The sequence below is a fragment of the Talpa occidentalis genome, unplaced genomic scaffold (assembly GCF_014898055.3).
Source record: "Talpa occidentalis isolate TD23 unplaced genomic scaffold, MPIMG_talOcc4v2.1 talOcc4.10, whole genome shotgun sequence".
Classification (NCBI taxonomy): Eukaryota; Metazoa; Chordata; class Mammalia; order Eulipotyphla; family Talpidae; genus Talpa; species Talpa occidentalis.
Genome location: NW_023600993.1, coordinates 96,558,503 through 96,624,667, shown reverse-complemented (window position 1 = coordinate 96,624,667; position 66,165 = coordinate 96,558,503). Strand labels below are relative to the sequence as shown.

At 47.2% G+C, this 66,165-nt stretch overlaps 3 protein-coding genes and 1 long non-coding RNA gene across 6 annotated transcripts; 3 read left to right on the top strand and 1 right to left on the bottom strand.

Annotated features, from left to right (window-relative positions):
- The first annotated feature begins 5,486 nt into the window (after positions 1 to 5,486).
- On the top strand, positions 5,487 to 19,930 carry WFDC8 (WAP four-disulfide core domain 8). 3 transcript variants are annotated; one of them, XM_054697904.1, is made up of 10 exons: positions 5,487 to 5,587; positions 5,795 to 5,877; positions 6,770 to 6,821; positions 9,448 to 9,539; positions 10,634 to 10,743; positions 13,045 to 13,185; positions 14,411 to 14,578; positions 16,902 to 17,042; positions 18,554 to 18,695; positions 19,588 to 19,930. In XM_054697904.1, the coding sequence occupies exons 1-10, from the start codon at positions 5,543 to 5,545 to the stop codon at positions 19,646 to 19,648; spliced, it is 1,035 nt and encodes a 344-aa protein (XP_054553879.1). In that variant the 5' UTR covers positions 5,487 to 5,542; the 3' UTR covers positions 19,649 to 19,930. The 3 variants fall into 3 exon arrangements, with proteins under 3 accessions (XP_054553879.1, XP_054553883.1, XP_037355347.1); XM_054697908.1 differs by lacking the exon at positions 16,902 to 17,042; XM_037499450.2 differs by lacking the exon at positions 5,795 to 5,877 and having other exon boundaries at positions 5,556 to 5,587.
- A 1,420-nt stretch (positions 19,931 to 21,350) lies between these two features.
- On the top strand, positions 21,351 to 23,848 carry LOC119237685 (WAP four-disulfide core domain protein 6A-like). Its single transcript, XM_037501635.1, has 4 exons — positions 21,351 to 21,441; positions 22,533 to 22,664; positions 23,309 to 23,460; positions 23,828 to 23,848. Exons 1-4 carry the CDS (start codon positions 21,351 to 21,353, stop codon positions 23,846 to 23,848), a joined length of 396 nt encoding a protein of 131 aa, XP_037357532.1.
- A 14,524-nt stretch (positions 23,849 to 38,372) lies between these two features.
- On the bottom strand, positions 38,373 to 45,886 carry WFDC2 (WAP four-disulfide core domain 2). Its single transcript, XM_037499439.2, has 4 exons — positions 45,791 to 45,886; positions 45,107 to 45,250; positions 40,625 to 40,777; positions 38,373 to 38,535 (listed from the first exon to the last, which is right to left on the bottom strand). The coding sequence occupies exons 1-3, from the start codon at positions 45,867 to 45,869 to the stop codon at positions 40,626 to 40,628; spliced, it is 375 nt and encodes a 124-aa protein (XP_037355336.1). The 5' UTR covers positions 45,870 to 45,886; the 3' UTR covers positions 38,373 to 38,535; position 40,625.
- On the top strand, positions 44,669 to 49,376 carry LOC129146248 (uncharacterized). The gene is made up of 3 exons (XR_008552802.1): positions 44,669 to 44,710; positions 47,619 to 47,871; positions 48,920 to 49,376. It is a non-coding gene; the product is annotated as an uncharacterized LOC129146248 (long non-coding RNA).
- Positions 49,377 to 66,165: the final 16,789 nt, after the last annotated feature.

The window sequence follows — 66,165 nt, the reverse complement described above, 5'->3', positions numbered from 1 at the left end:
AGAAAGGGTTAAGTCATATGATCCAACCAAGGAGAAACCAGGATGGCAAAATGGAGACACAGTCAGTGCCTCAAAATGTGGCAGTGGTTTGCGGCATCAGGTTCCTGGGAAGAGATGCTGGCTCCTCCCTTGAGGGAAAGGGTGGAATTGGGGAACCTCAAACTCAATATTATTTTTCCTTTGACAGGATTAAATATAGAATTGGGGAGAGGGAAGAAAGAGAACTTGAAGAAAGCTGAGGACAAGGTTGGAGGATGAATTTGGTATTAAGTTCTGAGACCCCAGCATATTTTAATTTGCCAACTTTTCCTTTTTGTTCTTTGTTATACCCAAAAAGTCCGCAGGGTACAAAGGTTGCTTGTTAAGTTAGCAAAGGAGAACAAACCAGGACAGACAGGTGACTGAATCTACCCACACTCCCTCAGAAGAGGGATACAAAGCCCATTGTCCAAGTGCCTCTGCATTCAAATACCCCTGAAATGCATCTATGCCAAGGTCAGAGATGTGCTTAAATAGGGGATCAAGTGGGGACTAGGGTTCAGGAGAGGCTCTCTGCAGAAAGATGGTGGGTGGAGGACAGGTTCTTAGTGTTCTCCTGGGCTAGCAGGGAGTGACTGCCTTAGGCTAAAAACTAATGAACTGTTTCTTGCTGAGCAATTAGAAAAAATGAAATAAAACCCTGGGGCCACCTGGCAGGTTCCACAGGACACTCATTCAGCCCCAGGGTTACTAAGGAACACATCAAACCTTTGCACTTGGTTGTCTTGCTGAAAAGTCTGGTGTGTACCAAGTAGAAGCTGCAGAAGTGGGAGGTGAGTGGGGTGGGAGTCCCTCAGGGGATCTCATTTTGGTTTTACTGGCAGGCTTGGTCCTAAGTAAACTGGCCAGAAGAATGACTGACCAGCAGATAATTTTAGCATACTTCTCAGTATCTGATAGAACAAGAAGACAAAAAGAAAGAAAAAAAAGAATACCCAGTAAGAATATAGCTTTGAACAATATAAAGAATGACTAATCAACTTGAAATGAATTCAGAATAACTCTGGAATATATATTCTTTTCAAAAACACATGAAACATTAAAAAAAATCTCAAATATATCCATAAATTGAACTGGCCACAATGCAAAATAAGCTAGAAGTAAATATTTATTTATAAATAATATACAATAAATGAGTAAAATAGCTAGAAAAAAATCTCTACATGTTTAAAAATTAAGAACCATGGGTCAAAATGAAATCAAAATAAAAATTAATTTTGAACCTCAAAATGAAAATCTGAGCTATTAAAATATATGGATACAGAATGACATCATCAAAATGGTGATATAGAGGCCCTCGCCTCTGCCTCTCCCCAAACATCAATAATTAGGCAGCTATCCATGAACACAACAGCTCTGGAAGAGCTCTGGAGTCTACTTAGGAAACTTCTACAACCTGTTGGGGGTGGGGAAACTTGAAAGTAACTATAAGAATAGAAGGAAGAACAGTTCCATTGGGCTTCCATCTTCTCAATCCCCAAGCTGCACTTCTCAATGCGAAGAGGGATGTCCCAGCTAGAGAGAGTTTTCCTCACCAGGAAAGGAAGAACAGGGTAAGCAACCAACTTCCTCAACCTTTTGGGGAACTTCACAAAACTTCAGGTTTTGTGTTACCTCAGACTGGTGCTGAGAGCTATAAAGAGAGCTAGAAACAAGGAAGAAAAGCAGGGATGCTGAGTAGCAGCCACAGAGAGGGAGTAATTGTGACCATCAGTGATCTGCTTACGGACAGGCCCACCAGCTTTCACTACTGAGGGAACCAATGGCTAGCATAGCTGCCACAGACACCCTGCAGATTTCATCACATGCTTCCACATTCACTGACACCAGGGCTCTCTGACTAGCTCCCTGATTAATAATTCCTGCCCCTGCTGGCGCCCGGGAGCCAGGCCAGGCCATTGAGCTACACGACTGCAAGATGCCAACCTAAACCACCACAGGTGACCCTCACCAAAGCGTGCATTCTCCAGTCTGCACTCTAGCTCTGCACTGCATGCTCCCAGACTGACACCCATCACCTCTACTGCATTGTGCCCACCTATGGGGAGGAGGGAAGGTTTGCAAGCATGGGAGAGCATGCCAATAGCCAGGGCCCCGCAGAGGATTGTGGGCCTGGGTCAGTCCCTGTTTCCAGCCACTGGAAAACTGAACTCAACAGCACATGCTGAAGATCCCAACAGGACCAAGTGGAATTTATTCTTGACATGCAAGGATGATTCAATATCAAGGATGGCCTCACACATCAATAATTGTGATCCACCAAATTAACAGAAGGTAAAAATCATATGCTCATCTCAACAGTTATAGAAAAGTGACAAAATACAGCATCCTTTCAAGTTAAAAACTCTTGACAAGGGTGTCCTTTCTCACCAATTCTACTCACCATACTACTGAAAGTCCTAGTCTGAATAATCAGAAAATAGAAAGAATAAAAGGTATTCAAATTGAAAAGGAAAATGTAAAAGTGTCTATTTGCAAGTAACACAGTCATGGTTAGAACTAAGAAACATGCGGGCCTCCCCGGTGGCGCAGCGGTTGAGCGCTGGGTTGCGAAGCTGCCCGCAGCCTCTGTGGCGCCAGTTCAATCCCCGGCTGCTCCCCGGCCACCAGAGGAGGATCCCACATGGCGCGCAGACCTCTCCTGCCGCCCGCTGCTCCCCTCCGCAGTGTACTTGGGTCCTTCTGCCTGCTCTGCTCCCCGCTCTGGCTCTGGTGAATTCTCTCACCCTCCCGCGCTTCTGACTGTACCCAGTGCTTGTATAAACAAAACAAACAAACAAATAAAATAAATAAATAAATAAATAAAAAAACATGCCTCTATAAAAAAAATTATAAAAAAAAATAAATAAATGTGATTCTTTAAAAAAAAAAGAACTAAGAAACATGCTTAGTAAAGTTTTAGGATAGAAAATCAACACATAAAAATCAGTTGCATTTCTAGACACTAGCAATGAACTCGCTGAAAAAGAAAATCGCATCATAATTGCAATTTAAACAATAAGTTAGGCTTGATTTAGCAAAGAAGGTGAAAGATCTGTACCTTGACAATGAAAGGATTTTGATACATTGTACACCAGCCAGTGCAATGAAATGAAGTTATAAAATTTGGAAAAGTAGGGGCCTCCCTCGTGGCACAGCGGTTGAGAGCTGGGCTGCGAAGCTGCCCACAACCTGTGCAGCGCTGGTTAGATTCCCGGCAGCCCGTGAGGGTCCCACATGGCGCGCAGACCTCTCCTGCCATGCCCGCTGCTCCCCTCAGCAGTGTACTTCGTCAGTCTGCCTGTTCTGCTCCCCGCTCTGGCTCTGGTGAATCCTCTTACCCTCCCGCGCTTCTGACTGTACCCAGTGCTTGTATAAATAAATAAATCTTAAAAAAAAATTTGGAATAATAGAAATAAAACTGTCATTATTTTCAAACAATATGGTTATGTATATGAGAACTCCAAAAAAAATCCTCTGGGAAGTTAATAGAATCAAGGAAATTTAGCAAAAGTGCTGGTTTCAAAGGCAATAGATAGAAACGTAAATAACACCACTTAAAAACATTGAAAAATACTTAGGACTACATTGAGCAGTTGACACTGCATGGAGGTACTGAGATATTGTAACAGGAGGGTCCCCAGGAAAGGGGGCAGTACCAGGTTTCCTGCCCCACCCAAAAGGAGGGTGGAGCTGAGCAGGGAGAGAAGAAGCTGCAGAGGAGACTGGGGAAGGAAGGAAGCAGGATCGAGCCAGAAGGAGACCTGGAGGAGGCACATGGAGCCGAGAGACACGTGAAGAAACTGCGCTGGCCTTGTGGTCGTGGACTGGGTGACACAGATGTGGGTGAGACCCGTGGGGAGGTGACAATGGCGGTTTTTGCCTTGATTTTGATTTTGCTCTTTTCCTTCCAGACTTGTCTGGTTGTTTCTGATCCTTTTCTGTGGGTCCCCACTGGAGGATGCTTTAGACTTGTGGCAGGCTTTGGGGCCTTGCTCTGGGCCAATCTCATTTGGGTGGACTTTTACCCACAAGGGGACAGGTAACTTTGGGTGCTTGATTTAGAAACTAGATTCTTTTGTCTTTCCTGTACTGTTTCCTAATTGTATTAAAGATCATTTCATTAAAGTCTCATATGTTTTGTGTTGATGTGGCGGATGGCAGAACCTATTTAGAGCAGGCAGGTTTGCGGGGTCTGGGCTGCCCCTCTTCCTGCCTGCAACAATATGACTTAGAGTTTTTTCTGTTTGGATTTCATAGCACATCTTGAATCTGTGGCTTGATGTCTTCAGCTTGGGAAAATTCTCAGCCATTTTTCCTCCATGCTTTACTCTGTTCCTTCACTTGCCTCTTTTTTTACATGGATAAATATTTAGGATTATTGAATGAGCTGTGATTTGCTCCCCACCCCCAAAGTAATGGTAATGATAATTTATTATTTCACAGAGTCTGTGAGCAAAGAATTCAGCAGCTGCTTAGCTAGGTGATTCTGACTTGGGATTTCTCATATGGTTGTGGCTGAGATATTGATGGGGGCTGTGGTCGTCTGAGGACCTGACTGGAGCTGCAGGGGCAGTTTTATTTTAGGACCAGTCTAGGATGGTTCACTGAAAGGCAGGAGGACTTGACTTCCCACCAAGCCTAGGCCTTTGCCCCATGGATCTCACCTTAGGACTTTTTAAGTCTTCCAGTGTGATATCTGCTTGCCTTAGAGCAAGTGATTCAAGGGAGAAAAAGTAAAAAAAAAGAGCGAGACCACGATGTCTCCTGACTCAGAAGTCACAGGCCGTCATTTACAAATCATCTTATTGGTTATACAAGTCAGTGCTACTCTTGGTGGAGAGATTTAGCCAAGGATGTGAATCCTAGGAAGTGGGACATGAGGCAGCCATCTTGGAGGCTACCTCCCTTGACGCTCAGGCTGTTTACACTTTCTAGTCCTGTCCATTTTTCCTCTCACTATTTTGGATTTTGTATTAGACATTTTGGAGAGCCTGAGGCTCTGGTTCTTATTTAAATTCAATAGAGGCTGTTGAGATTTTGTTTTCTAAAGTAATTGAAATGGTTGGGTGCAGGTTGAAAAAAAGTTCAACCTGTCTGTTGTGGGCTGTAGTTCCAGTGTCAGCTGTTTTCCAAGCCTGTGCAGTTCACTTAGTCTTTTCCCTGCAAATGCACCACCTACAGGCTAGCGTGGGAGGTAGCTGTTGGTGCAGCTCAGCACATTTCTCAAAGTATGTCAAATAAGAAGACTCATAAATAGACTTGATGGTTCGTCTCCCTAGCCTCCCCCGCTCTGATTTCCCTAATATCTGCAGTTTTCCCAAGGCTTCAAAAAGCTGAGGGTCTGGTGACCCTGTTCTGCTTGGCACTTCCCCAGGGCCAAGTGGTAGGAGAACAAAGAGAGCAAAAAAGAGCCAATGGGGTCCACCCACCCTCTTGGAAGCAGTGTGCACAGGACAAAGGGAGGGTCCCTGGCCCTTCCAGTTTTGAGGCCTCCTTATCCCAAACCAGCTGCCGCATAAGAATGCCTTCGGGGTACAGGCAGAGGAGAGCAAAGGAGAGAAAGAAGGTAAACAGAGCCACATCAGGGACCTCTCCCTCCCTTCCCACCCTCACAGATTCCCCTTCCCGTGCATCCAGCCCCGGCTCGAGGGTTTCTCCTGCAGTTCTGTCTGCACCCTAGAGCTTATTTGTAGGCGGGCCAGGAGATACCAGAGGAGGAGAATCCCAGTGATGTCCTCACCGGGGAGGACCTTCTTTCTCGTTCTGCCTACAGCTTCCTGCTGTCCAGATTTTTCCCTCTGTCCTCAGTGGAAGGGCCCAGCAGCCAAGACCGGGGGGTCGTTCTCCATCTCTGTGGTAGGTTCCGTCCCTCCTGCTGGGCCTCCAGTGCCAAGTGTGTGTTACTCTAAGTCCCAGCCAGGCTGAGTTTGTGGTTTGGAGTTGCTGCGGTTACCTGGAAGGCTCCACAGACCTCACATTCCTCCTTCAGGACACAAATACCTGTGTTTGGGGTGGAGCTGTGTCTCCCAGAGGGTTTCCCAAGATGATGGCTGCACTCTCAGCTTTGCTGTGCCTCTGAGAATGACTGTCTCTCACCAGTCACTTGTTACTGAGACTTCTAGCTTCACTGTGTGTGTGTGTGTGTGTGTGTGTGTGTGTGTGTGCGCGTGTAGGGAGTGGGGGTGCTGGGATCCATTCTCTGTTGTTCTGATTAAACCTCAGTCTTTGGCAGACACCCTGTCCCTGGGCCTCAGGGATATCTAGTAGTTAGTAGCCCACCCTTCCCCTCCCTCCCCCAGCACAGAGCTTTGAACCTGGCCCTCCTCCAGGGGCAATGAGATTTCCCCTGTGCCCAAAGGGCAAAGTGTTGCTTGTTTCTCTCTCTCTCCACATTAAAACTTTCATGCAGTAGGAAAAACAGGATGGTTTCCAGGTGGAATTATTTTACCCTTTCCATGGTGGCTGCTATCTTCTCCCTTCCCCAGTTCTGCATCACAAAGAAGATTTTTCCAGCTCTCTAAAAGTCTTCTTTGGGAAAAAAAAGTCTTCTTTGAGAATGCCCAGTGCGATTCCTGAGGGGAAAAGTCTCCCAGAGGCTGGGGCTACCCACAAGCAGCCGGGGGCTTTGTTCCATTTGCCAGTGCACACCCGGTCTCCAGCAGTGTCAGCCTTCTGAGCTGAACCCTCTTCCTGGGTCTGGTGCTTGGCTCCCAGGTAACCAGTGCTCCTGTCTTCTCTCTCCCTGCAGGTGTCTGCTTGTGCCCAGATGCTGGCTGGTTGCCGGTGATCTCAGTATTCCGGTGAGTTCAAGGAGTCATCCAGTTTTCTCCAGTGTAGCACTGGAAGGTTTAATCAGCTCTCTATGTCTATGAGCAGAATCCAACAGTTCCTTTCCCATTAAAAATTTTAATTGTAGTAAAATACGCATCACATGAAGTTGAACATCCCAACTGTTCCTAACATGGGTCAGTGCCATTCCCTGGAGACCACGTCGCCCGGCAGCTCCGGAAGATTTTTCATCTTGCAAAACTGGAACTCTGTACCCATGCATGAACAAGCCCCCCATCTCCCTCTTCCTTGGCTGGAAACCACCCTTTTACTTTCTGTCTCTATGCAGCTCACGACTCAAGGTATCTCGTAGGCACAGAATTATACAGAACTTGGGTTTAGGAACCGATTTGTCTCCTGTAGCTTAGTGCCTCCAGATTACACACATTCTAGTATATGTTAGTTTTCTTCCTTTTCCAGATTATGTAACGGTCCACGGTACATATATTCCACATATTCTCTTTCCATTCAGTAGAGTGGATAGAAAGACTCCTCCAGGAATTCATAGCTACTAGCCAGCTTTTTTACATGGCAGTGCCACAGGTGTAGTCTGAGAAATCTGAAGCTGAACTTAATTCAAAATATCCTGGGTGGTTAGGGAAATAGGAAGAACAGACTGATTTGGAAAACTAGATGCCTTTGGACACAGAATTCCAAGAAATTCTGCAGATAAAATGATGTTAAAGATAAGCTACATAAGAACTAGATAAGGACTCACGAAAAGTAAATTCACACGCAGTCTAAGAAAACAAGATGAAAAAAAATCAAGAGGAACAACAGAGATTCATGGAGACTTCAGATACTGGAATTATTGTTTGCAGAGGACAAAGTGCCTGGGAAATAAAAGGAAAGGGATAGGGGATGGCGATGATAGCATGACTAAGAGAATATAAAAATTCTTTCAGAGGATATTGAAAAATGCCAATAGGATAACTAGAATAAAATATATCACTGAGGTTAAAAACAAAGAAATCATTTGATTAATCTAGAATTTCTCAAGATAGCGACAAAAGCCTAAAGACAGTAAAAAATAGTTTTTCAAAATGTTGCCAGAAAGTAACTATTAATCTAGCTCTGAATACCCAGTAAGGCCTTTATATTTAAACAATTCCATCTTTATTGAGTTTTGATTGATAAGGAGTTTATATTTTAGGTGTGCATTGTAATGTTTTGATATAGGTATATTTTGTGAAATGATTACCACAATCAAGCTTATTAACATACCCCTCCCCTCACACTTACTTTTCTTTAAGGTTTATTTATTTTCATACAAGAGCTGGGGCACAGGCCAGAGGTGTGGGAGGGTGAGAGGATTCACTAGAGACAGAGCGGGGAATAGAACAGGCAGATGACAGAAATACACTGCTGAGGGGAGCAGTGGATGTGACAGGAGAGGTCTGCTGTGCCATGTGGGATTCTCACCGGCAGGCCGGGATCGAACCCGTGCTGTCAAGGCTGTGGACAGCTTCACAGCATAGTGCCTAACTCGCTGCACACAGGGGAGGCCCTTCACATCTCTTTGTGCATGTGTGTGTGTTGGGGGGCGGTGAGGATACTTAAGATCTTTTCTCTTAGAAATTTTCAAGTATAAAATACAATTCATCACTACAATGCATATGGATCCTGAGAACTTATTTATTTTATAATTGAAGGCTGTTGCCCTCTGGCTAGTGTCTCCCAACTGTCCTTAACTCCCCAGTCCCCATTCTATTGTCTGTCACCAGGTATCACCAACGAAATTGAGCTCTTCTACCTGGTCCATACAACACTTGCACTCTGGTAATCACCGGTCTGTTGTCAGAGTCTAAGGCTTTGTTTTTGTTGTGTTTGTTCATTTGCTTTGTTTCTTTATATGCCACAAATGAATGAAACCATATGGCATTTGTCTTTTTCCCTCTGATTTATTTCACTTAGCATAAGCCCCTCAAGTCCACCCATATTGCAAATGGCAAGATTTCCTTTTATTTTCTTAGCTGAGTAGTATTCCATTGTGTGTATGGACCACATCTTCTTTAGCCAATCCTCCACTGATGGACACTTAGGTTATTCCCATATCTTGTATAAAATCACTATTGTGAATAGTGCTGTAATGAACGTGAGGATGCACACATCTTTTTGATTTATTGTTTCCATAATCTTAGGATAAATACTCAGAAGTGGAATTGCTGGATCATATGGTAGCTCTATTGTTAGGTTTTTGAGGAACCTCCATGCTGTTTTCCATAGTGGTTGCACCAATTGACATTCTCACCAACAGTGTTTGAGTAGGAGTAATTTAGAAGATCATGTCTTTGGAGGGTGAGCTTGGAGCAAGGTGTATTACAGAGACTATGGAGCTAATTATCTTGCTCTAGGTGTCTTGCCCAGTGACTGAGGGTAGAGGCACATTCTTGGTTGAATGGCTATGCAACAGATTATACCATGCCACTAGGATGGGGAAGAATTGAGCAAGGAGCTCTCAGCCATGGAAATAGGGCTTGAGGCTCAGTGTGCTCCCATTAGGCAGCTTAAGGGGGGAGTAGGATGTAGTGGAGTTATTTTGGAATTTGCCAGTAGTTCTCAATGATTGTAACCTGGAAATATGCACTGTTTCCCCAGTTCCTGGACATCCATAGATTTTTTGATTGCAAAATGCTTCTCAGTTTACAGCCACGAGCAACCTCGGCCACTTGGAGAAGCTGGGAAAAGAGGTAGGTTCAACTATGGGGTTTTGGGGAGACTCCTGACCACCCAGACTGAGGAACCAAGGAGTCCTCTGTCTTAGGGAAAGTTGGGAAACAGGAAAAAAAAAAAGTCCCCACCATCATGCTAAATGATTGAGATTCTTAGAGTCCTAGAAATGTAAACTAATTACTTAAATCTCTTAAGGTATTTGCAGTCTTACCGATATATATCTATTAGAATGACTAAGATAAAAACATTTACAATAGTAAGTGCTAGCAAGTATGTGGAGCAAGTGGAACTCTCCTAGACACTACTGGAAATGCAGAATAGTACACCCACTTTGGGAAACAGTTTGGCAGTTTCTTATAAACATATACTTATAAAACGCAGCAATTCTACTTCCTGTTATTTACCTAAGGAAGTGATAACTTATGTTCACACATGAACTTTCATATAGATATTTATAAGGAGGTTGTTTATAATTGCCCCAAACTGGAAACAACCCAAAGGTCCATTCCCCAGTGAATGGATAAACAATCTGAGCGAGTGGGGAAGATCATCTATTAATGTGGTTGTCTGGAGGTTTCATAAATTCCTAGTCTGGGACAACATCAGAAGGAATAAGAAGGATCCCTTTGTTAACACAAGGTCATCTGGGATTCTTTTTATTTCTGGGACAATAAGACCCCATGGCATATGCCAGACCCTCCTGAAAATCTCTAACCATCCATTTCTTTCAATCGATGGAGCGAGGAGAATGTACTTACTAGTATACATGGAGTTGCCTTAGCAGTTGCTGTGGGCAAACCAGCCTTGCAACTGTTCCAGACAAATCCCTATGATCACTGACCTGTGACTGCTCACCCAGGAGCAGAACACTGGGCAAGTGTTTGTGTAAGACAACGTCCAACACCATGGCAGAGTGTAGGGCCCCTGGGAGGGTATGGGGTTGGAAGGTCCTGCCCTTCACCATGTGGCTTCAGATAACCCCTTCCCCCTGATGTCTCTGTTTTGTCATCTGGCTACAGGGATTGGTGGATCAGCTAAGATTCATCTACCTGTTTTTTTGTGTCTCTCTGGCTTGTGCCTAAACTCTTTCCCCTCTTTTCATCCCATATAGGCACCTTCCTCTCCACAGCTCCAGCTTTCCCTGGAAGAATGTAGCTCTCCTGCTGATGCTTTCCCTCTCTTTGGAACAGACATCTGCAGTGCTACTCCACAAAGTCAAAAGTGGGTTCAGCTTTTCCTTATAGGACATTCTTGGGAACTGAGGGTTAGACACGAGGTAAAGACTTGAGTTGGGTGAGGCCACTTCTATTGTAGGTAGCTTCAGTAGAACTAGCCCTACTCATCTATTCAGGGTCCTTCAAATTCTTCCCTCACCTGCTCCCTGAAAATTATTTCCCTAATTTTTGCTGTTTATGCATCTTTTCCAAGTTTACTTTAAAAAATGAATCAGTGAGGGCCTCCCCTGGTGGCGCAGCGGTTGAGCGCTGGGCTGCGAAGCTGTCCACAGCCTCTGCAGCGCCGGTTCGATCCCTGGCTGCTCCCCGGCCACCAGAGGAGGGTCCCACATGGCGCGCAGACCTCTCCTGCTGCCCGCTGCTCCCCTCAGCAGTGTATTTCGGTCCATCTGCCTGTTCTGTTCCCCACTCTGGCTCTGGTGAATTCTCTCACTCTTCAACGCTTCTGACTGTACCCAGTGCTTGTATAAATAAATAAATAAATAAATCTTAAAAAAAAAAAAAAAAAAAGAATCAGTGAGAGCAGAGGAACAGTGAGGAGATTATTGTAATGGTTATGAGAGAGTTGGGAGCATGTCAGGTGCTGATCCAAGGAAGTGTGTAGTAAAGAGGGATAAGAGGTGGGGTTTGAGGAGAGATTTAGGAGCTAGGACTGAGCCAAATCTATGTCTCATAGGATACTTGGGTGCTAATGAGGGAGGAGTCAATATCAAGATTCTGATAACAGACTAGGGACGGCGGATGGAAAATATCAAGATGGGAACAGAAAGAAGGTATTGGATAGGGCCAGGGAGAGGTTAGTTCAGTTTTAAACATGTTGAGACAGAAGTGCTGAAGAGATGCTCAAATGGTGTTTTCCCCTATGGTTGGATGTCGTTAGCTTGGAAGAGAGGGAAGGTCTGGGTCACGGGGATGGAGTGAACAGCTGGGGAGTGTGTGCTGAATAACAGGGAAAGGCTGAGACCAGAACTCTGGGGAGCGTCCCAGTAACTGCAGAGGAGCCCTTGGGGTGTCCGTATCAGGGGGGAGACTGAAAAGTGCTGACAGGAAGGGAGGAGAATTCTAAGTCAGAGTTCAAACTGACAGTGAGGAGAGGCGTTACAATGACTGATGCCCAAAGGTTGAAAGGGCCCTGGAGGCAGGAGGAAAGTAGAACTGAATTGAGTCAACACAAGTGAGAAGGGAAGTTTGTCTTCAAATCCTAAAGAGTCTGTTTCTTTATCACTTTAGAGTTACCCCTGCTTGATTTTCTTAACTTTCTCTGTGCCCAAACCTAGACCAGTGGATCCCAAATAGCAGCCTGACATGCTACAGGATTATGTGAAGCATATAAAAGATTTGGATTTCTACACATCACTTTCTAGAGATTTTGATTCAATCCATGGTCTATAATTTTAAGATGATGCACAGAAGAATTTGCTGTTCGCTGCAGGTTAGGAACCATATACTAAGGGTAGTATGAAGGGTAAGAAATATAGTTGGAAAGTACCAATAGTCAGTGGTGTCTGTTGCCTCCATATTCATTTTTCTGTTGCTTTATAATAACCCCTTTAGAATTTCTTTCCGTTTGAAAGAAATTGTTAATAGCTTTTTCTTTTCAGCAAAATGCCTTGCTCTTTCTTCTTGCTGGGTAAAGGATTCTGGGTTGGAAGTCTCTTCTTTAAGTACTTTAAATATCTCCTTCCAGTTCCTTTGTGCTTGATATGCTTCTACTGAAAAGTCCACTGACAGTCTGATTGGTGTTTCCTTATAAGTTACTCTTTTTCCCTGGATGATTTTTAATATTCTGCCCTGGTCACTGGTTCTCAGTTTTATTATTAAATGCTTGGCATGTGTCAGTGTGATATTTTTTGTTTGGGAATCTTTGGGTATCTTGGATCACAACGTCTTGTTTGTTTTCCAGATGGATGTGATTTCCAGTGATCATTTCTTTAAATACTTTATATGACTTTCTTTTTCTTGTCTCCTTCTGGGACCCCCATACTACTGATGTTATTTCTCTTTAAGTTGTCCCTGAAGGTTCTTACACTATGTTCATTTCTTTAATTAATTCCCTTCCCCCTGCTACATTGTTTTATTTGGGCACAAATTCCTGATTCAGCTATACCTAAATAGGGTGAGAGTGGTGAGAGGCAGACCCAGCTCCTAGATAAAAGTTGAGCAAGAACTGAGGACAGAAGGTGGCGTATAGAGTCAAAAGGATTTTACTACATACCTTTGCCATGGGAGGAATTTTAGATTTTTAGCTAAAACTCTAAAGGGATGTGCATTTGAATATTTCTTGCAGAGAAAGTAGGAACATGCCCTCAAGAAAGGCTCATCTGTAGGACTAAAGTTCCAGATGTGTGTAGAATAGATTTGGATTGCCATGATTACCTGAAGTGCTGCTCTTTCAATTGTGGGAGGAGGTGCCTGGATCCGTTCCAAGGTAAGGGCATCCAGGCTGAGGGCCTGGGTGAGGGCAGAGGTGACTTTTGAAGCATTTTACTTGTGCCCAGAACTGACTGAACAGTTCCCTTGGATGGCAGACAATGAGGACAGGGATTGTGTTTTTCTCTTCTAATTACACACCCAACTTTCATTACAACCAATGAGTCTAGTCATGGTAGAGGGCATTGTGTAACAGTGTTAGTCTTCTCTGATCCAACATTCACTCTTTCACAAATAACTAATACCATGTATCAAGAGACATTGTTGGCACTGTGGCAAATATAAATCTTAGTTAACCTAGAAACTGGAGTGGTTTTGGGACCTTTGACCTTCAAGAAGACTTCTGGTAGCTCAAAGTCTTGAGCATCAAATATGTATAGGAAAATATCTGTTTCCTATAGATTCATTCATTCATTTCACAAAGACCATCGAGAATACACCTGGAATTGAATAAGTTGGGTCTATTACTTATTTCAGTGAGGGATAACATTTACCATAGATAGCCTGAGACACCTCAGTAAGAAACTTAGAAAGAATTTATTAGAGGATCAAGGCTTTGATTGGGTGATTTGGGGGCGGCACTAAGGAAGTGGGGATTACTGTAGATTGGGTGCTGTCAGAAAGTAGGAATAATTCTATGGTTGAGTATTTCAGTGAAACTTATTTAGAGAGAACAGATTAGACTGAGGATAAGGCTGTAATTAGTAGAGGAGGCTAAGTTATTCTTAGGTGTTTGGTATTTTTCTGTATTTCACAGTGAATTTTTGGGGGTGATCTTGTTTAATGTAGATTTAATGTAAATCTTGTTTATGTCCAATGGGGGAACAACATGGCTTAACTGTGAGCTCAGATCAGTTTCCAGAAATGAGGAGCTTTTTTTCCCCTTGATATTTCATTCTTTCTGTGTGTCAGGTCCTTTGGCAGACACTTTGGGTACAGGTACTGAAGAAGTGTTTCTCTCCCAAAGTTAGAGCTGTGCAGAAGAGAGATCAGCTCCAAAGCATCTCATATACTCTCCACTATATTCTTTGCAAGGTAGAAATGATGCCCAGCAGTGTTATACAACAGAGTATTCACAGTAGAGCTAGGACTAGAACTTTTATTGGGTATGGCTCTTTTTATTTTGGGTTGCCTTTACCACAAACTATACAAACACTGAGGGCCTGACCCCTCCCCTTTTTCATTACCTTTTAAGTTCTTCCTTCTTTGCTTCCTGCCCTCAGAACCCTGTATGCTACCCAAAGACTCAGGAAAGTGTAAGAGTAATCAATTGCGCTGGCATTTTGATATGGAAAAACGGTTATGCCAATCCTTTACATATCAAGGCTGCCATGGGAATGCCAACAACTTCTTCACTTTGGAAGACTGTGAGAAGGCTTGCCTGTTAACTGGTAAGACCCATATTCTTGGCAACCTAGTGTAGTCTAACTTGTAACAGTATTCCAGCACAGTTACAGGCTCAGACTTCCAGATTAAGCTATCTTGGTTCGGACCTCCACAGTGGTGCAGGGGTTAAAGTCTCAGTGCTATGAAGCTATCACCAGCCACTGAGGCATGAGTTCAATCCCCAGCCAGGGAGCTACCCACATGGCACAGCAAACCTCTCCTGTCTCGCCTGCTGGGCCCCTCAGCAGTGTATTTCGGTAGGTCTGCCTGTTCTGCTCCCCACTCTGTCTCTGGTGAATGCTTGTACCCGCACCCCCCCCCACACTTCTCGCCTACAGCCCAGTACTTGTACGTATAAATAAATCTTTTTTTTTTTTTTAAAGCTACCTTGGTTCACTTCTTAGCTCTGTCTAGCACTGGCTAGATGGTCTTAGGTCCATTACCTGCCTTTTATGAGGTTTAGTTTTCTAAACCTCAAAAATGGGGGTAATAGTGGTATTTACCTAATGGGGATGTTGTGTCAAAAAATGGGGCAGTGCACATAACTTGTTTATAAACTTCAGTTAATGGGAACTGGGGGCCCTTGGAAGTAGGTATTTCCTCCTCACATTGACCTGAGAACTCACCCAAGAGTGAAGCGGACAGTCAGCCTTGGGGTCCCATGGAGGCAGAGTATGGAATGGGTGAAGAGTAGGGTATCTGTGACGGTGAAGGCAGTGAATTCATTCCTTAGGATAATGACCATCAGCAATAATGCTGGGGGTTAGTATTTTATCGCATTTAGGAGCCAAATGACCTGGATTAAAATTCTACTTTTCCCACTTGCTGAAAATTTATATACTTCTTTGAGTTCCCAGTAATACTGGAATGATAGCAACTACACTGTTGAGATGTTGTTAGGCTTATACGTGACCAAGGACACGGTGAGTTGACATGATGGCTATCCAGTGGTGTGGCATCACTAAAGTTAATTGAGATGGTGACCACTGTCCTTCAAGATGCAGCACTGTGTGATTACAAGGCAACATTTAGAATTTTGACTTCAGGTTTTGAGAGGCAGGCTTAAAAATATACCACCACCACTGTTTTATAGACAGTGAAACAAGGTTAGAGAAGCAAAATGAGTCATGCAAGAATACTCAATGGATCAAGAGTAGAACTGGGACTTTAATTCCATGGCCCCAGTGAGCCTGAATGGCCAAGGCAATCCTGTAACCTGACCTGATGACACTAGGACCACAAGTTTCCCTTTCTGGAAGGCTGTAAGGAATCATAATGCCATGAACAAGACCTTGGCCTGCGGGAGCCAGCAGGGAAAAGAAGCTGGGGAGGTGGACTTGGGCTGGTTTGTGGGAAATTTAGTTCTGGAGCTTAGAGAGAACATGGCAATAGCCTTGAGAGCAAACACACCCCCGTCTGTCTGAGGAAGGAGGAGGAAGAAGAAGTAAAAAGCCATTTTCTGCCCTCTTAGAATTTGCGATCAGTTGAGGACACAGAAGACATACACAAAATCCCAAAGAATTGATTTAAATATCATCTGTGTCCTAGGGGTCCACAGAGTTGTATCTCCAGCTGGAATAAGACTTCTAAACTTTAACTGCCTTCTCTGCACTTCCACCTAGACCTTGTCTAAAACATCTCACAACGAACTTGTCTAAAACTGAAGCCTTTAACCTTTCAAATTAAGAACCCCTTGACCCAACCAGCTCTATCCATACTTCTCTCCAAGTTGTTTGGAGAAAACTTCTAAATCACCCTTAGTACCTCTCTTTCTCAGTCAGCATCCATTAAGTTGGAAAACTAATTAGTTTCACCATGAAAAAAGATCTTGCATCTGACTACTTCTTACCACTTCCACAAGCTACCACCCTGAACTCAGGTGCAAGTTCTCACCTGGCTCACTCTAGCAGTTTACTAAGACCCTCCCTCCCCGCTTCTGCCTTTCCTTCCTTCCAGTCCATTATCAACATGGTAACCGCAATTATCTTTTCAAAGTGTGTCAGATCATGCCAGTCACTCAAAGTAAAACCAAATGCCCTACAATGACTTACACTGATTTGTGCAGATTTCACGTAACTGCTCTTGTGTTATCGAGAAGGAAACTGAAGTCATTCATGAAGTGGCAGGACTGAGCTCTACCTTGGTGTTTCAAACACCAAGCCTGACCCTTTCTTTGCTACATCCTGCCTTATGGCAAGGCATTTCATTCCTCCCAGACTACTAGAGGTGGACAGGGTAGTGTGAACTAAGTCATAAGAAAGAGATACTGTATGAAGGGTGGTAGGTTGGTGCGGGCTTGGAAGGAACTCACATCTGCTCTTGTTTTAGTCAAGGAAGGACAATGCCCACACTTTCCTCTGAGGGATCACCTGGCCTGTACATCTTCTTGTAAGAGTGACATCGAGTGCCCCAATGCCGAAAAGTGTTGTGAATCCATGTGTGGCTTTATTTGTTCCGAGTCCTGGACGGGTGAGCACTGGGCTCTGTCTCTCAAGGTCTACTGAGCCTCTGTTAAGGATGCTATGCTGGGGACTTCCCTGGTGACTCAAGGGTTAAGTCTCAGTGCTATCAAGCTATCACCAGCCTCTGCAACATGAGTTCAATCCCCGGCCAGGTTGCTGACCCACATGGCACAGCAGACCTCTCCTGTCTGTCCCACTGCTCTCCTCAGCAGTGTATTTCAGTAGATCCACTGTTCTGCTTCCCACTCTGTCTCTGGTGAGTCCTCTCACCCCCTGCACCTCTGGCCTACACCTCAGTTCTTACATGCATAAGTAAATAAAACTTAAAAAAAAAAGGATGCGATGCTGCCACATGGAATAGGGACTGTCCCTGAGCTTGGTATTAGAGATCCTTTCCTTTTTTATTTTTATTTGGTTTTTTAAAAGATTTATTTATGCCTATAAGAACAAGGGTACAGGCCAGAGGTGCGGGGGGTGAGAGGATTCACCAGAGACAGTGGGGAACAGAACAGGCAGACTGACTGAAGTACACTGCTGAAGGGAGTAGCGGGTGACATGGGAGAGGTCTGCTGCACCATGTGGGTAGCTCCCTGGCCAGGGATCAAACTCATGCTGCAGTGGCTGCAGACAGCTTCATAGGCTGTGTCTTAACCCCTCGTGCCACCAGGGAGGCCCGATCCTTTCCTTTTTTAATACCCTGTCAGTCAGTGTTGTCATGTTGCCCTCCTGTCTTGGCAGACCTTTGTGCTGATCTTCAAATCCAATCATGCGAGGTATTACTCCCCATTTTCACCATGGAAACATATTCTGAGTCCCCTTCTTCAGTGCCTACATGAAGACAATATCCACTAATTCCTACACAAAAATTCATAACTGATTTTTATCTTCCTAACAATTCTTCATGTTTACAAAGGACTTTAGAGCATGTATAACATATTCACATCCTGCAAAATGTACTGGTGAAAAAATTGGTAGTAAAATGCTTTCAGGGTGGAAATCAACTCTCCAATGTCTAAAGCTTGTGCTTATCCCCTGGTATACTGCTGAGGTAGCATAGTCTTATCCAGGGTATTGACAGTGTTTTTGGGGGTACTTCATGTGAAGGTGGAAAGAGTCAAAAGTTTTTCTACTGGTTTTCTGTGTGGCTATAGGTAACTCACAGCCCCCAAAGAGCTTGTGATTTCTATCACTTACAAAACAAGGTAGTTCTGGGTGCTGTCTAGTATTCTTGCTACTCTGGTATTCTGGAATTAGGGAACCCCAATTAATTCTATAGGGGCAAGAAGATTTATATATCAGATTTTATAAGTCAGAGATGACAAAACTGCTAGATGCTTCTCAAATTATAAATTATAGGATATTAATACCCTGGCTCCTCCACTCTGTTGTTATTCTGAGGGGAGCAGTGGCGGGGCAAGGGTGAGAGGCTGTGCCAGAAGAAAACCCTACCAAGGATTACATTCTCCAAATTTTCTCCAACTATGATCAAGATCAAATGTACTATTTTATCCCATGTAGTGAAAGACGGTGAATGCCCACCAATGCCCACGGACTGTTTAAAGATTAATAGACCCACATGTCTGAAGGATAGTGATTGTCCACTGACAGAGAAGTGCTGCTCACGCTGTGGGCTGATATGCCTGAACCCAAATGAGGAACAGTAAGTAGAAAATATTACCATCCTATTAATGATGAGTAGCCTAATAAAAAGCTGAGTCTTGTCTTATATCCAAATTCCTTTCCAAGCTGCTTTGTTAAGTGTAACAATATTTAATGGGGTTACTCTGATTTCATACTAGTCACATTATCTGAAAATGATAAGTTTCTTTTTTTCAACTTTGTGACTTAGCGTTTTTTTCTTGTCTTCTTATAGTATTAGAACTTTCAGTGTTGAAGGTAAAGTCAGTGATATTTATTCTCATCTAGTTCTTTATTATAAAGTCAATGTGTCTCTGCTACGTAAAATGACATTTGTTGTTGGGTTTGGGATAAAAAGATCTTATCCCACTTGGGTTGCTTCCTTTTTAATCATGGACATCTGCTCTTGGCAATTATTGCTAAATTTTTATTACCAAATGTATTTGGGGGGAGTATTCTGTTCACATTTTACTTGCATTTATCTTTCTATTATACATAGCCATTAACTCAAGCATATACTATCCCTCCACCCAGATTCTTGCAATGTTAACTTTCTCATTATAAATTTGATATTGGGGCCTCCCCGGTGGCGCAGCGGTTGAGCGCTGGGCTGCGAAGCTGCCGGCAGCCTCTGCAGCACCGGTTCAATCCCTGGCTGCCGGCGAGCGTCCCACATGGCGTGCAGACCTCTCCTGCTACACCCGCTGCTCCCCTCAACAGTGTACTTCCTCAGTCTGCCTGTTCTGCTCCCCGCTCTGGCTCTGGTGAATTCTCTCACCCTCCTGCACTTCTGACTATACCTAGTGCTTGTGTAAATAAAAAAAATAAATTTTTAAAAAATAAATAAATAAAGTTGACATAGTAAACCATTAAATAGAATCTAGGTGGTATAACATTTCCCTACTGCCATCTAGGAATCCTGGACATAGTTATGGGATCTACTACCCAGAAAATGACTACCTGGAAAGTATATGAAGCTGGAAGTGAAAAGCACATTGGTTATTGGTGATTCTCAAGTGGTTCGAGGCTTTTTCTAACTGATCCGAGGAGGCTCTCCTGAAATAGAGTGAATTTTATCTTCAAATATCTTTTAAGCACCTAGTCATATAATGGTTTCTCTCTTCTGGTATGTTGGTATAATAACTCTTATTATTAAACATTCAAAGGTTGAATCTTGCATTCCTGGAATGACCTTCATTTTATGGAGGGTGTACTTGTACTATTACGTTATTGACTCTTTTAGAAAATAGTTTATTTAGAATTTTCACATCTGTAGTCAAAAGAAAACTAAGTCTGTGATTTTTGTTTTGCTATTTGAGTCACACTAATCTCAAAAAATCTAGCTTGGGAAGCTTACCTATTTTTTCCAATGATCTAATATTTTAAAATAATATATCAGGTTGGGTCTCCCTGGTGGCACAAGGGGTTTAAGACACAACCTATGAAGCTGTCCGCAGCCACTGTAGCTCGAGTTCAATCCCCGGTCAGGGAACTACCCACATGGCGCAGCAGACCTCTCCTGACTCGCCGCTGTTCCCCTCAGCAGTGTATTTCAGTTGATCTGCCTGTTCTGTTCCCCACTCTGTCTCTGGTGAATCCTCTCACCCCTCACACCTCTGGCTTCTACCCCAGTTCTTGTATGCATAAATAAATAAATCTTCGGGAGCTACCCACATGGTTCAGCAGACCTCTCCTGACTCACCCACTGCTCCCCTCAGCAGCGTACTTTGGTCAATCTGCCTGATCTGCTCCCCACTCTGTCTCTGGTGTATCCTCTCACCCCCCAACACCTCTGGCCTGTACCCCAATTCTTGTATACATAAATAAAAATATCTTAAAAAAAATAAATATCAGCTCTGTGTTCTTTGAAGCCTACACAAAATTCAACAATGTCTGGACAAGAAGAAGTATTCCTACTTAACTGTAGAAAGAGATGTGTAGACCTTGACCAATATAATATTCAGATTCTCGGAATGACCAGATCCTCCACCATGTCATCATTCTCTGCTCACCTGGGCTGGCACTGTCCCGGGTTCATGAAGGGCTGGTCTCTGGGCAAGATGGCTGGACTGTGGGGAAAGGGGCCTTGGTATCTGAAACACTCCCCTTGGCTTTCCCTGTCTCGACTTGCCTTAACTTGTGATCTATATTCTCCTCGCTTGGCACAGTCAGGAGGGCAGAACGGTGGTCTGTGATTTGTGATCTTCAAGGCACTTTTATCCACATGGGATATATTTTCTGAGTGTTATTTTCTGCCAGGCAGGGCACTAGGCACTGACTTCAGATGCAGCTGGGAAACTCCTGATCGGGGGGGCTGAGCGGAGGGCACAGCCCTGGGTGACAAGCAGAGTAGGAGAAAGCCCCTTCCAAGCTTGGGCCCCTCTCCCTGGTTGACCAGAGAGCCAGAGGTCCTCAGAGAGCCGGGGACAGGAGATGCCTATCAAGAGTCCCAGCCCCCAGGGTTGGCGCTAGAGGTGCCAGCTAGTCCCCATCACCTCACCCTCCCAACCCCCCACTGACCTCCAGGACTCGGTGTTCCCCTGAGGGGGTGGGGCTGGCTTCTCTCCACACTGTGGGCACTGAGGCCGCCAGGGTGAGACGCTGTGCCAGAGCAGCCAGGGCCAGAAGTGCTGAGCAGCTCTTCCCACTGCGGTGCCGCCAGCTGGACCTTCTTAAAATGGAGCTCTCGGGGCTTCTGCCAGTGCTGGTACTGTTCATCCTTCTTGTGGGTGTCCGGGAAACTGGGCTGGTTGAGGGATCCCTTCGGGGTAAGTATTGGGGCCTCAGTTCTCAGTCCAGTGGAGATATGGAACTGTCCTGGGGGGATGAAACAAAGAAGTCTACGGATGAATAATGCTTTCCCCACCTCAGCTTGGGGCCCCAGGGGGGGGTGGGGGGGGGGACATATGAAGTCTTTCTTTTGACCGCCTGTCACATGGTAAGCTGCCCCCAGGGAATGCAGGAACCTAATCTGTGTGAATGATTCCCACTGTCATCATGAGGAACTTTTCTTCCTGGAGACCAGGAAGGGAGGAGAGGAGCTGGGAAGCATCAGGGCCTTCCCTGAGGGAAGGGGCCACTGTCCCAACATCACCTCTATCAGCTTCCAGCTTCTCCCCAGAAGTCTCCCCGTGCCCACACCCACTCCCACAGGGGTTCCTTGCCTATGGGGGTAAAGAATGGTTTCTGAAGCCCCCATACACTGCAGGTACAAGTCCTGCCTCTACTCCTTAGTCTTCCTGTGACCTTGGGCGGGTTCACATAACCTCATTGGGCTTCAGATTCCTGTTCATAAAATGTGAACATTGATAGAACTTGCTCCTAGAGTTGAAATGAGGCTAAAGGTTCACTGTAAGAGCTTCATTAATATCAGTCACTATTATTATGCCCACCCTTACCACCACGCCCAGCTTTGTCACATTAAGCCTCTAAACAACCCTTTAGGCCAGTGAGGGAGGACCTCATGAAGGTTCAGAGACGGTGCCTGCTGGCCTCAGGCTCGCACAGAATTAAAAGGTCCAGTCATTTACCTCCAGAGATGGAGATTTCGATCTGAGAGGCCAAGAGGGGCAACAACCGCCCTCCCCATCCCCGAGAATGTCTAAACCCCACAGCCTGAGCACTTAGCACAGCCCTCGACTCCTTCCCCTGAAACCTTGTGGGGAAGGAGGTTTAGGATGAGATGTTATGGGGTGGGGGCATGGAGATAACAGTATGAAAATGCTGACCTTCATGAAGGCCACCCTCTTCCGGGGAGAGGGAAGGGAAAATGAACTGCCCTAACTCTGCAGGGGTCCCAGGGCCTGGAAGGGGGTCATCTGCCCCTTCAAAGTCCCAAATTTATCTTCCGCTCTCTCAGATTCCTGTCCCAAAATCAAAGAAAATTGCAAATATCGAGAAAGGAGCCATTGTCAAAAGCACAGAGACTGCCCGACGAAGATGAAGTGTTGTGATCTTAGCTGTGGAAAGAAATGTATAAATTCCAAGCAAGGTAACTTGCGGTCCCAGGGGAACCCATGTCCTCATCCCCCGTCCCCACTCTGCCCACCTACATGACCTTGTCAGACCCCGCCTTTGGTTTGCTGAAGACTTGATACAAACCCCATCAGTACCGAACTGAGGTATTGGGGAACAAGGGCTTTATTTCATTTCTGTCCCTATTTAAGTCTGTGATGTGATTATGCAGTTTTTCCCTTATGGGCCTTAGTTTCCTCATCTGTAAGAAAAAAGAGACATAGGGGGGACCTCCCTGGTGGCACTTGGGGTTAAGCAGAGCACTGTGAAGCTACCCACAGCTTCTGCAGCATGAGTTCAATCCCCAGCCGGCCAGGGAGCTATCCCCATGGCGCAGCAGACCTCTCCTGTCTCACCTGCTGCTCCCCTCAGCAGTGTATTTCAGTCAATCTGCCTGTTCTGCTCCCCACTCTGTCTCTGGTGAATCATCTCACCCCCGCACCTCTGGCCTGTACCCTAGTTCTTGTATGCATAGATAAATAAAGCTTAAAAACAAAAACCGCACAAATACATAAAAAAAAAAAACCAGGCTTTCACACTCCTCCATGATTTTGCACACGCCTGGAATGTCCTTCAGGGAGTCAGGCACCCAAACGGCTCTGTTCCGTGATCTCCCTGCAGACCTGTGCAGTTTGCCAGAGGATAGAGGTCCCTGCGTGGCCTTCCTTCCACGCTGGTGGTATGATAAAGTCGTCAACTTCTGCATCGCATTCATCTACGGTGGCTGCCTAGGAAACAATAACAACTTCCAATCTGAAGATATCTGCATGAAAGTCTGCAAAAAAAAATGTAAGTATTAGGGGCCGCTGTCTTCCAGGCTCACCTGGGCCCTGCCTGGTGTTGGCCAGCAAGTTCCCGGAACTTGGCAACGTCTAGGGCAGGTAGAAACAGTCCAATCCGGAGGGGAGAATGCACCTCCCTGAGAAACAAGTGGAGGGTGAGTTCTGAGTGAGGGTGGGAGGGATGCAGGAGTCAAGGGAAGTGGGTAAGAACAAGGTTATGAGGGGCTGCAGAGGGAGGAGGCAGGTGGTGGAGTGTCTGCAACCACGTCAGAGCCGTGACGTCACTCACCAGCCAATCATTCCAGGTCTTGACTTCTCCCAAGACCTCATTACCAATTCTCTTCCTTTGCCTTTTTAGGACAACTCTGTGTTTGGTTGACCAAACCAAGACACTTCTGAGAGTGAAAGAGGATGTCATTGGTGATGACAGTGGGGTATTGGCATAAATTAGGAAGCTACTGGGAAAACCAGACCAGTAGCTCTCTGAGCCCCAAAGTCACCTCCTGCCTAAAAAATGATGCCACCTCCCTTCCCCATTAACTCTACGATTTGGTTGCTAAAGTGAGTGGGGTCCAAGGATCTCACTCTTCTCTTTCCTGTTTGGCAGAGTTGCTGGAATAAGAAGCGGGGCAACCTCCAGCACGGGGACCTATTCCAGGCTCTCCCCGCACCCTCAGTGCTGGCTCCACTGGCCCAGTCTCAGCCAACAGGGCCTCGGCTGCTCCAACCTCCAGGTTTTCTGCTCCTTTCCCCCAGCTCTGCTTCTTCAAACATGCTACCTTTGGACCCCCTTCTCAGTATGCAACCCTATCTTTTCAACTTCCAGGGCCCCCACGTGTTTTTAGGAAGCCTGTTTCCCCTAATAAAGTGCTCCATGAGGTCTGATGTCTCTGAGGCTCAATATTTCTTTTTATTTGTTGGTTTATTTCTTTATTAATTGAGGTAGTGATCATTTTCAGCACTATATTCTAAGGTAGAGCTTCACAGGTCTTCAAGCGTATTCCACCCCACCACCAAAGTAGCCATAATCCCCCGCCACAGCCCATGGGGCCCCCTCCACCCTTTGCTCCTCACCCCCCCCCCACCTTTCGTCCCTCTGGAAGAGGCTGGATATTTTGCAATTGCTCCTTCTGTGCAGTTTTCAGTGAACAAGAAGTCATTGGGCCTTCCAGTGACACCCCGCGTGGAAGAGCGCCCAGTTGAAAGACAACAGTGATGGACTAATGACAGCAAAGGAAACTTCCAGATTTGAAAAAATACGGCATCTCGGGAGCCCTGCCCATTCTCGTGAACACCTGATGTTGTTCACATCTCAGGTGCCTCTCGCTCCCTGAGAGCGGCTGACACACACAAGTAGACGTCTGGGACAGAATCGCTGTCCTGGGGCCCATGGCCAGCGAGGCCCACGAAAGTGGCCAGAGAGTGCCCTGCAGTTGATCGGGTCTGCTCACCTGCTCAGAAAGGAATTCAGAGCCCCCGGGGATGAGCACAGGGATCCCTTGTCCCATAAGGTCCTCGTGGAAGATGCTGGGCTGTTTTGTTGTCTCCATCCCTCAAATGCAAACTTTATAGGGTGACAATTTCCAGGAAAGGGGTCATCTTCTGGCTCTCACAGAGGGAATTTCTCAAGTCTTATGGAGAATTTCAGGCTCCTCTGTCCTATAGGCATTTTCTCCCTTACTCTAAATCCTTATTTATATTCAGTGATTGAACATAAATAACTTAGAGAATGCTAACAATTACCCTCTGCTTTAACTTCCACTTGGATTTTTTAAAAGATTTATTTATGCATACAAAACAGGGGTGTAAGTCAGAGATATGGGGTTGGAGTATTCACGAGAGATAGAGTGGGGAACAGAACAGGCAGACTGACTTAAATACACTGCTGAGGGGAGCAGCGGGCAAGGCAGGAGAGGTCTGCTGTGCCATGTGGGTAGCTCCCTGGCAGGCCAGGGGATTGAACTCAGGCTGCAGAGGCTGCATACAGCTTCATACTTTGCATCTTACCCCTTGCGCCACCGGGAGACCCACCACTTGGAATTTTGAAGACAGAAATTGACTCTACTTTTAAGGTGATCAACCTTATTTTTCTTATTTTGAACATAAGTTAGGTAAAGACAGAAATAAACTGTCTTGGTTTGTACATATTTATGATAAACATATTGTTATATGGACAAGCACATCTTCTCTTAAGTCCCTGTCCCCCTAATCTGTAAAACGGGGATGGTAATAATCTCTCTCTCAAGGACTTTTGAAAAAATGAGAATGTAAGAGACAAGGCAGAAAATTCTCTGACATATAATCGACATTCAAGCAGTGTTCGTCCCCTTCCCGCTTTTATAAAAGATAAAGGTTAGGGCTTCCCCGGTAGCACAGCGGTTGCTCTGGGTTGCGAAGCTGCCCGCAGCCTCTGCGGTGTTGGTTCGATCCCCGGCTGCTCCCCGGCCACCGGAGGAGGGTCCCGCATGGCGCGCAGACCTCTCCTGCCACCCGCTGCTCCCCTCAGCAGTGTACTTCGGTCCCTCTGCCTGCTCTGCTCCCCGCTCTGGCTCTGGTGAATTCTCTCACCCTCCTGTGCTTCTGACTGTACCCAGTGCTTGTATAAATAAATAAATATATCTTAAAAAAGAAAAAAAGATAAAGGTTATATTGAGGTTGAAATCTGAACAAGGAAACTATTTTTTCAAAATTTCACTCTCATTTATTTTCCCCACCCCTACACCTCCTGAAAAGATGGTAAACTGTCTGAGAGGCCATTTAATTCTACACACATATGGTTGACACATAAATTTAATAGGTTACTTCGATGAATATAAGTGCTCACTAGCCAGCAAGTGCTTCCTGATAGCTTCTCAAATATGCATCTAATAACTTTTACACTGGTCCTCCAGCTTCTGGAATTGTAGTAACTTGCCACCCAAATCATCTAAGGAAGGGTCAAGTCACTGATCATGGTATACCCAGGACAACACAGGCACAGAATGTCTGGTTTTGAAAGGTCAGTGCCTCTCCCTTCCACCCACAAGGCCTATTCAGCCAAATTGCAGGTACACCAGACACACAAACACTGCCCTCACTATGGGGTCTGCATCATGCATCTGGAGCCAAAAATATTTGTATAATTTCAAAAAATGTTTATGTCAATAACTCTTCTGCAGAATTTCCTAGTCTTGGTTCTGTTGCCATTTGGGACCAGATAAACCTCTACCGTGAGAATTTTCCTGTGCATTGTAGGGTGTGCATTGCAGGGTGTGCATTGCATTGTAGGGTGCATTGTAGGGTGTGCATAGTAGGGTGTGCATTGTAGGGTGTGCATTGTAGGGTGTGTAGTAATAACATCCTTTGCCTCTGCCAGTAGATGCCTCCCGCTCCAGCGCTATGACAATCAAAAATGTATCTAGACATTGCCAAGCATGACGCACAATTGCCCCTTCCCCAAATGAAAACTTATTTTCTCAATAGTGTGTTAAGGGGCTTCCCTAGTGGTGCAAGGGGTTAAGCACAGCACTGCGAAGCTCTCCGCAGCCACTGCAGCACGAGTTCGATCCCCGGCCAGGCAGCTACTCACATGGAGCAGCAGACCTCTCCTGACTCGCCTGCCGCTCCCCTCAGCAGTGTATTTCAGTATATGTGCATGTTCTTCTCCCCTCTCTGTCTCTGGTGAATCCTCTCACTCCCCGCACCTCTGGCCTGTACCTCCGTTCTTGTATGCATAAATAAATAAATCTTTAAAAAAATAAGAAAGAGAAGAAGAGAAAACAAGCTAGACAGGTAACGAAGAAAGCTATTCATTGGTGGAGGGGTGGTGAAAAATGAATTCTTGGAAAGCACTAAACAACTGACAACACACACACACTCACATACACCTATATGCACACATGCACAGAGGGTATCATCATCATCCTCATTCCATAAGGAAGCAGGTCAAAAAAATTTCCTTTGGTTTAATGAAGTGGCGGAGCAGAGTGACAGGACAGAAAATAAAAAGTAAATGGGACTGCAGCCCCTGCAGTCACCTGTAAGGCAGGGGTGAGGTTGCTGTGATAAGGAACATTCCAACATGCCCCAATCTGTCTCCCATCTTCTTTTTTAAATATTTATTTAAAAAGTTCTTGCGTACAAGAACTGGGGTACAGACCAGAGGTGTGGTGGGGTGTGAGAGGATTCACCAGAGACAGAGTGGGGAACAGAACAGGCAGACTAACTGAAATACACTGCTGAGGGGAGCAGTGGGAGAGACAGGAGAGGTCTGCTGCACCATGTGGGCAGCTCCTTGGCCGGTTGGGGATCGAACTCATGCTGCAGAGGCTGTGGACAGCTTCACAGTGCTGTGCTTAACCCGTTGTGCCACCAGGGAGGCTCTGTCTCCCATCTTGTGGGATAGTCCAGGATAATTAACTGAACAAGTCATTCTGCTGCTTTCCCATTGTCCTGTGCTCTTAGAGACAGCTTTATAGTAGAAGACAGAGACGGAATCTTTCCTCTGCCCCAATTGATGCCTGAAAGTTTACCATAAGAGTGAGCATCCATCCATCCACCCATCCATTCACCCTACAATAACAAATATGGGTTGAGAACCTATAAGTCTTTGCAGTCTGACTATTCCAGTTCTGATTCTTGGTCCTACCACTTTCCAACATGGCATAAGAAAGGCTCTTTGGGGCCTCCCCAGTGGCGCTGCAGTTGAGCGCTGGGATGCGAAGCTGCCCGCAGCCTCTGCAGCGCCAGTTCGATCCCCAGCTGCCTGCGAGGGTCCCACATGGCGTGCAGACCTCTCCTGCCGCCCGCTGCTCCCCTCAGCAGTGTACCTCATCAGTCTGCCTGTTCTGCTCCCGGCTCTGGCTCTGGTGAATCCTCTCACCGCCCCGCGCTTCTGACTGTACCCAGTGCTTGTATAAATAAATAAATAAATAAATAAATAAATCTTTAAAAAAAAAAAAAGGAAGGCACTTTGCCTCTCTAACCTTAGTTTCTTCCTGTAATGTTGGAGGTCCTAATACCTACCCTGAAGAATAATTGCAAGGATAAGCCATTTACATAAAAAAGGACATAAAAAAAGAATACAGGGCCTCCCCGGTGGCGCAGCGGTTGAGCGCTGGGTTGCGAAGCTGCCTGCAGCCTCTGCAGCGCCGGTTCGATCCCCGGCTGCTCCCCGGCCACGGGAGAAGGGTCCCACATGGCGCGCAGACCTCTCCTGCCGCCCGCTGCTCCCCTCAGCAGTGTACTTCGGTCCTTCTCTCTGTTCTGTTCCCTGCTCTGGCTCTGGTGAGTTCTCTCACCCTCCCGCGCTTCTGACTGTACCCAGTGCTTGTATAAATAAATAAATATTTAAAAAAAAAAAAAAAAGAATACAAAGAAACTTATATCCCTGCCTCAGAGCTCTCATGTCTTTCTTTTTCTTTCTATTAGCAAATATTTACTATGAACCAAGAGCCAGGTCTGTGTTCGGCATGTAGTTTGTGAAAATGAATATTACGAGATCCCTGCTCTCAAGAGTCTTCTTGGTGCATGAGGGAAGGCGTGACTGAGAGCAGCTACTATATGTTTTTTCTATGATCTGTGCTTTCCACGGGTTATTGCTAACCCTTAAGTAAGCCTACATGTGAATATTACACTCTCATTTTACAGTGAAATAATTCAGTGCCAAAGATATAGGTCATGTTCAAGATCACAAGAAAATGACTGAGTCAAGTGTGAACACGGCTGGGACTTGGAGTCAGTCCTCCTTGTACCATGGGATGGCTGTTCTGGAATGACTATAAGACAGAAGGTAGTAGCCTGAGAGCTCTTACTCATCAAAATCTAGAAAATCAGATCTGGACAGGTTCTCAGAGATGACAGAATCCAACTCCCTACTTTTACAAAACTTGAGGATTTGGAAACACTAAATTGATAATCACACCGTAGTAAGTAGCAAGAGTTAATATTTAAGCCCACTTCTGTTGGGTTCTCAAGTCTAGGGTTGCCCTCCACATGAGCCTACTCATAAAAAGCAAATGGGACTGCAGCCCCTGGAGAGTCACCTGTAAGCGCAGAGGTGAGGTTGTTGTTGCTGTGACAAACAACCAAGGGAATGAAATGAAAACCACAACTTCAGATGGATAAGGCCTGGTTGGGTGGGCCAGGTTGGGAGGGGTGCAGAGGTCAGTAACTGTGGCCAGTCTCGGGGCTTTGCCCAAAACCTTTCTGTTGCCAATCGTCTGGGTACTTGGGTCCTAGCAATCGAGGAATAATCACTGATCCACCAGACTAAGGATAGCAAGCTCAGGTTTATAGCAAGAAAGACTCCTGACAGCAGGAGTCTGCTCCAGGGAGGAGCCAAGGGAGGACCCCATAATTGTTGGGGGTCTGTTTCTTTTATAATCACTCATGGGGACTTTCCACTACCCTACTCTGCCTCATTGCCTCATTTTGCCACCCAGAGGTGTGAAGCCACTGAGAGCTACTGTTATGTCCCTACACATCTCTTGTGGCAACCAGCCTCTGCCTGCTAGCTCTGTGGTTACCAGCCTTTGCCTGCCAGCTTTCTGCTCCCACGAGCACCCAGCCTCAGTGTGCTATCTCGCAAGCGGCCCTTGCCAGCCAGCTCTTGCAGGCCAGCTCCCGAGGCAGCTGGTTCTCCACTCTCTCCGCCCTAGATCCTGGCATGCGGCAAATACAAAGGGAAGGTGACATTTTAGCCTCTCAACCACTTTCTTGTTTTAGATCCGCCCATGATGCTACCCTCCAGTGTCTGTAGCCTTCCCAAGGAAAAGGGCCATTGTCAAGCTTCGATCACGTGGTGGTTTTACAACTCGAACACTGGCAAATGTGAGGAGTTTGTCTATGGAAGTTGCAGTGGCAATAACAACAACTTTTTGTTGAAGAATATGTGTTATAAAACTTGCGAGGAAACCTGATTTCCTTGTGAGAACACAGTTGGGCTCGTTCGGGGGTGTTAGGAAGCATTTTTATGGAGAGATGCACTCCTTCACCCCAAATTTGTCTGCCTGCTGTGCTCCTAAAGTCACCTATGTCTGTTCCTGAAATTTCACATGTTATCAGCATGCTTAAACTCTCGAGACCTTTGTATTTATTTTATCACAGTCACATTGGTTTACAACACTGTGTGCAGTTCAGAGGCATAGGATCACCGCTCCATACCTCTACCAAGCCACCCACAGCCCTCCCCCCTAGGCTATTGCTCCCTCTCCTCTTTGTTTCCCCTCCTCCCCTGCCCATCACATAGCCTCAATTTCACGGTCATATTTTGGGGTCTGTTATTGGTTTGGTTTTATCTGATCCTTTGTTTTGTTTCTCTATATTCCACAGATAAGTGAAACAATTGAAGACCCTCTTTTATGTACACACAGACATAAAAATACTCTAGGGAAATTAAGAGTTAACCATCATTCACACTTTAGTATGAATTATTACTTAGCCCACTGGAGGACAGAGGTTTTGAAGGGTGGGGGGTGAATTTGGAACTTGGGGTATGGTATTAGAAAGGCTTTCCTTGGACAAAGTAAGGACTTCTGATGTCCTATAAAATAGCAAGGGAACCATAGTAACCAGAGAAGAAAGGAAAATGGGGGAAAGAGCTGAAGCTATTTAATTCACTTTTAGTATAAAAAAATTAGCAATTTTTTGAATGTTCCCATCTCCTAAGATCATGCCACATCTTCCTGCCACAGGCAACACGGGGAATGGAATGAAGCGTTGTGGTCCTGGATTCCCTTGGTTTCCCTTAAGCACCACCAATAATTGGAACTTGGAGGGAGGGGGGAAAACACAGGATTTGATTATCTCAAATCTCCGAGGGAAAAATGGAGAACACAGACGGGCAGGGACTTTTCTAAAATCACAGGGTGAGAATGAAACAGAGTCACCACTGGCCCTAGAAAAACAACCTTCCCTCTGCATTGCAATGCCTGCCCCATAATTTCCTTAGACTTCTTTGTCCTCAGGGATGGTAACAATTAAAGATGGAGCGCTCATTTGGGAATCCTTTTATCTCCCATCCTCACTCAAGGTCCTCTCCTTGAGTCCGAATCAACTGCTAAACCATCCATTGTGCCAGGCACTGTGCCTAGACTCTTTAAAAATAATATATAAAAGCCCAGCATAACCCGGCACCCATTCTACTAAATTACTCACACGCAGCATCCAGGTCACTGAGACTTATTAGAAATTCAGGATCTTAGATTTCCCTCCAGCCCTACTCTATCATAATCTGCATTATAACAGGATTCCTGGGTGGCTGGTGGGCACATTCAATTTAAGAAGCAGTGGTAGATGAGGAAACACAGATAAAATAAATCAGTAAAATTTCCAAGATCACACAGCCAGAAAGTGGCAGAACTGGTCATTGAACTTTTGCTGGTCCATTTCCAAAGTCCATGATCTTAACTATGCCACACTCTTTCATAAATCTCAAAATTTCCCCCCACGGGGCTGGTTTCCAGTCACAGGTCTTACTCAAATGGTTTCAAATCACCAGGTTTTGCTGCCAAGACAACAGACGCGTTCCACTCTTTCCTGCTCTGACTCACCGCGAGGCCAGGCAGGGTCACTGTGTGGGTGGAAAGCCAATTGGACAACAGTGGGAAACAGGATGCTTGGATCGTCTCAGGGAAGAATGTGAGACAGAATCCTGCCCGTCTCTCATGACCACTGTCTTCTTGTTACCAGCTGGAGGGACAAAGACATGCCAGCTTACTGAGGCCCTCTACAAAGAAGAGATTGTCTCGTTCTTCAGCCATCCCATCCACTCCCCCACTCCCTCCTCCTTTCTCAGCATCTCCTTATGGGTAATATTCTCCATGGTGAGCACCGATTATATATTGTCTTGCCAAAATGTCCTAGAAACTCCTGAGTTGTTTAGCATCTAAACCAACCTCTGGCTCCAAGCTCTGTCTTTCCTCCAAGAAAGCACGAGAATCATCTGTCCTTGGGATTCAGAAAATGGATCCTTTTCTTTATATCCAACTGTGTATTTAGTAACCACTCTATCTCACACATCTAAAATGGCATCGATGTAATATTCAACATCTCTCCACAGCTTCAGATGAGACGTGTCTTCCGGCAAAGTGGTTTGTATACCTGGGCATCGCTTACCCATGATCCATCTACCCCTCAGCTAGATTTCTCCATTTTTAAAAATAGCATCCTACCTAGTCTCAGGACATCTGTCCTTGCCCCTGCAATCTATTCTCAACAGCAGTCAGAGGGGTGTTTTTAGATCATGATACTCTAACCACAATTGTTCAATGACGACCCATTTAACTCAGAGCAAAAGCCAGAGTCCACATGAGAACTTACCTGAGAATCCCCCTGAGGGCCTTTAGCAGATGCCATGAATTACGAATTAGCATCCATATTCTCCTTCGGGAATGAAGCACCCATCCGTCCCTGCAACTGCTGGGAGTCTGGTGGCTGAGGGTTCTCAGCAGAGCCCTCCACTCCTCTTTGGCAGCCAAAAAGTCCCAATACTACCTCCCCTACCTCACCAACTGCTTGGGTGTGAGTGTGTGGCTTGGGCTCAGCCAGCTGCATGCTTCTATCCTGGACTTTGGATGTGGAAAGGATGATGTAAGGATCCCAGCAACTATTGAGGAAGTTTTTATAACTGGGGTGGGGGTGATGAAAGTCTAGGGGTGATAGAGCATTGAATGCTATCTGTAGCAAGTGCAATCTGTAGCAAGGATGAAATCCTACAAACAGACATGCTAAAAATGTAAGTCTTGAAAAGTTCTAATTGACCTAAGTTTCTGTTTTCAGCTCCCTTTTGACAACATCATGAAATTAATCTCTCTCTTTTCATTGTTTTGGCCTCCAATGACCCCAAGTTTGCTTCTACATCCCATGCACTTACTTAATTCTAAGCCATCAGTAAAGATGTGCTTGAGTCTCAGCCACCATCATGTGCACACTCATTTTTAGTCCTGCTGGGTCTTCAGATGTTTCCCCAGCGTCTTTCTCACCTGACAAGAACTGGCTCAGTGACTTCTATTCTCTGCTCGTCACTCTCCAGAACTCAGAAAATACCTGGCCGATGTGTATCACCTAGGGCTCCAGGAGGCTCAGTAGGGCCCTAAAAACCCTCTCTCCTTTTTAATTTTCAAAAGACTATTTTGATGTTTATATTTTATAAACTATTTTAGATTTTGATGTTTAAAACAGATTTTATTATTCTTAGTATCTCACATTCCTTTATGATTTTTTAATTTCATTTTTAAATTTTATATATTTTTTACATCATTTTTCATTTTTGCACAATGAATGCATTTTCATCTTGGTTATAGTCCCCATACAATTCCACCCCCCTTATTGACCCTAATCCCTCCTCCCTCCTCCACCCCCGTAGTGTGTCTCTGGTTTATAGTTGTTTGTTGATTTTGATTTTTACTTTATTATAATTAGTCTTTTTCCTTGTTCCTTATTTAGGTTTTCTAAATTCCTGCTATGAGTGAGACAATCCAGGATTTTTCTTTTTCTTTCTGGCTTATTTCGCTTGTGTCTACTCTGCAGAGTTCCTCAGTTCCACCTTTCTCCTAGACGCTGGCTATAATTTCTTTCTTGATACCCCAAAGTAACTGTACTCCATTGCCCCTAAAGGACTTAGCCAGTGTCCCTGTTCAGGGTCCCAAAGCATCATTATATTTCTCTACTCCTTTCTAACTCTCTTCTTTAAACCTCTGACAGGAAGAATTTTATACACCTGCTGGAGGAGGCAAGATGGAAAGAGCCCCTATGATTCAACAACAACAACAAAAAACAAAGAACCCAATCAAAAAATGGGCAACAGAGCTAAATAGACATTCAGATGGCCAACAGACACATAAAAAAATGCATATTATCACTTGTTATCAGGGCAATACAAGTCAAAACCACAGCGAGATACCCCCTCACAGCCATGGGATGGCCTATAGCAAGAAGACCGGAAAAATCATGTTGCTGAAGACACGATTCCACTTCCGAGCTCACTTGTGTGGTTGTTGGCAGGATTCAGCAACTGGAATGCTGTTGGCCAGAGGCCACTTTCAATTTTTTGACAAGTGGGCTCCCCAGAGGCCAGCTCCTGACAGGGCAGCCGCCTTCATCAGCACAAGCAGCGAGATGAACCGGAGAGAGTGCTGCCAAGATGGAAGTCAGTTTCCGAACCACTACTTTTCATCCCATCACTCCTCATTAGAAGCCGGTTGACAGTATTGAGGCCAGCAGAGGGTGGGGGAGGGGAGGGTGCAGAGCAAAGTGCAGAGGGGCCCCATGGACTACAGTGGGGGACTATGGTGCCATGGTGGTGGGGGTGGTGTGGTAGCACACTCTGAAGAGTGTGATCCTTCTAGTGGGGCAACCAGGCGCAGGGTAGGCAGGGGTGCCGGGAGGCTGGCAAGCCCCATCCCCCACCCCCCCCCACCCCCGTTCTGGCATTCTCTCATGGTCTCACCTCTTCTGTAGTCACATTGCTTATCCTCTCGTAGCTGTCCTGTCTGTGAGTGATGCCGCCCTTGTAGCTGTGGCCTCTGGGCTCAGGTGTGCCCACTTACGCATGCCCATGCCTATGCTCCAGGTGTCCACAATCAGGCATGCGTGCCCCAAGCCCACACTCCCAAGTGCCTCCTGCATCAACATGATCAGGCTGCAGGTGATAGCCACAGAGGCTAGTGGTGCAAAACCCTGATGAATTCACTTACCCTATGTCCTATACCTCTGAATCATATACAGTGCTATAAACCAATAGTACCTCAATTTAAAAAAAATCAAAAGAAGCCAGTCAACAGGCCCAGCCCACACTCCAGGAGGATATTACAAGAGGCTGAATCCCAGGAGGGGGGGTTGCTGGTGGCTACCTTTGATGTGTGAGGGTCACAGGAGGTAACTTGGCCAGAATCACACAGCAGTGGCTGTGTAACATCTCAACTCTTGGGTCTCTTTCTTTGCCCCTCCTTCTTCCCTGATATTTATTGGGGGGCAGTAGCACCTAATTCCTATGAGCACAAACACCCAAGTGGTCATAAATCACCAAGTTTGGATCCTGAGAGCTGCTGTGTTATCAAAGTTACTTAGATGGAAAGATAAATAACAACTATCAGAAGGCCAGTCGGTGCCAGACAAGCAACATGGGCAACAGGAATAACACTCTTGCCATAGTACTGAGGTCTCATTAAATGTCTCCATCCACATATATTGGAGGAAGATCTTTCAAATGCCCCTTAAGGAAGCAGCAAGCTGCTCAAGGCCTTTAACAAACTTTCTGGGAAGAATCAAGTAAACATACAGAAAGTTAGGATCATACATTATAAATATAAATCATTATAAATCATACAATATAAATGCATATTTATAACCTGCTTTTACCAGTTAACATATTGGGTGAAGATTTTCTTGTATCATTAAATATTCTGCAACCTGATTGCTAAAAGGTGTAGAGCTTGTATGACTGGGTCATAATTTATTTAAAGCTTCTATGATTAAATGTTAAGGTTGTTTATGGTTTCTCAATATAATAAGTAACATTGCAAGGATAATAAATCACTGTGGGCATTTCTGATCGTCTACTGAGGATAGATTCTAAAAGTGAAATTTCTGGGTCAAAGAGGATATGCATTTAAAAGCTTTTGATACGTAATGCCATCCATTAAAATTTCAATAATTACTACTTATGAAACACTCATGTTATGCCGGGAATCGAGCTAAGTGCTTTACATACATTATCTCATTTATTATTCCCAACAGCCTGGAGAGGAAGATTCTATTAATATCTGTGTCTTACCAATGAAGGAGTTGAAGGTCAGGAAGATAAATTACCTGACCAAAATAGCAAATTGGCAAGGACTGAAAATGGTGTTGGAATCAAAGTCTGTCTTGAGGGCCCAAGTTCTTAATCAGTTTTGCTGTGACCAACCTGGGCTGGCTCGACTCTCCGTCCGACAGAATGCCTGGCCCTCTCCCTGCTCTCCCTGTGGGTACACAGACATATCTCAAGCCTGCTTGCTTCTATGTTCATGTCTTACGTGTTCTTGAAAGCGGAGATCTTGCATATACATTTCTGTCCTACACTGAGCCAAGTGACATGCACATACACACACACACACATACTACATGCACTGTCCCTGTCCCGGACAACAGCAAGCACCATGATGCACTTGGCAGGTGACTCCACAGGGGCTAACCTTTGACCCACCATGACCCACGTACAGAGCATATCCCAGCACAGAGATGACCATGCTTGGAGATCACCTAGTTCATGGGCTGTGGGAAAGGGAGGTTGGGGCACAAACCTGCAGACTGGCTGCTCGTGGGAGGAGTCCAGGGGCAGGTGGAGGGCTCCGGGGTACACTGCCCAGTAGGGGGCGGAGCCCTTAACTCATCAATAGAAAGCACCATGACAGGTCAAGAGAGAAGCTGCAGGAGAGGAAAAGGTATCCTATCTGCGGACCTTCAGGGCATGTCCCCGGTGTTTTGAACAAGGGCCCACATGTTCACTGAGCTCTGGGCCCCAACAAGTATGTAACTAGCCCTCTCTGTGGACAAGGCACTGGACTGACGGCAATTCCCTGAAGCTGATTGTTATACTGTGCTTATTTAAGTGAATGCCTTTTTTTTTAAGACATTCACTGGAGAATTTAGGCCATCTGTGCTGACATGGTGGGCCAGGCTTGACCTGCTGCTGCTACAGCACCAACTTGGTGACAAGACTTTGCAGGAAGGTGCTGCCTGTGGGGTGCTCTAAACCAGGAAGCTACGCAAGGTCCTGCTCCCTGGCAGAGTAAATGGATTAGAGCACCCAAAGGGCACTAAGGGCCTCTCTGGTGGCGCAAGGGGTTAAGACGCAGCACTATGAAGCTATCTGCAGCCTCTGCAGCCAGGGAGCTACCCACATGGCACAGCAGACCTCTCCTGGTTCACCCCCCACTCTGTGTCTGGTGAATCCTCTCACCACCCCCACCCCCGCATCTCTGGCCTATACCCAAGTTCTGCTATGCATAAATAAATAAAATAATTTTTTTTTAAAAAAAGATAAATCAAGTAAAAAGAGCAAGGTACAACACAATGTATAGCGTTCATGTAAAAAGGTAAGATGCTGGGCTGCGAGGCTGCCCGCAGCCTCTGTAGCGCCAGTTCGATCCCCAGCCTCCGGCGAGGGTCCCACATGGCGCGTAGACCTCTCTTGCCATGCCCGCTGCTCCCCTCAGGAGTGTATTTCTTCAGTCTGCCTGTTCTGTTTCCTGCTCTGGCTCTGGTGAATTCTCTCACCCTCCCGCGCTTCTGACTGTACCCAGCGCTTGTATAAAGAAATAAATAAATCTTTTAAAAAATAATAAAATAAAAAATAAAAAAGTAAGAAAGAGGAACTCTGTCTCTGAATAATATATGAAAACTGGCAACAATGATTATCCCTGTCGAAAACCACTGGGCGGCCAGGGATGGAGGGGAAAGGAGGCCAGGGGAAGAGACACTCTTCACTGCAAACCCTCTTTCACCTGTTGAACTTTGTTTCATCCAAATGGATGATATATCCAAAATAAAAGTTTGATTTTAAAGAACGACAGCAAAGGATCTAGCCTGCCACTTTCTTACTGGGTGGCCGAGACCTGTGGGTTCCTGGTGTGTAACATGGGACTGTCATTAGCTATTCTGAGGCGTTCTGCCCATCTGACCTGGGAGACCCCACCAAAACATGGCCCAGCTGGGGCCTGGCACACGGTGTGTGGCCCCTGCTATGATCTGGACCCCCAGCAAGGGATCAGTGTGCCTGGAGGAACCCATCATCAACTGAGCCTCAGCTTTCTCTGCCATTCCCCACGGAGGGCAGCCCCCAGCCCCACCTGAATGTAAGTTCATTGTTTCCAGTGGACCCCTCTCCGGACCTTGTGCCTGGAGAACCCAGCCTCAGGGGAGCCGGGCACAGAATGATAAGAACGAGGTTACCGCCCCACCAGTGCTGGAAGTGGTCACTTTATTGGTTGGAAGAGGACGAGCTGTGGTCAGGAGGGAGTGCAGAGGCCAGGAAGGGGCAGAAGCTGGGCGGGAGCGAGACAGGGCCAGGCAGAAACTTCTACACTTGCACTGCACTGTTCCGGGCTGGAGGAAGAAAATCACACCACCATTAGCAACAATGTCCGCCATACCAGGCAAGCATATCTGCACTGAAATCCTGGGCCAAAGCTCCGCCCACTTTAGCATCCCTCCCGCCACAGCCAGGCTTGACCTGGAAGCTCTGGGGACCCTACTTCCCTGCAGGTCCTGGACTCACCTCTTCAGCTTCCGCACCACCCCCACCCCCACCACACTCCTGGGTGTCCCATGGCCCCAACAGACCACCATGGCCTTCCTTAGGAGCCAAGATCATTCGTCCCCCAAGAATTCCTTTACCAACCGGAAGCTCCAGCAGACCCCCATTCCTTAGGGGAAGTTGGGAAACACTCATTAAAGAGATCTTATTCATCCCAATTTACATGCAAGATCATTGCAGCTCAGGGCCATGAAAAGGCTGGTTAAGCGTGAGAGCTGAACCCATGGCCATGCTGCTGGCATGCAGGGGGGCACGAGACAGTGGTCAGGGTCCTCAGAGACGGGGTTCCCTTGCGGACACCGAAGAGCAGGCTTGGAATAGCCGCCACGGGGCCTTGGGCGCGCCCTCCCTTCTCTCTGGGCCTCACTCTTCTCAGCTCTGCAATCCTGGGTTCCATGAGGGGCCTGCCAGTCCCCTGGCGGTGACTTGTTAGAGGCAGCAGGAGACCTACAGTGAGACTTCAACCCAAGGGCCCTTCAAGTTCGTGCTTGTCCTGTTTCCTCTGCCTGACAGAGCCTGCCCACCCAGCGCCGGACTGTCAGCCTCTCAGTCACCCGTTAGACGGGCTCAGGGCCGCTCTCCTGGAAGCCTTCCCCACCAAGCTGCCCCACCCCACCTGGTGAGGCGCCCCTCTCCCCTCCTGGGGCCCTGGAAGTGTCTGTCCACCTGTCCATCCCAGCTCCTGGCTCCAAGCTCTGGGCAGGGGCAGCTCCACCTTTCTCCCCAGCACCCATGCACCAACCGGTGTTGCTTTTCTTTACTTCCTTATACCTCCTTTACAACCTACTGTCGTTTTATTTTTAACCAAAGGTGGGGAGAAGCTCACAATTCTCTCTTTCAGGGTCAGGGCCACCAGAGGTGTCGCCGGCTCCCTCTGGCTGCCAGGAAGTAGCGCTCAGGAAGCTTTGAACACATTTGTGGAGGTGAGTGCCCATCTCTACCAGGCGTGTCCTGAAAGCCAAGCTCTTGGGCGAAAGAGAAGGGCGACTCTTCTGCTTCCCACTGGCCATGCAGAGAACTTCCAGCGCCCCGCTCCAGCCACTGCCCCTTCCCCCAGGTACGGTGTTCTGCAGCGCCGACTTCCCACAGCCCAGCTCCCCAGTCAGTGCTGCCCCACTCTCCTTCACCTAAGGCCCTAGAAGCCACCCAGCCTCGTAGGTCCCGGGCCTGCCACCTCACCTGCCGCTCAGGGGTCTCCCTGCTTCTCTGCTGCCCCCGAAGGTCCACTCTGCACAGCAGCTGGAGCATCCTTTACAATCTCAGTCCCAGAGGGCATATCTCCATCTCCATTCTCCACCTCCAGGTCAAGGCCAAAGTCCTTGCAACGGCCTCAGGCCCTCAGAGCTGCTCCACTAGACCCTTACCTCGCAGCCCTCTCCAGTCCTCTCCTTGCTCACTGTCTGCTCCTGCTTTTGGCCCACAGCCCCCTCTGCCTGCAGCACTCTCCTCAAACACCCTCCTGGCTCCCTCATCCACTCTTGGTTCCACTGCCGCCTTCTTGGTGGGCCTGGCACTGACTGACCCGGGGAAACTCTGCAACACGGCTTGCCACCCTCCCCACCCCTCCCCTTCTGCGCTGATTTTTCTCCAAGGCACTGATCTCCCTCTAACACTCCGCAGGACTCACGCTCGCTCGTTTATCTTGTTTATTGTCCCACAGGATATAAACCCACCCGAGAGAGATGTTTGTCTGCCGCGCCCACTCACGGAGCACCCCCAGCGCCCAGAGCAGTGCGGGGCACGTGACAGATGTGCAATAAACAGCTTGTGAGTGAGGAAAGCGAAGAAATGGACAGATAAGCCCTCTTTCCCAGCCTCCTGCAGCTGCCCTCACATCTGGGCATCCATGGCCGCTCCCCGCCCCACACACACACCTACCTCAGAAGACAGGTGTGACACAGGATATCTTCCCACAACCATTGCGGCAGCATTTCAACTGGCCGGAACACTGGCTGTCCACCTGGCACTGGTCTACGCAGAGGCCGAGCTGGGGGATCCCAGATTCCATCTGGGGGCAGGAGCCCTGCTTTTCTGGGTGGAAAGAGGAGTAAGGGGTGGCTAGAGGGGTACAGGAGGGATGAACACTCGTGCACTCCTGCCCTCCCCGGCCCCACCCTGGTTTCCCAAGCAGTGGAGCTGTGACAGGGCAAACCCCGATATAAAATAGGGTTGCCTGACTGTGGGTCCTCCCCCGCGCACTTAAAGGAGACTTACTGAGGGCCTCCCCAGTGGCGCAGCGGTTGAGCGCTGGGTTGCGAAGCTGCCCGCAGCTTCTGCAGTGCCGGTTCACATGGCGCGCAGCCCTCTGCTGCCGCCCGCTGCTCCCCTCAGCAGTGTACTTCAGTCCTTCTGCCTGCTCTGCTCCCCACTCTGGCTCTCGTGAATTCTCTCACCCTCCCGCGCTTCTGACTGTACCCAGTGCTTGTATAAATAAAATAAAATAAATTTTAAAAAAGGGGGACTTATTGATGCTAAACTGCAGACATACACAAAAGGTTGATAAAAGGTTCATTTACAAGGGAAGGGGAAATGGGAAATGAATAACTCAGGGAGAAAAAGAGGGAGATAAGTTCGTAAATGCGTCCTGCCCATTCCCCTGACCTGGAACCCCAATGACCTGCAGTGCTGGCGAAACACCTAGCACGCCTCTAGTGCCCCCCGGCCACATGGCCAGTTACATACCCAAACCAAGGGCCTAGTTGTTTAACTCCCCCCTCAGGTCCTCACAACCTTCCCTTTGGTGATTATGGGATTTGTAGTTCCCAGTGTCATGGGGGTGGCGTTCACAAAGCCTGTATGGAGTTTGCTCAGGACATCCTTCACCCCTATCAGAACTGCCTCCCCAAGCTCATCTTAGGATCTGGAAGGTCACCTACAAACCCCTCCACCTGCTCCTCTGTTGCTGGCTTTGGACTCCTAGGACCTGAGACCCAGCTCTGCTTTCCCTAAACTCCACGGCTTGGGCCAGAAGTCTCCTGAGCTCCCGTGTTGTGCTGCCCACATCACCGGGTTGCTGTGAAAGGGCTGGAGATAATGTACACAAATATGGCTTCTCCCTGAAAGATCAAACTACTTTGTGATAACAATGATGAGTGATTGTAACAGTTGACACTCACTCTGCTCTTCTTATGTGCCAGGCATTCTTCTAAGCACTTGACTTGTATTAACTCATTTAATCCTCACAGTAATCCTGACAGATGGGAAGAGGTACTCAACACTTCCTCTTGTTATGGTAGAGGAAACTGAGGCGCCCAGAGGTTAAGGTGTTCGCCTTAGGTCCTACAGGGCAAGATGTGAAACCTGGGAATCTGGCTTCAGAGTCTGCACCATGTGCCTGGCTGCTTTGCAGCCTGGAGGGTGCAGTGCACTTGGGAGGTTCTGCACCCCCATCCCTTTACTGATGCGGGGTGCCTCCCAGTTACAATCATACAGCATGGCAACCCCTGCAACCTCACATCCACACAGAGATGAGCATTCTTGCACACACATGCACATACATGGACAGCTAACGCTGCAGAGATGAGCCTCCTTGGCAAGGAGAACCGGGGTTCTTGTATAAATGCATTATCTCCTTTAACCCCCACACTGTCCATTGTCAGGGTTTTTTTTTTTTAAGATTTATTTATTTATTCATACAAGAACTGGGGTACAGGTCGGATGCGCGGGAGGGTGAGAGATTCACCAGAGACAGAGCGGGGAACAGAACAGGCAGACTGACGAAACACACTGCTGAGGGGAGCAGCGGGCGCGACAGGAGAGGTCTGCTGCGCCATGTGTGACCCTCGCCCGCCAGCCAGGCGGGATCAAACCGGCACTGCAGAGGCTGCAGACAGCTTCACAGCGCGGCGCTCAACTGCCTGTGCCACCAGGCGAGGCCCTGTCAGGGGTATTTCTAACCCTGTTTCTACCCCACACTGGAAGATGAGGCACAGCAAGGGAAGGCTCCACTCAGCAGGACCCTGCTAGAACCCAGACCTGAATCCAGCCCTCCAGCAGCATGAACACCCTCCAGCTCCTCCATCCAGGAGAGGGAGTTGCCCGGTGCAAGCCCAGGCACGCTAAACACACACATATCGGGGTGCTTAGCAGCAGAGGACAGGAGGGGCTGGCCAGCCTGACTTCCTAGTACAAAGAAAGTCATCCCCTGGAAAAAGGTGGCTTCCCTGCAGGGCTGCCTGTGGCACAGGGACAGTCACTGACAGATCAAGGCACCCATGCAGAGCCCCGGCTCCCTCCTAAGACACTGCGGGGGGTTACTTCGCTTAACCCTCGTGTGCATCCTACAAAGTTTGAAACCATCTTTCCCATTTTGCTGATGAGGAAGCACAGGCAGAGAGGGGAAGAAACTCACTCAGGACCCCAGACTAAGAGGCAGCAGAACAGGATTCTAGCTCAGGAGGTCCTGACCCTCTGCCTCAGCCTGCCCATATGAGACAAGGGGACAGTGGCGATTCCACCTAAGAACAGAAAGTCCTTGTGTTCTAGGACCCTCCTCACCTGTTGCCCCCCCCCCACCGCCCTCCTTCCTTCTCTGGTCCAGAATAGAGGCCCCCAGGCCCAGAAGCTTCCCCCAATGAATCTTCCCTCCGCCTGCAGCTTCCTGCTCATTCTACTCTGAGGTCTCTAGTCACACACCTTCCAGTCCCTGCCGACATCTCTGGAGAACAGTGAAACAGGAAGAGGGACTAGCACTGAGGCTGTCTTCTGGGTAAAGACCAGTGACTACAACACCCAAGTCAAATTCCTGCTTCCAGTCCTGTTTTTCCCTCTGAAAAGGCAGCAGATGGCATCTGTGCCTGGGGCCACCACCTGCTGGGATGGGAGCGGAGCCTGGAGCTGAGGCAGCCAGTCTGGCGGGCCCTTGGTCTGGCGGGCCCTTTGACGGGCACCTGGTCTTTCTCACACAGCTGAGGAGGGGCAGGGGTGCCGTGAAGAGTCCTGACTGCCTTCAAACCAATGGAGGACAAGAACAGAAAGACTGGAAAGGAGGTGCCCCAAGGCCAGAACCTGACTCCCACAAGGAGGTGGGGGAGCGGGAAATAACAAGACCATTAACCCAGCTGTAGAAATCAAGACCCTTAGGGCCAGCACCGTATCTCAAGGCCTGAGACCCAAGCAGACTCGGATGGCCTTAGCCTGTAGAGCACAGACCTGAGGGCAAAGATGTGGAGATTGGGCCCATCCTGGAATCTCTGGGCCCTTCCTGGTTTTGCAGAGTTGTCCAAAATTAGCAAAAATCTAAGATGAGCCCCTCCCTCCCCAAAGAAGAGGGCAAAACCTCACACTCCCCCCCACTAAGGGTCCCTCTTCCTGCCTGTGTGGTCTATGCAAATGTCTTTTTCTGTCCTATCTCTTTTCTTCTTTTTTTTAAAGGTTTATTTATTTATGCATACAAGAGCTGGGTACAGGCCAGAGATGTGGGGGGTGAGAGGACTCACCAGAGACAGATTGGGGTACAGAACAGGCAGACTGACTGAAATCCACTGCTGAGGGGCGCAGTGGAGAGACAGGAGAGGTCTGCTGTGCCATGTGGGTCCAAACTCCCCTTCTGGGAATCGAACTCACGCTGCAGGGGATGCGGATTGCTTCATAGTGTGGTGCTTAACCCCTTGCGCCACCAGGGAGGCCCAGTCCTATCCCTTTTCTGATAAACCTCTTTAAATACAGCTACCCTCTCTGTCTCCTGGAGAAACTCTCCTGGGAAACTTGCTGCTGCCGCTGAAACCCGAGCTCTGAGGAAATCTTTCCCACATGAGCCCAAGGACCCCGCACTCCAAACCCAAAAAACAAACAAACCATCAAAACCACTCAGGAAAATGCTGGGTCCTCTAGTTTGACTTCCATGGAAAATCCTCCCCTCCCGTCCCCCGCCCCTCTCATTTCCACATCTTAAGATGAGTTGAGCGCCCCCTAAATCCGAGGTCGGTCTCCGCCTGCACAGAGGAATCTTGGGAGACCCGCCAGGTCAGGCACCCCAAGTCCTTGGACCCCGAGGGATGGGCGTCCCGGGCGGGCGCGGGCCCGGCTCACTCGCCGCCCCAAGATTCCCCTGGCGGGGGGCGGCGGGGGGCTGCGAGCCCGGGTCCCCAGATCTCCCGGAACCACATCCCGGCCGCGCGCGCCCGGAAGCCCGTCACGCCCCTGGGACTCGAATCAAACCCGGGCTGGGGGGGGGGGGCGCTCCCCTCCCCCCGCGCTGCGCTTCAGCGCCGGCTTTGTCTCCTCAGGGTCTGGCGGATCTGGTTCCATCCGCCTCAACCTCGCCAGGGGCCCCAGGGGAGCGCCCCTCTTTCCCGACCCCGGGCGCTCCCGCCTCCCCCCGCCTCTCCCGCCGCCCCGCGCGGGTCGCCCAGGGGTTACCATTGGGCATCTGGCAAATGGTGGCGCAGCCGGCTGGGCAGCACTTGAGGTTGTCCGCGCACTCGCCATCGGACTTGCACTCCTGTGTACAGTTCTGGCCCTCCGTTAGCTGGGGGCACACCCCTGTTTTTTCTGCTGCTGCACCTGAGAACGGAGGCAGGGGGGCGTTAGCTAGGGGACCTGAGTCCCCGCCCCAGGGGAGGCCCACGGCCCGATCCAAATCGAGGGTCCCAAATTTCCACTTGAAGGAATTCTCAGTCTGTGGCAAGAGGGGCCGCCCCAGGGTCTCCCAGCACCCGGGAGCACAGTAGTTCCTAAGCCTTGGCCTCAGAGCCCCCCGACCCCACAGCTGGGCATGTAGGAGTTTCTGATGCCCAGGCTGAGGGTCTCCTCGCTGGTCACTGAATCTCCACCCTCAGCACAGAGCCTCCCCCCCAAATTTCAGCCTTCCGTGGTCTCCCCACTTGGAATACTTTGGCCCCAAATCCTAAATTCTGAGGATCACTGCCCCAGTGCACGAGAAATTCCAAATTTGTCTTCTTGGGTCTCTGCACTTCCGCCTCAGGAATCTCCACTTCTCAGTCCCCGAAGAGGCTGTGCCTCTGCCAGAAGGTCCAGACCTCTCGGCTCAGCCCCTCCGGGCGCCAACCTCCCCCCATACACACCCCGCCCGGCCGCGCTCACCTGTGACCGGGGGTAGGCCGAGCAGCAGCAGGCCGAGGAGGGCGGCAGCGAGCAGGCCCAGGCCCGGGCGGGCAGGCATGGTGCAGCCGGGCGGGCAGGCGGGGTGCAGGTGTGAGCTGCTGCTGGGATGGGGGGATTTAACCTCGAACGAGGGGGGCGTGGGGTAGGGGCGGGGCCTCGCCAAGCTGTAGAGTGCTCTACTGGCTCGCAGGCAGGCTGCCACCTCATGCCATTTCACAACTCACCTGTATCAGGTGTCACTCTTGACCCCGGTGGGAACCAGGAACCTAAGCAGCTTCCAGGCCGGTGCAGCTCGACCAGCTGCAGCCAGACCCTAGTCCACTCCTTCCTCCCGGGGCGGCGGGCAGGTCGCAGAATGCGCCGCTAGGCCCAGGATTCCTGGGTGCCTGTTCCAAGGTTTTGGGGTCTCCCTGTCATGCCCAAGGTCGGGGGACGAGGGGGAAAGGTCAGGACGCACAGGGAGGCCATAGAGCCTGGGAAATCCAGCCTCGTGGCTGGATTTAGGGTCAGCCAGATCAGAGCACAGATCCCTCTTAAGGCATTAATGGTGACGGTCTAGTGTGGTGATACAGAGCACATAGTAGGGGCTACAGAAGGAGAAGTTGTCAATAAATGGCCCCACCATGGAAGTGAAGCACCAACACGCTCAGGGTTGACTGTAGGGGAGAGGCGGAGCTAGGGTGGTGAGTGAGGGGGGCCTCCAAGCTCACTGCCTCATGGATCTCCCAGCAAGATCTCTTCTCCAGAGCAGAACTATCAAACTGTCATGTTGTGCTGCAGATGACGTATGAACGGATGTGTTGAGGCTTGGAACCTTTGCCCCAGGGTCCCAGGCAAAACCCGAGAGATAAGATTTTCACTCAAGTCTCCTTCCATCCAAGCTGTTTTTCTCATTTCACCAGAAACATTCGCCAGGAGTTGAAGAGCGGGCATTCCCCAGATGTTCAGAAAGGCCTCCCAAAGACAGGCCACCCCCTTAAGTACCTGAAAGAATGAAAATTGGGGGTCTTACACAGAATTAGAGTCATTGCCAGAAATACATTTACCGTCTGAATAACCTGTAAATGTGTGGCAGGGCAAACATCTAGTTACAGAGCACCTCTTTGTCATGTGAGTCCCCAGGAAGCCTCAGGCCCCCATCTCATCCCTCAGCTCAGGATGTACGCCATCAGTTGAGTATTTGTCTTTGCAATCTTTCGGTCTGTGTAGATTCCCCATACATACACAATTAAGTCGGTTTTTTCCTCCTAATAATCAATCTGATGTTTATTTGGCTATTTAACCAACCAGAGAAGCACACAGAAGGGACAGGAGTTCCCTTGTTTCCCTGCCCGTTTGGCAACCATGAAGGGTTACTTCATCACTGGACACTGCTCACTCCTGAGTGTCTCCTGCAGAAGGAGATCCCAGGGATTCCCAACACAGCTGGTGAGAGGACGAGACTGACAACATCACTCTCCTGGGCCTCTATCAGCAGGGCCTGGTGGAAATGACAGTGGTGAGACTCTCTCCCCCTCTTATAGAGAATCTTAACTCATCTTCTAGAGACTGGAATCTTAACTCGTCTAGAATTAAGATTAGCAGGAGAAAATATTGGTGGAACTAGTTCTTGGGGCTCAATAACTCTTGGCTATTGATCCTTTTTCTCCCAGGGGAGGTCTTTGTTTTCCTTGTCTGTCTGTCTTATTATTTGTCTTAGGGAATCTAAGCTATCGTTCTGTTCAAAAGGAGAGAAAGCATGTGATCCCTGTGTTCTGAAATAGCTGTTTGGGATAACAGGGTCCCTCATAGTTCTTTTCTTTTGTAGGCCAAACTCGGGGAGTGAGTTTTTCTGGATCTTGTGAGGCGGCATCGATCAGAATAAATACATTCACAGTGATCTTCCTTGCCAATGGCCAGGCAACGGGTCCTTTGAATTAGAAAAACTTCTATATTTAAAAAGCTTTCGCAGAGCTGTTATGATCATCATCGTGGCACCTACAGGAAGATCAAGTTGAAAAATGAATGGAAAGAAGTATCTCGGCTCTCAGGGAATCTCTTAGTGAGACAAAAGGACAGAGGTTAGACTTAAAACAAAAATTAAAAGCCCATCTAGGGCCTCCCTGGTGGTACAAGGGGTTAAGCACCACACTATGAAGCAAGCCGCAGTCTCAGCTGCATGAGTGCGATCCCCAATCCCCGGCCTGCCAGGGAGCAACCCACAGGGCGCAGCAGACCTCTCCTGATTCGCCCACTGCTCCCCTCAGCAGTGGATTTCAGTCAGTCTGCCTGTTCTATTCCCCACTCTGTCTCTGGTGGGTCCTCTCACCCCCGCATCTCTGGCCTGTGCCCCAGCTCTTGTATGCATAAATAACTAAATCTTTTACTTCACCACTAAAAGCCTAATTCTATCCTTTACCACACAATTGTCCCTTTTACCCAATTGATCCACCCCCCCCCTCCCTTCTGGTAACCACTAATTGATTTTATGGTCTTAAAGTTTGTTTTTTCTTTTATTTAGTTTGGTTTCTCTACATAACACATATGAGTAAGACAATACAGTAACTTATATAGCACCCACCATAATACACGTTAGGTCTGCCCATTTTTGCAAATGTCAGGATTCATCTTGTTTTACAGCTGAGTAGTGTTCCCTTTTGTGTGTGTATACACATATCATCTCCTTTATCCACTCACCTGTGACGGGCATCAGTCTTTCTTTTGACTATCCTGGGGAATGGCTTTGGATCTTCTTCTTCTTCTTCTTTTTTTTTAAAGATTTATTTATTTATGTTCAAGACAGGAGAGGTCTGCTGTGTCATGTGGGTCAGCTCCCTGGCTGCAGGTCGAACTCATAGGTTCACAGTGCTGAGACTTAACCCTTTGTGCCACCAGGGAGGCCCTGGCTTTGGATCTTGAGGCTATTTCTTTTGCACTTTTTGAGGATGCTTCTGGGGTCCATAGGATTATTTAATTCTGCCAGAAATATTTTGTCTGTTCTATTGATAATTGAGGCCTGTCAAGGACTTTTTCTTTTAAATAATAACTCTGTGGTTAAAAATTTGACCAATTTGGAATCTGATATTCAGAGGTTGATAATGATTTTTTTTTCTGACCTTCTCCCCACAGTTAAATGTACCCAGAGGGAGAAGAAAAACTTTCTACTTTGCGAAACCTGAAGTGCAACTTTAGAGACATCTGTCTGCCTGTCCCTTCAGAGCCTTGCACATTTATTTCAAAATGTTTGCAGATATGATAAAATTCTGGCCTTGGGAAATAATTAAAAATCTTTTTAGGAGAGACTTGGGTTCTTTCTTCTCCAGAAACTCATAATCTAGGCCATCCATTGAAATGCAAACATCAGGGGGAAGAATAAGGAAAAAAACACAAAGAGGAAAGAAAACCCTTTAAAAATCTAAAAGTGGTTACTTAAAAGCATCCCAGGAGACATCTAGACCATAGGAGATTTGTGCCTGATTCATGACAAAACTTAAAATGAAACTTGTAAGTTTTCACTTGTGTTCTAATAATAAGCTGTGTATGTGTCTGATTACAATTATATTTTTCTACTTTCAGATGGTATTACCAAAACAAATTTGTAAATGAGTTTTATTTAATTTCTAAGTGCATCTATACATAATTTCCAAACCTCCCGGAAAATAATAAAATCTACTGCAAACAAAATTTTTAAATTAATGTGATCTAGGAAAATTTTTGGTAAGAGCGAGGTTAGGTTTGTTGATTTAGGACCTCCCCTGGTGGTGCAGTGGTTGAGCGCTGGGCTGCAAGGCTGCCAGCAATCTCTGCAATGCTGGTTCGCGCCCCAACTACTGGTGAGGGTCCCACAAAAAAAAAAAAAAAAGTTTGCTGGTTTAATTAAAATGGGCATATCTTTAGAGTTACCACCATTAATACTTTTATTCTACTTGGGTTTACTAGTCAAAATAAGTTTATGTCACCTAACAAGAAAAATAACTTAAAATAATGGCCAACTTTACCTTAATATTTTGTAAGTTTTGGTCTAATTTCATAGCCCTATAATCAGTTTATAATAGAAGTAAAAGGCTTAAGTAATGTAAGTGGGATAAGAATTTCTAAGTAAATTTTCCAGCAAATAATTTTTCTAGCAAATAATCTCTCAAATATTTTTGGTAATTTAAAACTTGTAGTTTTACTAAGTTAAATGGTGGATAGTCATTAAATATCAAGATTATTTTCAAACAAATAAAATGCAAATACATTAATTACCAAACTATTTATTTTTGGTTTCTGGTCACAGAAGAACTAAGGATATTTAGACTTTTTTGTAAATGCATCTTGTGTCACATTGAAAATTGTAGTATAAGGAAACACATGTTTTGAAATTATAGAAGTTATTCATAAATTTACCCATCTAAAGAATGCTGGTAGGGCCTCCCCTGGTTGCGCAGGAGGTTGAGTGCAGTGCTGTGAAGCTGTTCACAGCCTCTGCAGCGCTGGTTCAATCCCTGCCAGCCGGCGAGAATCCCACATGGCGAAGCAGACCTCTCCTGTCTCACCCGCTGCTCCCGTCAGCAGTGTATTTCGCCAGTCTGCCTGTTCTGTTCCCCACTCTGTCTCTGGTGAATCCTCTCACCCTCCCGCGTATCTGGCCTCTACCCCGGTTCTTGTATAAATAAATCAATCAATAAATAAATCTTTTTTTAAATAAATAAATAAATAAATAAATAAATAAATAAATAAATAAATGATGCTGGTAAAACAGAGTTCACAATTGCTTATTTGGTTTCTATTAAAAAGCTGGGATTTTTATGGTTAAGAATTCTAACTAACATATACAATGAAAATTAATGGAAAAAGAAGGGAAATATCTCCATATGCAAATAAAGTAAGATATGTGATTTCAATAAGAGAAGGTACAAGGAATGAAGATGCATTTTGCAGAGGGAAAAAAAGTGATTTTGTCTCAAAGTGAGGTTCATTTTGCAGAATGGGGAAGAGGAAAGGCATAAGACAAAATCTTTTGTAAAGGAAAATTGTGGTAGCTTTGTGGAACTTGAAAGATAGAATGATGTTAAAATGCAATTTTATTTTTAAAAAATCTAAAAGAAAAAAGTTTTGTGGTACAGGAATCTAGGGAAAGAATTTTTTTCCCCCCAAATGTCAGGTATGTACCCATTGGTGTAAACCCCAACCCAGCACACGAATGTGATTCCCTGCATTTAGAGGGAAGTATTTCCTGTTTGAATGGAAAACGGTGTAGATTGTTTCTGGAAAACCGTCAAATCTTTCTAAATCTTAGAAGTCTGACCCTTCTTTCTTCAGTTTGCTGTCATCTCCATTCACCACGTAGAATTTGTGTTCATCAGGGGGACCCAGGGACAAAGTTTTCTCAGACTATGGCTCTGCTCCTGATCAGGGTTTGTGAAAGATTTTTCTTTGCCTTTTTAAGTACCTAGGAAGCAAAGATTTTGTGCTTCTTATCTTTACCAACATGTTTCTATTAAGTAAACCTAGTCTGCTCAGTATTGAATTAAGTGTTGCTTCGAACAATGTAAAACTTCTACATATGCCTTTTAAATCTTGTCACTTTGATTAAATAATGAAGTATTGTATTTAGTCCAGTGTTTTAAAATCTTTTGATATTTTTAACAAGATTCCCAGTATCAAAATCTGAGTCTTTTTGACTAAGTCACTGAGTTTATTTTTTTCCCCAGAGGGTCCCTCAAAAAGCATCTCATAAGATTTGTTCTCTCTCCTTATAAAAAAAGAAGAAATGTTAAACTAGGACCTCCCTGGTGGTGGAGGGGGTAAGTCTCAACACTATCACTTCTGCCACCTGAGTTCCTGCTGCTCCTCTTAGCAATATATTTCAGTAGATTTGCCTGTTCTGCTCCCCACTCTGTCTCTGGTGAATCCTCTCACCCTCACCCTGCACCTCTGGCCTATACCCCAGCTCTTGTATGTATAAATAAATAAATAAATCTTAAAAAAAAAAGAAATGTTAAACTAATTTGGCTTATTTGGTATTGCATGGAAAGCATTGTCAAATAACACATGATGCTAAAACTTCTTAGTTTATATTTATGTGGATATGTTATTAATATGTGTCCAAAATTTGCATGAGTTCATAGAAATTCAAAATGTTCTTGTATAAAATTATTGTTTGTCATCCTAGCTATTATTTTAAAATGGTATATATCACAATAACCAAATTTCCTTTTCAATGACATTAACAATTCTCATCAGATTTTGGAACGATGACAAAATCTTTTGTCACTGACAGAAGTTATCATTTACCTGATGCTTTTACTAATGTATTTCATGTTCAGAGAGATTCATGGAAAAGACTGACAAATCCCTGGCCTGCGGGAATCGAACGCGTGCTGCAGAGGCTGCAGACAGCTTCACAGCGTGGCATTCAACCCGCTGTGCCACTAGGGAGGCCCAATTGTTGGTTTTTAGTACTTTGTTTTTCTAGATGTAAAGAAGGCTAGCTATGATCTGCAGCAATTTGGCAAATTTTAACTTCACAAAATTGAAACATTTGATTTTTTCTTCCTCCCTGATCTCTCTAGAGTTTGGAAATTATTAGAAATCATTCTTATTTTAATAGCAACATATTTATTTGCATAAATTCATTAAAAATCTGTTATCTCTGTAATAAGACACTATTGGAAACAAGGTTATACTATCGAATTTCTCATTGGAATCTCATATTTAAGAATGATGTGCGTGGACTCAGATATGACCAGACAACTTTAAACAGCGGGGAGGTGACTTTACACAGACAAAAATACAAAATCAAATTCATACCTTGCTTACAGGTCCTGGACAGCCTACCAGGAGGACCATGAAGGTCACCATGAAGGTCACCCAGAAGCCTCAGGATATTTTGGGGAACCCAAGAAGAGAGAAACTAACCCACATTTATAGGTATCAAAAGTGAGATCTGATGGCAAGATCTTGGTGCATCTTCTTAGTCCTAGGAGACTATTATTAAAAGTTCAATTTGAGATTCCTTATGAAAAGTTCCAGCAAAGCCCATTTAGAGACAACTCTATGATTAATAGCTATTCTTGCTTCAGTTATGTAAATATCAGTCCACGCTTACTGAAACCAGACTTAATTTGCAAACAAATTAATTCTATTTTGAGTATCTTTGGTAGAAAGGAAGATGATGGAGAGAGAAATTATGTTTCAGTAATGCACCTTGTGGCTATCAGACACTCCTCTTCATCCTTGAGGTTTTTGTGTTCTGTCTATAAACTGGACTGGATCTTAAATTCCTTTTTTTTAACAAGATTTATTTATTTATGCATACAAGAACTGGGGTGTAGACCAGAGGTGGGGGGCGGGGGTGGTGAGAGGATTCACCAGAGACAGAGTGGGGAGCAGAACAGGCAGACTGACTGAAACACACTGCTGAGGGGAGCAGCGGGTGAGTCAGGAGAGGTCTGCTGTGTCATGTGGGTTGCTCCCTGGCCAGGGATTGAACTCATGCTGCAGAGGCTGTGGACAGCTTCATAGGTTGTGTCTTAACCCCTTGTGCCAACAGGGAGGCCCCTCTGTTGTTATTAAAGAGACTCAGGAATACATCCGAACTCTAGAATCCACGCTGGTGAGAGCCAGAGCAGAGCTACCCAGGGAGTGAGATAAGAAGTACCTTTACGCATCCTCCCTCCCTGTGCCAACAATCTGAGGTTCTGTAATGGCCAGGAGGTGCTGTAGGAGGCTAGAGGAGCCTGGGGTGGTGACCACAGGGATGACCGGTGAGCAGGGCTGAACACATCCAGTCACTGTCCTGAGAGATGGTAGAAGAGGCTGAGAATAGCTTCCCAGGTCCGGGCTGGGGACTGGAGACAGGAGACATGCCGTCGTTGGGAGGGGCGCGGGCTAATTAATCTGAGCTCAGAGAACAGTCAACAGCAGCGTGGCAGGAGCCTGGCGGGGACACAGCGCTGGGCGGGCTCCTGAAACTCAGTCTAGGGCACCCAGAGGACACTGTGACAGGAGCCGGTTTCAGCCTGTGGGCGCAGCTGGCTACTGGATATTGAGCCTGGTGCCCACAGCTTTCTTCGACCAACCTGGCTCCCCTGGCCAGGAAACTGCCCGGACTCTCCCCTCCCACCTGCCCCCCCCCCCCTTTCTGGCTCCCTGGCTGACTGACTCTTACAGGAATGTAGATTTCTCTGAGGCCAAGAGGATGGGGTGGGGCAGAAGGATGGAGAAGAAAATTTCATGTCAATGGCCCATAGCAAGCAAGGTGTTCGGTTTTCATGATGTCGTACTCTGTGCTAAGTGCATTAATATATTTTCCCTTCTACATTAAAAATTAAAAGGGCAGAGGCTATAAGACCAAATATATTCAAGTCTGCATTGGGGATTGACCACACAGGGACTGGTGACTAACAGCAGCTCTTCACTTTTAGACCTACGTCTTCTTCCATAAAAAGGATCTGTCATACTTATCTTGTAGGACTGTTTTCATAAACAAGAGAAAAAGCATAAATTAAAAGTTGCAAATCTGGCTAGAATATATGTGTGTGCACATGTGTATTATTAACCCCACAGTACAATGTTGAAAATTGGAATTAGGTGCCAAGATTTAAAAGAGGGGGGTTTCACATAAAAATGAATTTCTAGCTTCTTTTGGAAAAGGTAAAAGATCTGGCAGCACCTCCTTGTGACCACACACAGCCACCATCAACCAGAGTTTGCATCAGAACTACTTGGAGGGCTTGTGAAAACACAGATTTTAGGATGTCCACCCTTTGTGATTCAGAAGATCTGGGGTGAGGCCTGAGAATTTGTGTTCAAATAGATTTCCAGGTGATGCTTGATTTTACTAAGAGTCGAAGGACCACATTAAAAAGCCACACAAAGACCTCCCTAGTGGCACAAGGGGTTAAGTCTCAGCACTGTGAAGCTATCTACAGCAACTGCAGCAGGAGTTTGATCCCTGGTCACGGAGCTGACCCACATGGTGCAGCAGACCTCTCCTGCCTCACCCGCTCGCTGCTCCCCTCAGCAGTGTATTTCAGTACATCTACCTGTTCTGCACCCCACTCTGTCTCTGGTGAATCCTCTCATCCCTGGAAGCACCTCTGCCTGTATCCCAGTTCTTGTATGCATAAATAAATAAATAAATCAGTTTCCCATAAAACCCACCATCCCCTAAGGTCTCACTTGTCCTCATCCCCATTCTAATTACTTTCATCACATTACTTGCCTGGAGGGCATTTAAAGTAGATAAAATAAAATTGTGACCCCTGGGGCGGTTATGTAGCAAGTGTTCAGCAAAAGGTGCATGTAATTATTTAACAGTCTTATGAATGAAGGATTAGACTCCCCAATTTAGAGATGAAGAAACTGAAATTCAGCTAGGCAAAGTGACTTGTTGAAGGAAACTCAGCCAGTAAATCAGAAAATCAGAAGGAAGAAACTTCTGTGATTCCAATTATTTCACACACACACGCACACCCCCCCTACCTATCTGAGGTTAAGAGATAACACATCAAAAATTTTGAACATGACTTCATGAGCATATAATAATATTTATCAAGGAAGAAAGGAAACAGAAAAGAAAGGGAAGAAGGAAAGGCTTACAATGGGTGGTGAGATTAGTCATCTGCAGACGTGCCCACTGTAAACAAGTTAACACTGAAGAGGTAAGAAATCCCGAGGAACGAAAAAGGAACAGCAGTCTTTAACTCAGCAGTGGAGCCTTGTCCTCTTACACTGCTAGACCCACTCAAACTCCCTTCATTCCACGGACACCTCTTTCTCTGAGTGCTGGCTATTTTGTTGTTCTGTCACCTGGCATTTACTTGTCGTTTTTCCTGAAAATAGCACCCTGATTTGCTCTGTGTATGACTTCCTCCACCTCGGACAGGTGGGGCCTGAGAAGCCTGCCAATCAAGGTGCTTGCCCTACCCCCAGACAAAGAATGGCCAATCGGATGTTCCCCTGGAATTTTAAATTTGAGCAATTAATGACAGAAGACCTGAAACTGTATGGAGGTGCCAACTTGGATTCTTTTAGCCTTCCCTTCAGTTCTGCGAGCTAAACTAAATCAGTTCATGTCACGGGTTGCCAGGGGAAGAATACCACCAAGACTGACTCCTGGTACTCCTAGAAAGGAAAGAAGGAAGGGAAGAGGGTTATCTGTCATCTGCAGTGTAAACCGGGCACTAGCAACGTGCCTGCCCGTGATGCGGGCTCAGGACGTGTCAGTTTCCCTCCTGGACCCCTTCTTTGAGTCCATGACACTCCACCTCTTTTCCCTTTTTTTCATCTTGGCCTTTTTCATCCTTGGTTGCTGGCCTTGGGCCTGGCAAATGCCTGAGGGAGAGCATTTCTGCTGGGTAGAAAGCCTGAACCCGTCTCCTCACACTCAACACCTCCATCAGCAAGCTCCCCCCACCTGCCAGGGGGCGTAAAGCAGAAGGCTCACGCCACAGCATCACTGTTGATGCGCCTCTTCTTCCCTGCCCAGTGTCATGAACTCGTTTTCCTTCTGAACATCTTTCACATTCACCTACTCAGCCTCCGAGCACAGGCTCCTGTTACCCCCAGACTGGACAATTCCCCCCACTCCTCTTTCTTAATTTTTTTTGAGATTTATTTATTTATGCATACAAGAACTGGGGTACAGGCCAGAGGTGCCCCCCCAGAGGTGAGAGGATTCACCAGAGACAGAGTGAGGAGCAGAACAGGCAGATCCACTGAAATACACTGCTGAGGGGAGCAGCGGTGAGACAGGAGAGGTCTGCTGTGCCATGTGTGTCACCTCCCTGGACCGGGATCGAACTTGTGCTGCAGAGGCTGCGGACAGCTTCACAGTGCTGTGCTTCTATCTTTCTTAACTCCATGCTATTCTTTTTTCTTTCTTTCTTTCTTTTTTTTTTTTAAGATTTATTTGTTTATTTATTTATACAAGCACTGGGTACAGTCAGAAGTGCGGGAGGGTGAGAGAATTCACCAGAGCCAGAGCGGGGAGCAGAGCAGGCAGAAGGACCCAAGTACACTGCTGAGGGGAGCAGCGGGCGGCAGGAGAGGTCTGCGCGCCATGTGGGACCCTCCTCCGGTGGCCGGGGAGCAGCCGGGGATCGAACCGGGGCTGCAGAGGCTACGGGCAGCTTCGCAACCCAGCGCTCAACCGCTGCGCCACCAGGGAGGCCCTCCATGCTATTCTTGAGCCCCATTTTGTCCTTAATCTCCTTGCCTACCTCAGTAAGTGGCAACTGGTTTTCCCAAGTGCTCAGGTCAATAATCTTATAGTCACCCGCCACCCTCTGTCCCTCTCAGAACCCGCAGCAATCTATCAGCAGTTAACTGACAGCGGCAGTTAAATTTTACTTTTTATTATCTAACCCTGAGGGTTAGGATAAAAAAGGTAAAATGAGCTTCACTTTCTGTAAAGGGAATTTTCTTTTACCGCAGGCACACTCCCCATTAAAGTAACTCATTAACCAAAAAGCTACCTGGTGTCTCACAGCACACCTGATGCTGTGAGGTGATGGGTATTATTATATTATACCTCCCTCCTCAGAGATTCCCCTCGACTCGATGACCTGAAGGTGGTGGAGCTAGTGTGCTGATTATATTTTTTAAAGATGGCCACAACCATATCTTCCATGCCATAAACTCCTCTGCAACACACCCTAGCCGCTCCCCAGCCAGGACATGGACTTTATTCTCTACATTTGAACATGGGCGACTCTTCCAACCACTTTGCTCCATAGAATATGAGGAAGTGCCAGTTCTGGGCAGGGAGGGTGAGTGTCACCCCCAACTGCTCTGCCAGCTTCCATTTCCCAACCCTTGGAATACATGATCTTGGTCCCTCTCAGAACCCGGCCACCAAGCTGTGAGACGCCCTGGTGTTAGGGAGTGTCATCAAGAAGTGACCACTGAGGGCCTCCCTGGTGGTGCAGGCGGTTGAGCACATCACTGTGAAGCTGTCTGTAGCCTCTGCAGCGCCGGTTCGATCTTGGCCTGCTGGGGAGGGTCCGCATAGTACAGCAGACCCCTCTTGTCTCACCCGCTGCTCCCTTCAGCAGTGTATTTCATCAGTCTGCCTGTTCTGTTCCCCACTCTGTCTCTGGTGAATCCTCTCACCCTCCCGTGCATCTGGCCTGTACCCCAGTTCTTGTATAAATAAATAAATCTTTAAAAAAAAAAAAGTGACCACTGAGTAGATGCTCCCGCTGGACCCAGGGTTCTCGTTCCATTTCCTTGTCCAAAGGCCTCGAAAACTACTTACCGCACCCCGGGAGTGAGTGTTCCCAGAAGCCGCTTCAAGGACAGTCTTGTGTAGTGTGTCCTTGAGCCTCTCAGGATTGCGCATGTGAGTGTGAGTGAACAGTTAAAGCCTCTATAAAACCCCTGGGATTTGGCAGGTGGCGTTACAGGAAACTACTTGTCTTGTGGCCTTGTAAGTTCCCTGGTTACTAAAATCACCAGTGACCAATATGGACTGGTCTGCCTTTTCCCTGTTCCTCCCTGCTCTCCGAGGATGAGGGCCAGTTTCAGATTACACCCGGGTTGTGCCCCTACACCAGAGGCAGAACAAGCCAGAAGAATGCCAAGAAGTCAGAAAACCAAGGTAGCTGGGGCAGAGCGAGATCGCTGGAGTGGGAGACAGTCAAAGAGCTAGGTAAGGGTGGGGTGGGGTGTCACGCAGGCCCTGAAGAATAACAAGCTCTAGGGGACGTGTCCTAATTGCAGTGGACATTATGCGCTGGTTGGGGGATGAAATGATTTGATTAAAAATGTTTGAAAAGCACCCGGGCTGTCCTACAGAAAGGATGATTAAAAGCCAGCGACGGGAGCTGCAGTGGCGGCACAGCGCAGCTGTCTGGCCCCTTCCAGTAGGGAACGGGTCATGAATCACTGGGTGCTGGTCACTCTGTCACCTCTGGATGACAGGTCTGATTCATTAGATTTGTCACCCTAAGGAAGACAAAGGCACAGGAAGGGACTAAGTGGTTATTCATTGTCTATCAGGACACCCACCCCTCTTTGTCTTAGTCTGTCTGGGCTGCTGTCGCAAAGTGTGACGAACTGGGTGGCTTATCAACAACAGAAATTTACTTCTCATAGTTCCAGAACCTGGAAGTCTGATACCAGCATGTCAGCATGGTCAAGTTCTGGAAAGAACCCTCTTCTGGGTTTTGGGCTGTCAATTTATTATATCCTCACGCGGGAGAAAGACAGCGCTCACTGGCTTCTAATAAAGGCACTAAACCCACTAATCTCCATTCTCATGACCTAGTTCTCTCCCAGGGGCCACATCTAAATGCCATCGCGTTGGGACTAGAGTTTTAGCATACAAATTTGGGGAAGACACAAACATTCAAGGCAATGCACTAGTTTTCTGATGCTTCTTGGGCTTGAAAGAACGGGGACCCACACAAATGTCACAAAAGTCGTGTACACCCCAAAGGGAAACATATTGGGGGCCCATGAGATTTTTCTACTGAGAGGCTGGGAATGATGAGCAGTTTTTAAACATGACCACAATATTTTTGACATTTCTCCTATTGAGAAGCAGGGTCTCTGTTCCCTTGCCTTGAATCTAGGCAGGTTTGTGGTTGTTTTAAGAAATAGAGTATAGGGGCTTCCCTGGTGGTGCAAGGAGCAAAGACGCAGCACTACGAAGTTATCGGCAGCCACTGCAGCACGAGTTCAGTCCCTGGCCAGGGAGCTACCCACATGGCGCAGCAGACCTCTCCTGTCTTGCCCGCTGCTCCCCTCAGCAGTGTATTTCAGTAGATGCACCTGTCCTGCTCCCCACTGTCTCTGGTGAATCCTTTCAACCCCTGCATCTCTGGCCTGCACCCCATTTCTTGTATGGATAAACAAATAAATCTTTAAAAAAATAGAGTATAGTAGAAGTGATAATATATGCTTCCAAAACTAGGTCATAGAAGACCATGCAGTCTACCTTTTTAACTGCAATGCTAGCTCTTTGCACCCAGATCTGCCAGGGGAGATGTCAGACTTTCCTGAGGCTGCCATATTGGAAGGAACCCCAAGGCCCATGGAGAGGCCTCGTGGAGACACTCCGGTCCACTGTCTAGCAGAGTCCCAGCCTTTCAGTAATCCCAGCCCAGGAGGTGGGGTGGGGTGAGGGGTGAGGAGTAAAGAAGTCACAGGATGATTCCAGCCCCCAGCCATGAAGTCGTCAATAACTAATTGAGTTTTCCCAGATGAGTGCAAAGGCATCATGGCACAGTGATAAACCACTCCCACTGTGCTCTGCCCAAAACCTTGGCCAGAATCCACAACCATAAATCATAAAGTGGTTATTATTTTACACCAGGGGAAATTGGCAGCATTTTTTATAACCCTAATGGACCAACTAGGCTGTACAGAATTAAAATAGACTGTAAATTATTGAGGTTAACCCACTGAAACCATCTGCAACGGAGGTGAAGAAGGAAAACCACCCAGGAAGTGTTTTACTATTTGCCAAACTGATCCTACTCCCCAGCCCATGAGAAGAGTTAAAACTTGAGATAGGGGCCTCCCTGGTGGTGCAAGGGGTTAAGCATCAGCACTATGAAGCTATCTGTAGCCACTGTAGCATGAGTTTGATCCCCGGCCAGGGAGCTACCCACACGGTACGGCAGTCCTCTCCTGTCTCACCTGCTGCTCCCCTCCGCAGTGTATTTCAGTGGATCTGCCTGTTCTGTTCCCCACTCTGTCTCTGGTGAATCTTCTCACCCCCACACCTCTGGCCTGTACCCCAGTTCTTGTATGCATAAATAAAGAAATCTTAAAAAAAAAAAAAAAAAAAGAACCTGAGATATGAGTCAAGACCCGATCTGAATCTCAAGACCACCTCTTCCTAATTCTGTGAATGTGGGTGAGTCATTTAACCTCTCTGAGTTTCAGTTTCTTCCTTCATAGCATCAAGATATTTCTAGCTTCAGAAATTGAGCTAGGATTAAGAAGTCATTTGTTTGCAAAGCATCAGCACAGTGCCAAGACTTGATCAATAGCTATTGACAAAATGCCCTGAGAGTGCCTGGGGCTCTGTCTTCTTATCCCACTTCACCCTCATGCCTAGACAGCCTCAAATTCTGGACCCAAAACACCTTGTGCCTGCATCCCCACCGGTTCATGAAGCCTGAAAATATTTTGACTTGGCCTTGTAACATCAAGCGCTGTGGTTTCTCTGTCTGGTCTCTACAGAAAGAGAGACAGTGAAGATACTACCACACAGATACACAATAGCTTTTCCCCTTGCCTCCTTACTAAAAAAGAAAGTTCGATTTTGTGTGGTGACAAGTACTGTCCTAGAAAGACGATGAAATATACATGCACGCGCGAGAATAGACATTCTTCCCGCTGCCACCAGGGGGCAGGCAGGGCCTTTCTTAAGCAGCGATTCCTCCCCACCAAAGAAAAGGTGTCTTTGGTCTTAAAGAGAACCTGAAATCAAGCCCATTTCTCTCCCAGACTTTTCAGTAACCAGAGACCAAAAAAGGGCAGATTGGGTTGGGCATGGGATTAGACGAAAGGCACCCACTGGGACCCAGTTGGATGAGAAATTGCAGCACTTCTTGGGCACCAGGTGGACTTCCAGGCAGTGACACTACAAACAATGCTATTTGCTCCAAAGCAGTCAGGAAGGTCAGTGCTTGGAATGATTTCTTTAATCCACTTTTGGTCTCTGGTAAGAAGAGCTGTTGAAAAGGCCTTACTATTACAGTTCAGAAGACGCAGCAGAGAAACAGAGAAAGTGCCACCTCTTGAACACGCTATAGCAGCAGACACCAAAGAGACAGCAAGGATTGAGTCTCATATAATACAGGATCTTACAGATACATGAGTGATGATAAAGAGGCTGATGTCAGAGCTCTGGAGAAGTATCATGGGGAATTAAGACAGAGAACAGAAATGTGCGAGCCTGGCAGCTGCTCCTCTACAAAATAATGTGAAGTATGAATTTTTATAAAACTGTGTCAATAAGGTTCAAGTTACAGACAACAGAATCCACGCCAGTTACCTTCAGAACATGAAAAAAAATAGATCCAAGGCCTGAGAGTTTGAACCCACACACAGGAGAACGTGCAGGGTCGCCGTGAGGGATGGAGCGTTTGAGTGAAAATTTCCTGCCACCCCTGATGTTCAGCCCCGATGTCACCCATTCTACTGCTGCCACCCTGAAGAACCATGCATGGTGGGGTGAGGAGGAGGGTCAGGCCTGGGTCCTGGCTTCCAGCCTTGAGCTCCAGGGTAAGTCCAGGGGAGAGGTGTGCTCAAGGGGAGAGATGTGCTGGTGCATTCATGCATTCCACAAATATTTATAGTTCCTTCTTAACGCAGGGCCTGTGCTCAGGGCTAGAGATGAAGTGATAAAAAACCAAAGTTCATGGCTCCTGCTCCCAGGAAACCAGGCGTCACTGAAAAATACCAAGCAACAGCATGGGCAGGTTTTGCTTCTTGGCAGGTTTTGCTGAGGGATCAGGGAGGAGGCTGAACTGTTTCGAGGGCAGCCCAGCAGGCCTCGTGTGGGGCTGTCAGATGTCAGTATCTTGGGGCAGCACAGGCCTGGGGAGCCCTGCAAAAGAAAGGAACTCGTTGGCTGTCACCGCCAAGCCCCTGATCTGAACACTGGGCACCCTGACAGATACTAGACCACCGAGAAATGAGCAGCCAAGGTCCATGCCACAACCTGGCTGACGACAAGAAGGCGGCAAGTTTGCCAACCCGGGCAGAGGAGCTCAGCAGCAGGCAGACCCATGCATGGGGTGGCCGTCCCGACGTTCCCATCTGCAAAAGGGGAGCATGTGAGAAGGCTCAGACGATCTCCGAGGATTTGCCCAGCAGTGACCTTCATCCAAGCTGGCCCATGGAGGACGTGCTGGGCCTGTGACTTCACGGGACACTGCTGCCACCTTGTCCTGGGCAGCAGGAGGCAGGAAGACACCGTGCAGGCGTGAAGGTGGGTGGGCCTCTGAACGCCACCCCTTTCCTCTGCCCTTCCCTTCCCTGTCCTCTGTAGATGCAGAGAGCTCATTTCCCTCTACCCCTCTGGAGTCTTCCTGAGGTGATTGAGCAGTCAAATTAACATCAGGTATATTAGTAGGAGAAAGGAACAAATTTAATTACATACACATGGAGAATCTACGTGGATGTAAATTCTAAAGTAAATGAGGCAAAATAAGGATATATATCCTGAGCTAAGGAACAGGATAGGCATCTGGGGCTTCAAGGAGAGAGGGTGACTCAAATGACAAAAAAACAGATGCCTCGTAGCTGGAGGCCCTGCCGTTGAAACAGATTTGTCTGATAGAAAGGTTAGTTCTGGGGAATCTGGGTGCAATCCCAGTGTTTCGCTCTTCTAGGTAGGGAAGGGAATAGTAATGGTTTCTCTTGAGCCCACAGGGCCTTGATTGACCTTAACTCAAAATAATCCACATGCCAGGGGGCCTCCCTCATGGCGCAGGGTTAAAGACAGCGCTATCAAGCTATCGGCAGCCACTGCAGCATGAGTTCGATCCCCGGCCAGCCAGGGAGCTACCCACATGGCACAGCAGACCCCTCCTGTCTCACCCACTGCTCCCCTCAGCAGTGTATTTTGTCAGTCTGCCTGTTCTGCTCCCTGCTCTGTCTCTGGTGAATCCTCTTACCCCCCTGCACCTCTGGCCTGCACCCCAGTTCTTGTATGCATAAATAATCTTTTAAAAAAAAAAAATCCACATGCCAAAGTGATCTGTACTGGGGACACCTGTCCTTCACCTGCTCCCGACATAGTCCTGCCCCAAGTACCCGCCTCTCGCCCCCACAGGCATGGTAGCACTGCCCCTTGTCTAGGAAGTGGTTCTCCCTGGCCTCACAGCCACCGTACTTGAAGGTCTCACAGCACCCAGAGGTGGTGTTGAAGAAGAACCTGGTAATGACAGCATTGCAGGGACCCTGGTAGGGCGGCTCCAGGCAGAAGTGAAGAAGGTCTGCAGGGACACAGAAGGCTCTGGTCAGTTCCGAGCCTGGTCATCCCAGCAGGGTGGACACAGCGGACAACTGAAACAGCGTGTCTGGCAGTAGAGGGGATGTTGGGGAGGAGGTGGGCGGTGTGAGGCCTCCCTTGGATGCTTGGCTTTCTGGTGTGTTATTAATGCATTTGTTAGATGTGACAATGACACAGTCATGTGGTAATAATGTAAAAAAAAAATACCCTTAATGAGGTGCTCAAGGATGAACTGGCATGATACAAGAGTAACTTCAAAACACTCCACAACAAAAAGGAAGCTGGATGATGGGCATCTAGGGCCTTATTATTCTGTTCTTTGCACTTTGGGGATTGAAAGTTCCCACTATTTTTTTTTTTTTTTTTTTAAGGCTTTAAAGAACCATGGGAAAAGGTACGGAAGCAAGCATACCAGTTTGCTAACTTTGGTTATCTTGGGATGAAACTAAGGGAATATTGGGCCTCCCTGCTGGCACAAGGGGTTAAGCACCACACTATGAAGCAATCCACAGCCTCTGCAATATGAGTTTGATCCCCAGCCAGCCAGGGAGCAACCAGGGAGCAGAGGTGCAGGGGGTGAGAGGATTCACCAGAGCCAGAGCGGGGAGCAGAGCAGGCAGAAGGACCAAAGTACACTGCTGAGGGGAGCAGCGGGCGGCAGGAGAGGTCTGCGCGCCATGTGGGACCCTCACCTGGTGGCCGGGGATCAAACCGGCGCTGCAGAGGCTGCGGGCAGCTTTGCAGCCCAGCGCTCAACCACTGCGCCACCAGGGGAGGTCCAAGTTCTGAAATTTTTTAGGCCAAAACTCAGGGACAGCCAAATGGAGGAGATATTTGAGGGGAGGCGAGGGGGGCAGACAGAGAATTCCACACCACCTCTGGGCACACCAGCCTCACTGTATCTGAGTGTGTTCAACATTGGAGCTCTCTGAACCCCCCAAGTGCAGGGGTTTTTATTGAAGTTTCATTACAAAGGCATGATTGATTAAATCTTTGGTGACTGCACTCAGGCTCCTTATCCTGGGGTGGGGGGAGGGGGACAGTTGAAAGTTCTAATCACCTCTAATCACCTAATTGCCTGTCCTGAAGCTACCTGCAGCCCCAGCTTCCAGTTACCTCACTAACATACAAAACAGTTACACCGAGAGTTTTAAAAGGCCTGGGCCAAGAACCTAAGCAATGTTCAAATATTTATCTTTTCGTTACACCACTTGGAGGTTCTGCAGAGATAGAGACCCGAGGAGGCGTCCAGGACTAGCGGGCGTGTGTGATGACGGTGAGACAGTGACTACTCTCAAATCAATGAAAAATCAGCGATTTCCATTTTAGAGCCTGGAAATGTCCCTGGAGTTAAAACTTCCCAGCTTCCCAGGAGGACTCCAGAGAGAGTTTTGCTCTCCACACTGCTCGGCTGCTCCCCCAGCCCCTTCCACGGACTCCCCTCGTTTTCAGCCCCAGCTGCAGAGGGTAGGGGAGCCAGCACTTACCAAGGCCTGGGGTGCTGGTTTCATCGCACTGGGTGGCGGGCAGCAGTGCGGTCAGGAGGACGAGAAGCGCTGTGGACAGCTTGAAGGGACTCAGCTTCAGGGTCTGGACGCCTGCTCCTGAGGAGACCTGGGGAGGGAGAGCTTTTCCAGAGCCCAGGTGGGGTGGGAGCAGAGGCCGTGAGGAGGGCCTGGGGAAGGGGCGGAGCTGAGGTCCCTCCTGGGCATTGCTTCATCTCCCACCTCCGGGGCCTTCTGTGTCTGCACCAGGCGCCGCAAGGCTCAGCCACAGCAGTTTTCAAACTTCATTAAGTACTAAGAATACTCGCCACGGCTCATTTTACTGTTGAATTGAAATGGTGACTTAATCTGGGGTTTAGGATCTCTCTGAAAGGAAGGTGCTGGCCTTTCCAGAATAAAAGGAAGTATTGAGAGTTATCACCCCTTCGTGCCTAATACGACTTTGGGCTTCCTGTTTGTGCAGTGGGGTATTTGGTGTTGCCTCCAGAACTTTTTTACCCAGCTGAGTTAAGGACTGATTAACTTTTCCATCATGAGGAAGGGAGTAGAAATGATATATAAATTACTACGCACCTCTGGGTTTTAGAACTTTCTTGATTTTAGAACAGAAGAGTTTGTGGACAGGAAGAAGGTCTTAGAGTCCATACCTGGCCTGTGGTCTAAACTGTAGAGGATAATGCTGCCAGCACCGAGCATGGAGGCACATGGAGAAGTTTGTTAATAGTCTCCTTTGTCTCTTTAAATATCGATTCTGCTTGAGGATATTAAAGTTCTTGGCTTCAGCTTGAACAAATGCGTTTTAAGAGTCAGAGCACAATCTAGTCTTAGAATTCGAGAATTTAGAGATGTTGTGTTTATCATTCATTTGAGTTGTTTGCTTGTTGTAAAGCAATAAAATCTTTAAA

Excerpts from the sequence above, each read along its gene's own strand:
- LOC119237685 (XM_037501635.1), top strand. The coding sequence starts at position 21,351 with ATGGAGCTCTCGGGGCTTCTGCCAGTGCTGGTACTGTTCATCCTTCTT. Across the intron at positions 21,442-22,532 it reads GGTTGAGGGATCCCTTCGGG|ATTCCTGTCCCAAAATCAAA; the intron begins GTAAGTATTGGG and ends CCGCTCTCTCAG. Across the intron at positions 22,665-23,308 it reads ATGTATAAATTCCAAGCAAG|ACCTGTGCAGTTTGCCAGAG; the intron begins GTAACTTGCGGT and ends ATCTCCCTGCAG.
- WFDC8 (XM_054697904.1), top strand. The coding sequence starts at position 5,543 with ATGCCTTCGGGGTACAGGCAGAGGAGAGCAAAGGAGAGAAAGAAG. Across the intron at positions 5,878-6,769 it reads GGTCGTTCTCCATCTCTGTG|GTGTCTGCTTGTGCCCAGAT; the intron begins GTAGGTTCCGTC and ends CTCTCCCTGCAG. Across the intron at positions 17,043-18,553 it reads TTGTTCCGAGTCCTGGACGG|TGAAAGACGGTGAATGCCCA; the intron begins GTGAGCACTGGG and ends TATCCCATGTAG.
- WFDC2 (XM_037499439.2), bottom strand. The coding sequence starts at position 45,869 with ATGCCTGCCCGCCCGGGCCTGGGCCTGCTCGCTGCCGCCCTCCTCGGC. Across the intron at positions 45,251-45,790 it reads CGGCCTACCCCCGGTCACAG|GTGCAGCAGCAGAAAAAACA; the intron begins GTGAGCGCGGCC and ends CTCCGTTCTCAG. Across the intron at positions 40,778-45,106 it reads CATTTGCCAGATGCCCAATG|AAAAGCAGGGCTCCTGCCCC; the intron begins GTAACCCCTGGG and ends CTTTCCACCCAG.